We start from the raw sequence: 72,089 nt of genomic DNA on the forward strand, positions 1-72,089 counted from the left end.
AAAAAGTGAGAGAGAGAAAGAGAGAGAAAGAGATATGCGGACACTGACTGATATGTCTGCCAGGTACATAGCCCAGACAGCTTAAAAGCCCTTATGAAATGAAACATGGCTTTTGAAACTGTCAGAGTTTGCCACCTTGATACATTATTGTAAAAGTCTGAAGAATTCCTTGACAGAAGAAGTTTTATAAGGAATAGCTGAGATGCTAGGAAAAAGCAAAGGGCTTCACTCACAAAGTAATGGTTTATAATCACACATGATAAAGAAGTGAGTCATCTCAGTGACTGACAGAGACACTTAAGTGCACAGTGTAGCCACCACAACAACCAACATTCAGTCCAGCAAGAGACCGATCAACATTTTTGTCAGAAATAAGACCATTTACAAGTTGGTACCTTGATTCTCCCTTGTCCCTGCCCCGATTTACTTCTGTTTTGCCTCATCCGGTGATTCGCAAGAGTCATTGGCTCTTGTGTTGAAACCAAGGGGTAAGAGACTAGAGGGTAGTTTCTCCTCCATTTAGCAGGAACATATTATGCCAAGTAAGTATTAAAATGGCCTGATGTGCATGCACCAAAGGTGTTAGGAGTTAGTTTGCTATTACTATGCCATTCCTAGATAGAAAACTCACCTTCAGTATGGCATTTAAAGAGGTTTACATGAATTGTTATTAATTATATTTTGTTTGTTTAAGATAGCACCTATAATGACTAAGTACTTTCCAGACATCAAGAAGGTCCTTGCGTCAGAGAGTTTACGGACTAAGGACCAGTAGATGGAGATTAGGGGAAAGGGAACTTTTTATACAAGACAACTAGATTCCTTGTAGGCAGCACAGCAGAAACAGGTCTTTAAAAGACACTTATGCATGGACAGGGTAGGGGCCTTGCAGATGAGCTTCAGGGAGGTTATATCATATATAGGGGGGAACATGGAAGAAGGCACACAAATGACCATGGGAGAAGACAGCAAATCAGAGAATCATAGAATATTAGGGTTGGAAGAGACCTCAGGAGGTCATCTAGTACAACCTCCTGCTCAAAACAAATGAGCAGATAAGTCACTGACAGAGCAGGGGAGGAGAACACCACAAAGTTCAAAAGATAAGTATGGAGGAACAGTTAAATATACCTTTCAAGGTACATACACAAAGAACTCAACAAGGGTTCTGCTCATGAATCTAAAGTAGTAGATGCATAACTTAACCTTCACTTTTGTGACAGTAGGCTTTAGAAAAACATATGGGCTAGTGGGGAATAGGGTGACCAGCTGTCCTGATTTTATAGGGACAGTTGAGATACTCAGATATATAAGATATTTTTCTTATATAGGCACCTACTACCCCACATCCCCTGTCCCGATTTTTCACACTTGACATCTGGTTACCATAGTGGGGAACAAAAACATTTTTAGCAAAAATGTAAGTAAATTGTCAGCTAATTTAGAACTTTGTCTAGCCCTGATGTGGATGCACGATGAGATCTTTATATACCCTGTGAAAGGGAAGAGGCATAGTTGCATGCCTTCTTAACAGCACAGGAACAGCTCTATGCTAGTACTCCAAATGTGGTCAGAAAGAGGTTGGACCTTTGTACAGTACAGATGGCCATGAACCAAGGGATGCATACACTGTACCTGTCTAAGGGGCTGTACAGTGAATGCCTTCCCTCTGTGCAATTAGGAGCTCCAGAAGACATTGGGACTCCCAATTCTTGCCCTAGGACAATGGTACCAGTATGGGTCTGTGTGCTAATGGCACAACGCAGCCCTAGTGGGTGTAAATTGCACGTGGCTTTGTGTAATTTACTCTGTAGAGCCTTCTTTTCTGTGTATAGCAAACAGGAAGCTCATGGTGAACTCCTCTGGGCTCAACTTTCAAATTTCTGCTTCACTAAGATAAGACACACATTCAAAGTAAACCAACCAAAGGTATCAGAGGGGTAGCCGTGTTAGTCTGGATCTGTAAAAAAGCAACAGAGGGTCCTGTGGCACCTTTAAGATCTTTAATACCAACAAAAGGTATTTTACTTAAATAAAGACAAGACTTAAGAGTCCAATGTACATCAGGAGAAACTGCCTTAATTTAACCTTTATCTCGCCAGTCCAAAACCCCAGTTGTTTTGCTTTACTTCTGGATTTCTTTTAGGGAGAGTTGCTCAAGCAAATCACTGCTTATCTTAACCACTTAAAGGAACAATACCACCAAATGTAAAATTAAGCACTGAAGAAAATTATGTGAATTTGTGTCACTCCCCCAGATGAAAAGGGGCCCAAGGTCAATGAATGGGTAATAAGACAGCAATTTTAATGAAAAAAAAACTGATGGAAAATAAAATCTAAGGAAGGACTGATATAAGGTCACTTTCAAAAGTGTGGTATGGCCCAGCTCTATTCACTCATGCCTCGGTCTGTCAGTGATTGCATGCAAAGATCTACCAAAGTCTTCAAAGTTTAGTGCACAGATCTTCCGAAGGTCAGAACTTGCCCCTTCCCAGCACCATTATAAAATATCAGGAGTGATTCATGCCAAACAAAATGAGTTTAGGTGTCGTCTCAGAGCAATAAGCAGGCATGGAAGCAACTAGTCTTAATAAACTGTTAACCTCTAATCCGTGTCCTGTGGGAATTGCAGAACAGGACCTATGGTAGTTGGTTTGCATTCTGCAGAAGTCCCATCATTTGGAAGCCAAAGATAGCCTCAGACAAAAAAAAACGTAGATCATGTAAAGCATCCTCAGGCTTTGGGGAAGCTGAGCCTTGGCTCTAAGATTTGTAGGACAGTCTTCTCCATAGGAAAGAGAGGTCCAGTGAGATCCCAACCTGTTCTTCACTGTTGATACAAAGCAGCCAGCCACAGATCACCCAGTGAAGAGGGGATTATCTGGCAGCACAGAGCAAGTATAGCAGTTTTTATGCCACTCTTCTGTCCTGAGCCTGGTGTAGAGAGAGTGACTGCAGTGTTCCTTCACCATGGGAATCTCCACTTGAAGTATTGTCCCCTTGAAGTTGTTACTCTGGAGGGTGTCATGTCGGACAGGTGGCTGGCTCAGGACTGGGGCATCACAAAGTCACCCTCTTGAGTTGCACTGTGCACTCCTTAGCCACTGTGGAGGATTTGGGCCACACTTGGCACTTCAAGGCATAGCAGCACCCATGGAAAAAAATTAGTGAGTGCTTAGCACCCACCAGCAGCCAGCTCCCCTCCTACCCCCCCAGTGCCTCCCATCTGCCTGCGGCCCCACTGATCAACTTCTCCCCCTCCCTCCCTATCACGATCAGTTGTTCTGTGGTGTGCAGGAGGCACTGGGGTGTGTGCAGAGGAGGAGATGGAACTGGATGGGAAGAGGTGGAGCAGGGGTGGAGCAGGGACAGGAAGAGGCAGGGCTTGGGAGAAGGGGTAAGGTGGGGGGCGGGACTGGTGTTGAGCATTCCCCAGGGCCGGAGGAAGCCAGTACCTGTGCTTCAAAAGACCCCATACACTACATTATTAGTGAGCCCCAAATGTCACCTATCTTTGATTCATGTCTGTTTGCAATTTTTCATATTTGTTTAGTTTTCATAACCAGAGTCTTAATACACTGTATTAAAATAAAACAAAACCCCAAATCAAAGACAACAGCCCAACACTGATGATCAATCCTGCAATAACAAGTCAGTATGAATACACAATGAGGGAAAAACAATGCAGTAGGGAAACAGATTTCAGTGTCAAGTTTCCCAAGTGTTATTATAAATAACAGGAAATTATAAAGTGCGCTTAAAATGTCTGAACATTATTTGGATCTCTTAATCCTTATTTTTCAAGGGGGAGACTGCCAACTGCATCAGTGCCTGCAGATGGAAGGGATGGCACATAGTGCCAGCTTCAGAGAAGTTGCTCTGACTACTCTCCAAAATAGATTGTGAATAGGTTGTCTTCTGCCACTTCTCCAGAACTGGACATCTAAGGGAGAATTCATCAGTTCATAGGTTCCAAGGCCAAAAGGACCATCGTGATCATCTAATCTGACCTCTTGTATAACACAGGCCATATAGAGTGTCCCCAAAACAATTCTTAGAGCATACCTTTTAGAAAAACATCCAATCTTGATTTTAAATTTATCAGTGATGGAGAATCCGCCACAATCCTTGGTACATTGTTCTGGTAGTAAATTACTCTCACCACTAAAAAATTAGGCTTCCTTTCTAGTCATCAGACATCAGAACTGGGCAGGGTATTCCAGCAGCGGTTATATCAGTGCCAAATACAGTGGTAAAATAACTTCTTTTCTCCTATTTGTGACTCTCCTGTTTGTGCATCCAAAGTCCTTATTAGCCCTTTTGGCCACAATATTGCATTGGGAGCTCATGTTCAGCTGATTATCTGCCAGCATCCCCAAATATTTTTCAGAGTCCTTGCTTCCCAGGATAAAGTCCTCCATCCTGTAAGTATGGTCTGCATTCTTCGTTTTTAGATTATACATTTACATTTAGCCATATTAAAATGCATATGGTTTCTTGTATCCATCTTACAGAGCGATCTGGATGGCATGGTATCAGTGTCCTGTCACTCCCCCAATTTTATGTCATCTGCAAACTTTATCAGTGATGATTTTATGTTTTCTTACAGGGTCATTAAAAAAAAGTGTTAAATAGATTGTGGCCAAGAATTGATCCCTCCAGGACCCCATTAGGAACACACCCACTAAATGATGCTTTCTAGGGAGAAGGATAGCTCAGTGGTTTGAGCATTGGCCTCCTAAACCCAGGGTTATAAGTTCAATCCTTGAAAGGGCCATTTAGGGAACTGGGGTTAAAAAAAAAAAAAACACAAAACTGGGGGGTTGTCCTGCTTTGAGGAGGGGGTTGGACTAGATGATCTTCAGAGGTCCCTTCCACCCCTGATATTCTAAATTTACAATTACATTTTGAGACCTATCAGTTAGCCAGATCCGAACCCATTTAATATGTGCCATGTTAATTTTATATCATGCTAGGTTTTTTTAAAATCAAAATGTTATGTGGTACCAAGTCAAATGTCATACCAAAGGCTAAGGGTATTACATCAACACTATACCTTTATCAACCAAATTTATCTTTTTTTTTTTTTTTTTTTATGAGATGACAACAAATTTTTTTTGCCAGGATTTATTTTCCATAAAGCCATGTTGATCGGCATTAATTATATTACACTCCTTTAATTCTTTATTAATCAAGTCCCATGTCAGCTCCTCCATTATTGTGCCTGGGATTATTGTCAGAATGACAGGGTTTTAGTTACTTGGGTCATCCTTTTTACACTTTTTAAATATTGGCACAACATTTGTTTTCTTCCAGTCTTCTGGAACTTCCCCACTGTTCCAAAACATATTGAAAATCAACATTAATGGTCTAGTGAGCTGTTTATAAACTCTTAAAACTCTTGGACCTGCCCTTGGGCTCTATCTGGACCTGCTGATTTAAAAATGCCTAACTTTAGAAGCTGTTTACACCCTCCCAAGAGACTATTGGACTGGAAAAAAAAGTCATGATACAAACACATTACCTTGCTTTTTCTCAAAAATAGAACAGACATATTTATTGAACACGTCGCCTTTTCTGCATAATCACTGATTCTACCACCATTTTCCTGTAGTAATAGATTAATACTATTGTTAGGATTCATTTTGTTCCTAGTATATGTAAAAAAACCCTTCTTATTGTCCTTTTCTCTGCTGGCCACAGAATATTTTCTTCCCCTTCTTCCATTTGTTTTATTGCTACTTTCACTTCCTCTCTAAACCAGTGTTTTGTTTTCTTTTAACCAGCAAAACCTTCCACCTCGATTGTGGCTTTGGGGGCATCTAGTAAAGTATTCTTAAACAATTCACAATTATCATTCACATTTTTATGATTAAATTCTTCTTCCCCCTGATCTGGCTCACAATCTTTTTCTGGAAGCAGATTCCAGAAACAACTGCAAAGTAATTAAAGGGGACTCTTATTTTGTGGAAACTGGAAAAAAAAACCTCCCCTGTGGAAGGAAGTAACTGAATGAAAACCAGGGGCCCTGATTCTCAATTGTACAGTCAGGGCTGGCCTTATGGGTTGGTGATCGCCTAGGGCACCATGGTTAATAGCGCGCTGTGGTCAAGAGACAAGGCTCTGGAAGGGAGCTTGGGGCCAGGGCATGTGCAGGAATTTAAATTTGATCCCTTTTGGAGGGGCACATTCTGTGCCTCCCCCACCCTGGTGGAGCTCACTTTTCCCTTCCTCTCCTCCCCACCCCCAGCTCTAATCCCAACAGGAGCTCACTCTTTCCCTTGTCCCAGAAGGAGCTCACTCTTCCCTACCTCTGCAGCTCCAGGGCCAGAGAAGTTCTGTGCCCCCTGATAATTATTAGGTGTCTGTGCCCCTGCTTCCCCCACCCCTTCTGCACACCCCTTGCTTGGGGAAATGGGGGTGGGGGTGGGAGGCAGTGGAGGTTGGGGTAATGCAGGGGATAGGTGAGGAGGCAGCAGGGGCCCAGGCACCAAAATACACGTTCGCCCAGGGTGCCATTTTCCCTAAGGCCAGCCCTGTTACAGTGCAAGCATTTACACCAGCGCAACGTGGCTGTGACATACTACCCAGTTAGGATGTGAATACCTCATTCTCATTTCACTAAAGTAATTTCACACTGCTCTGACACCCACTTTAAGGTAGGGTTCCCAGATAGCAACTGTGAAAAAACAGGACGGGGGTGGGGGGTAATAGGCGCCTATATAAGAAAAAGTCCCAAAAAACGGGACTGTCCCTTTAAAAACGGGACATCTGGTCACCCTACTTTAAGGCCTCTTTACCCCGTCACAGCAGCATAAAGCAGACTTAGCCCAAGTGAGAATCACTGTTTGACACGCATTTTGTACAGATGTAAATGTCTGCATGAGGTGCAGGGCAATGGAGTATCAAGCCCAAGGATTTTTGTACAGCAGATGAGAAGAGAAAAACATTAGCACAAATACTGAGGTTCTGATTCTCATTCACACTAAGGACCCCTTTATACCACTCTGACAATATAAAGGAGCCATAATGTGAATAAGAATCAGGCCCTAAGAACTTTAAAATCTGGGGCCTGATCTCATTTGCGCTACATCTGCTTTACACCACTGTGGCAGCATAAGCGGACTGTTAAATGGGTGTAGGTTACAGTTACACCCACTGCGGGGTCATTTACATAGCCAGAGTGGCATAAAGTGTAAATGACTATCAGGCTCTCTCCTTCTTCTGGCGATGAAAGATATTTTGCCTTTCCTGTCCTTTTTAATTGTGTGGAAAAAAACATTTGTCATGGTTTATTTTCTCTCTTCCTTAATATTAAAAAGGTAACTAATTCCAAAAGAGAACCGTATCATAGAGTAAAAAGCATCATTTAAAGCATCTCTTTCTGAAGCACCATTTAAAGCATCTCTTTCTGAAGCTTCCTTTCTCTCTCTCCCTCCACTCCACACTGGAAACTCTGCTTATGCCAGCACCTTGTTAAGCGGGTTGCTGAGTCTCTTCCTTTTGAATTTAGCACCACTGCAGCAGGTTGGTAACAGACACTGGCTGAAATATCTTGTATAAGGACAGATCTGGAAAATTATCTGCATTGGAGCAACCCTGTGGAATTAAGCTGTTGTTCTGCTGGCAGTGAGAGCAGCAGGATTAATGTAAAGTATCTTCAAGAAAACTCCCTTATGCTATCTTAGCTTAAATACCCTGACACCCATGAAGTCCATGGCCAAATTCACATTGGCCCTGACCCCAATTCAGGATTTCACCCTGATTTTGAGTTCCACTGATGCAATCCATGCACGCAAAGCTTTATGCCTGATGTAGAAGAGATTCTTGACTTTTCTTTGGGGTTACCTCTTCCACATCTTTCTCAGCTCTTTTGATTTACAGACCTCACACTTGTACCTGCATAGAAATGGAAATACTATGCTAAAGTTATCCTTGATGTAACTCCATTGTGATCGAGGCAGGGGCAGGATACCTCTGCACTGCAAAAAAAGATCTGTGGCAGCAAGTCTCAGAGCCCAGGTCAACTGACTCAGGCTTGTGCTACGGGGCTAAAAATAGCAGTGTAGACATTCAGGCTCGGGCGGCAGCCCAACCTCTGAGACCCACCCTCTTCACTGGATTTCAGAGTTCAGGCTCCTGCCTGAGCCCCAATGTCTATACCACTATTTTCAGCCCCTGAGCATGAGCTCTGCAAGCCCAAGTCAAGTGACCTGAGCTCTGAGACTCACTGCAATGAGTCTTCCCCCGACCCACGTAGACATAGTCTCAGTCGCTTTCTGTAGATTTCCCTGGATGTGGCACTGCAGTATCATACTACACACGCTAAGGGACAGATTTTTAAAGGTAAAGGTTTTTAGGTACCTAATTGCTATCGATTTCAGTAGGCACCTACATACCTGTAAAGATCTGGCCGCAAGGCTAACACCGTTTATTACATATTTCATACTGCAGTGCCATCCTTGCTTACATCAATCTATACAAAACAAAAACTGGCAGACATTCTCCTGATTTCTGCCAAATATAAAGGTTAAAATGTACATTGGCATAATGTGGGTGTGTAAATAAGGAATTTGTGTAGTCCCTTATTTAGTAATGTAAGAAAACATATTTCAGGTCGAAGATGAATAATTTTGCTTCCCTCCAGGTGTCTATTTTCTATTTTGGAAGTTGCAAGGACAGGATTAAACATGTACAAGCACTACTTAGCAACAAAACACTAGGGAGCCATACTGTGTGTACTATAACTTCATTTCATAAGACTATCATCACAAACTGCCAATATATCATCACTGCCAAGATGTCTTTCCTTTGAAACAGGGAAAGTCAAGGAAGTGGCCCTCAAGACACCCCCAATAAGCTCCCTGCCATCACCCTGGCCTCCCATATGGTGAATTGATCATCTCCAAGGATAACTGACAAACAAATGCAGTTCTAGATTAACTACCTCTTATAGGGAAGCAGATTCACCCAGTGAAGGGACCCCAACTAAATGTAATGTAGGTTTATTATCTGTTTAAAGTCTGGTGTTATGGAGCTGGCAGCTTTTTTTTTGTTCAACAGGCAAAAGGTTGATTCAGTGTTTTTACAAGAAATAGTTTTCCTATAGAAAAATTGGTTGTTAAATAGTTTTATTAAACATTAACTAAATGTTCTTTTTCTCCCTTATTGAGAATCTGAAGAGTTTGTAAGCTCTCTTGGACAGAGCCATCTCTCCTTTATATGTTTTTTCAGTGCTCAGCACAACAGGGATCTGGCCTTTAGGGGCTACTTTACTAATGTGCTATTTACTTCTTATACTCTCCAGTGATTCACTGTATACATTGCAGGCCAAATACCTCTCCAACCAGAATAATTGACTTCAGTGGAGTTACTCTGGATTTTCCACTCTGGAATTCCAGAAGAATTTGGCCAAAGATTTCGGCTTGAATAAACAATTGAATGCCAGAGGTGTTAATAATTGATGAACTGCTATAGGACGGATCTTCCTTTGCAACTTAGTTTATGAAAGGAATAATTTGAGGTAATGACAATTAAATAAAAATATTCATTTGAATTTGTAAGTCAGTCTCAGTTCAACCATATTTACCACCCTTCTGTGTGCACTTGCCATAGAGTCAACTTCATGTTGAAATACTCATAATAAGGGGATTCCACCATTAATAATAGAGAGAAAAACCAGTCAATTGAAATACAGAAAAACTCAAAGATTTTTCTTCCAAAATATTAATCCTATGACTCCCACAGAATATTAGGTGACTGTAGGGAAAGGAAGAGAATCCTTCTCCTGGAAGAGTGAATAGTGTCTACTGCTGGAACCTGCATGGAGATGAACGTCAGTGTATTTGCACTGCATTGTCTAGAGTTATGAACCAAACAACTGAAGAGTTAATGCAAACCGCAAATAATAAAGCGATGACTCTACACATTAGAAAGTCTTTGCAACCTCTTGCAAGAGGAATAAAAGGGGCTGTTTATGAATGAACGTTCACTTTAAAGTGTTACAAAGGCTTTTGGCAGTACGGCCTACTGTTTTGTGTCAACTAACTTTCGCCCAAGACTCAAGTGCCTGATATAGAAGTCAGAAAGAGGTAGTTGGATTGAAGGTACCAGAGAGACTCTTGATCTAAATCATACCCTGTTTTAGGAGAGTGAAAATAAAAAAATTGAAATTACTACATTGATAGACTTTACCCCCTTTAGCGTTATTTTTGGTATCTACTCTTCCCTGGTGTTATGGCATATTATAAACGGATTGAAAACTGAAAAGTATTGTTAATGGAACAGAGATGTGGAACACAAAAGAAGGAAGCTGGTAGAATATCATGAACTGGATAACCATTGACTGCATGTGTCTGATAGAAGTGAAATGAGCTGGAAAAATGTATTTACAAAATAAAATTAAACAGTATGTCATTTCTAGTTGCCTTAGATTTTGAGACTAAAATTCCTAAATGTGACTCATGTATTAAATGTAGCTGTAGCCACGTTGATCCCAGTATATTAAAGAGACAAGATGTGTGAGGTAATATCTTTTATTAGACCAACTTCTGTTGATAAGAGAGACAAGCTATTGAGCTTACACAGAGCACTCTCTCTCTCTCTCTCACCAAAACAAGTTGGTCCAATAAAAGTTATTACCTCACCTACTCTGCCTCTCTAAATGTGTCTAAACAATTCATGAAAAATGGTGATACTAGAGATGAAAAGGATTTGCTGTTCTTAGTGTATGTGCAACATGCCTCAGGGGGCACGTGACTAGGATTCATCACCAAAGCTGGTCTGCTGGCTGGATCATTAGCCTCCCCAGCCAGGGCCAGCTACTGATGGGGAATGTGACGTGAACATGATGTTAGATGAACGTTAGGCAGATTTTAAATGGAAAACCATGAAACAATTTATGCATGTCGCTGCTGCTGTTGGGCCCTCTCTTTTCTCCTTGACATAGCAGTTTTATGTTTTTAGTTGCTTTTGAAAAGGGTAGCATCACAATTCCATGAGGTTACTAATAAAAGCAAAGACTCAGGTTCAGCAGAAGAAACTGTAAACAGGAAGAACAGATACTTGATATGATTCTTAGAAGAACAATTTATAACAGGATTAGAAGGCACGTAAAAGGTCCAAACCACATTAGTCAAGTATGTTGGTATTGGGTCATAGTGAGAAACAGTGTAGATTGGTGGATCCGGTGATTAGAAAATATGAGAAAATGCCACTGTCTGATCAACACTTAATTACTTTTTGTAAATATGAAGCTATTTCAGTATGTCAAAATGAATATACTGTAATTATTTTTCTTCTTCAGAGGAACATTAATTTCTTGAGGAGGAGGAATTATGCTAATCCTTACATATGTTATTGCAAAATTAATAATTGAAAAGTATGGAAGAAAGTAAGCTGGTATGTATGAATCAGATCCTTAAAAGTATTTAAGAGTGATTGATTAAATACAATTATATTTTAGTAATTGTGAATTTAATCAAAATAGGGCTGGCATTTATATTATAGGAAAGCCAATTAACTTATGGGATTTATAAAGATCAGCTCAGAAACTGCAAATACAGCAACTGTGAATTGCAGAATGGGGCTTATGAGAATGGGGCTCTGATCTCACATAGGACCCCTAGAAATTACTCAAATATTACTTATTAGCACTAATAACATTGGTCTGACTGGATGTGGCAGTTCTTATGTTCCTAGTCTGGTATTCATATTGAGGCTTAAAAAATTGTCCAAGCCACTTTGAGATTTTTTTTTTTTTTAAGATTTAAGAGAAAGTAACTCCCAAGTGTTTAACCATAATCACTATTGGGGAAAAAACACTAGTAACGTATACTTTAGAAACACTTATGAAAAGCTACACTCCTAATACGAGGTAAATAATATATGTTTTAGAAACACTTATGAATACCTATTCACTTATTACACTGGCATGGCCCCAAAGCAGTATTGAGTAAACAATAGTTCTTCGATCAAGGTCTGGTATATGGTCAATCAAGTAAACAATACACTTTTTTTTTTTTAAACAATGACTGAATGTGTACTTACACAGTATATCATTCAGACCCATTATGGACTTCCAAGTAAATAATAAATGTTCTAAAGTCCATAACTACATATTTAGGCAATATATAGCTCTATAGAATAAATAAGCATTGTAATAATACCACAATCACCAGGGTTTACCCAATAATGTGGAACAGCCACAAAAGATTTTGCAACTTCTTATTCACTTGTTGCAGATTTTTTTTTTTCATTTTTTTGTTTTGTTTTTATAGAAAGATGTTAAATGGGAAAAAGTGTTACCTTTCCAGAAACAATTGCTTTCTAAGATTAGAGTACCCTTGCAAGAAGCAACTGGCTGGTTTGGTAAGCTCCTAGAAAACACTCTATCTTAGCCCATTAATTTGACCCAATTACCTTGGTTACCAATAGAGCTGGGCAAATTCTTCTACTTTGATGGTATTTGTGAATCTCAGTTATATTCTGGCAAATATTCATTCACTGAGGAGATTTTTTTGTTTTATCACAAAACTATGAATGGAAAGAAGTCTCATGACTTAGACCTACATGTGTGTTTATATGTAGTTTCTCACCCACAATGTTTACCGAACCATCCTGAAAAGCTCTTTAATTTCTCTTCATTGACAGGCATCGCAGTAGTCCAGCTGGGGAACAGGAAACCATGCAGATGACTAAATATACACTACCAATCAGGAATGGCAAATAATCTAAATCTAGGGCGAGATCCTCACTCCTACTCTGGCCCCTTTATGCCAGATAAACAGGGCCAGAGTAGTGTAAAGGAGCCCCAACAACCCTGATTTGGATCAGGAGAAGATACCCCTAATACAGCAACTGTGGAAAACAGTTACAGTAGAGGGCATGCTGGAGGCAGGGCCCCAGCACTTAACTTCAAAAATCTGGGCCTATTTAAGCATTGCTGTGCTCAGCATTGCAACACCTAACTGATTTAGGAGCCTAAATCTCATTTTCAAAAGAAATTTAGGCACTTAAGAGCCTAAATGTCACTTTCAAGACTCCAGTTAGGTGTTGAGGCATTGCTGCACTCAGCATCTAAATAGCTTTTAAAATCTGGACCACAGTGCTGGAGATATTCCAGGCAGTGCTGTGGCCCCCCAGAGAAGTCCAGGGAATCTGACATAACTTAGACAGGCTCCCATCCTAAGTGACATCAGGTGCCTCAACAGGCTTCAGTGCAGCAAAAGTCACAAAAGGTGACAAAGCTCCCAGAAGCATAGCACAGAATCTCATTCCTAGAGTAGGAAGTAGTTTGTGAGCAGCCCATAATCTGAAATAAATTCATATAAAATCTCTGATGAACAATTTCAAGTGATTAACTCTGTCTGAAGTATTAAAGTCAATTCATGGCTATTTTGTGAACTGCAGGTGGGTGGCGGGAGAGGAATGGGCAAATTCACTCAATTATTCACTATGAATATTTTGCCCAGCTCTGATCACCAGATATCCCTATTCAAGGTATTTCCCCTATTTTCTCCCTGCTACACTCTTACTTAATCTTCAGCTATAAGTTTATATAATTTACCAAGGACCTGATCCACAGCCCACTGAAATCAGTAGGCTTTGGATCAGGCCCTCTATCACAGTGAAGGTAGAGGGGGGGGGATAGCTCAGTGGTTAGTGCATTGGCCTGCTAAACCCATGGTTATGAGTTCAGTCCTCAAGGGGACCATTTAGGAAACTGGGGTAAAAATCTGTCTGGGGATTGGCCCTGCTTTGAGCAGGAGGTTGGACTAGATGACCGCCTGAGGTCCCTCCCAACCCTCATATTCTACAATTCTGATCTCAGTGATACTGGGGTAACTAAGATGAGAATCTGGCCAATAGTATGATGATACAATAAACAAGATAATGAATCAATGACAGGGTTTTTATTTGTTTTATTGTTGAGGATGATGGCATGGTGGAGGAAAGAGCTGTTTCATGGAGAGTGACTTGCTATTTCATCTTTTCAGTAAATTGAGAGGTTTTTTTGTTTTCAGTAGACTTCTCGCTAAGTCCTTTTAAATCAATTTTTAAGGCAGTGGGGAGGACAGGATACTAAAAAAAATGAAAATTTTACCACAGAAATAAAATACAGTAGAATAATAAAGGGTCTTACTTAAATCCAGGAAAAATAAATAAATAATCATGTCAAAGTTATCTTTTGTCAGCTCAATGAGTTCTCTAAGTGTCCCTTATTTTAAGGGATATTACTAATTTTATTCCCAAAGATACCTACATTTCACAGAAATATGGCATCCCCTTACTTCTATACTTGATTAGCATTTGCACCATCATGGAAATGAAATTATAGGAATTTATTTACAAAAAAGGAAAGAACATCACAGTATTTTAAATTTCCTGCAGGAATAAATGTTATGATTAACTATTTGGTACCATCTCACATTTGTGCTTTGCCAGATTGAGCTGTATGGCAAAACATGAGAGGGGCGTACACCTGAGGGCAGATAGTTAACCTCAGACGTAGCAAACTGGAAGCATTGTTATTTATATTAAATGGTGTAAAGTTATGTATGAGGTGGAAGTTTAATCTTCTATACAAGAAGCAGTTTTAATTATATTCACTTTTTTCTAGTAAGTAGAGATTCTTCCATCAAAGGCATATGCTTGTTTATTATTGTAGGAATTGTTGCAGGATGAAAATCCTAATGAACATTATAGTTAATGGGAGCTTGTCCATTGACTTGAACAGTAGCAGGATCAAGCCAATGAATGTACTGATTTTTTTTTAATGCAATAAATAAAAAAAGGAAACATTTGTTTTCATACAAACTAATGGAATGAAAAACACATAGTGCCAAAATCATTCAGAGCTTATTCATGCAAAACTTCAGTTGCAGCCAGTGGAAATTGTGCAAAAAAAGAATACAGGATTTGGACCTTAAGGAATTACATACACGTTATGAACAAACTTAATGGGTCAAAATTTGAGCTGAACTCTAAGGTTCCTCTAAGCAATATCATCTGCTAAATATATAGTACACCAAATGTATATTTGAGTCAAACTATGCTGTGACAGCTCTAATAGCTAACAGTCACAAAGCCACAGCAGAAGAACAAATGCTGAGACTTGAAAGTTCAAAGGATCAATAGATAAGTAGCATGTTATGTGATAGTTGAAATTAGATCCTCTGAGAAATAAATCTTACCCTGTAATAAAGAAAGTAACCTAATGTGTTTAGAGAACAGCTTAGTACAAGATTAGATCCCAAATATTCAACATATATAATGCTGACAGTGAGCAAATCCAGTTCCATATGTTCATCTAGGAAAACCTTTTTTGTCTGTGGCCATTTTCAGGCACTTAGGTCATTTTTAGGCTGATGATTTTAGAGCAACTTTACAAAACAAGGCCATTATTTGTAAGGTGACAAATGCTCTCATTATTGTATTTCTGCACCTGTATCCCCTACCAGGGAGTTATTCCTATATATTTTATTAGTTCTCCATGCTTGCTGTTTCTTTCTTGCCTCTTCTGGTAGGAAGTACACAATATAAATATTATATTTAAAAAGACAGAGGGGGCCTGATTTTGAAAAGTGTCTTCCATTTATATGTAGGTACAACTGCAGGTGCATTTTACAAAACTCAGACAACTATCTGATTGCACCCACAAATCATCTAATTGCAGGACTAAATTCTATAAAATGAGTCTGAAGTTATCTGCATGCCAAATTGTGACCACAAATGACAATACATGTGGGCACAAAATTGTGGGTGCAAAAGTGGAGGCTAGTTGAGATATTTCTTGAGTCAGCACCCTCAATATATTGTGAGTAGCAAAATATTTATGATAAAAACATGCAAAAAGATTTCAAATTCAAGGTTTTCCATGTTATGAATTTGAAAATGGTCCCGTGGTCATGGATTGCTCTGCTAAATCACCAAAAAAATTTTTGAGCCAACACGACCCATATCCAACTGAAAATGGGCCCATTTTTGAGCAAAGGTGATTTTTTCAATTAAAATAAATCAGTATACACTTGCATTTTCACATTAACTGCAAAAAACAGTAATTTGTGTTAGAACAGAGTATAGCAAAATCTGAAGGTCGCAAAAATGGAAGGCATTTTAATGTTCAGTTTCACAAAAAGAGGAAATGTGAAGTTTGCACAGCTTTCCTTTTGATTTACCCATTTACTCTATTTGTTTCTATGGGGAATGTGTCATGGTTTGAAAATATGCCACTGTACAAATGTTTTCTTTTACTCTAGTAACCGTATAGAGACAGACACTGTTCTGTGTCCAAGAACCAGTTGGCACAGTGAGGTGGGGTTGCAGAAAGAGAGGAGAGTTATCTCTGGGAGCCACAGAAGGGCTTTCTGTGCTTTGCCCCAGCCATGTCCCTAGCATAGGTTAGCACAACGTATGGGCTCAGCTGACCATATTGCATTTGGACCAGACTCCTTACGTACCCCTCCCCACTCTGACAGCCCCTGTGTGCCAGGATTACTCTGCTAGCTCTATACTCAGTGGAGACTCCCACACACCTGGTTAAGTGCTGGTCTTGATCGGTGCCTTAGTGATGGGTCTTGAAGCATGAGCATTTATATCCCTTATAAATACTTTAGCCTACATAATGCACCAGTGGGTGTCCTTGTTATACATTACTCTAAGTGTCTCATTGCATAATGCAAAATTGTCTACATCCCAAACAATATTTAAAACAATTACATAGGTTTTAAATCTCTGCAATTAAAAAATGACCAAAATATTTGTTTTTAGATTAAATGACAAATCTCTCTTCTGAGATGCAGAAAAATTGTAAGTACAGCTGTAAAACAACGAGACACCCAGCATTCCAACTCCATCCTCAACCTACGTTGTTATACTGTTGGACTGGCTACATTTGGTCATGCCTGTTCATACACACTTATGCCTCTTGTAGGTTTGTGTGTTCATATACAAAAATGCTTTTTGTATGGTTCCCACCTATATATATTAGATTGGATTTTCCTCTACACCTAGTACTACAGAAAAGACATAGTGGTTCATACCATGTAGACCTGACCTCATCTGGTGAGACTCCATTCACAGGAATGTAGATGTTTTATGTATTTTCCTTTTAAATAAAACTGTTCTTAAACACTTTGGAAATGAAGATAGTGAGAACCACTGACAAACCCTTAGCATTTACTTTAATTCCACTGTCCTCCAAAAGTAGGGCTCTTCTCAATGCCACAATCTAGCCCTAAAACAACAGGTTTTTGTTTTTGATTGTTTGGGTTATTTTTTAAGAGGACAAGCAGTTCCAGAACTTTCAAGGCTAAACTGAAACCTTGCCTACCATTCCCACAAAGCTAAAGCGATTGCCTTCTTGTAGGAATTTCAGGTACTCAAAAGGCAAAACAATTCCACTTTGTGTGTAAATGAGTCTGACGGGGCTATAGCGACACTAAATATACTTATTGCTTAAAAAACCCTGTCATTTCTATTAATTTCAGTGTGTAACTATATATTAACTGAGAATCAGATTTCACATTTATAACTTGACAAATTAGTTTAATGCTGCTATAGAGAGAATGTAAACACAGCAGATTGATTCTATGTTGCCCCTTCAACTATAACTATATAAAACAGCATTTACTAAAAGGAAATGGAAATTCACTTTAGTCCTGAATGCTGTGCTCAAGTAAAAGTTCTGGAATTTAAGAAGCACTTAGTTGCTGCATTAGGCCATTTAGGATGTTTCATCTTCTCAATTGACTGTAATTCCAATCTGCTCAAGTGCCCTGTTAATGACCTTCCATCTCACAGCAAGCTCAGGAATTCAGTGTTTATACTTTTTTTTACTATACCACAAACAGAAAGCAGGACAGATTCTTTTCATTCTGTCTTTACTGTGGCAGAAGGGTGTAAACTGTTACCACTATTTCAAGCAAAAAGTGCTAAGCTTCATGCCTCCTAATGAAAGCAATCACTGAGGAGAAAAAAAAAAAAACCCAAAAAACCCAACAGATCCAAGCATAAGGGAACGACTTAAATGATCTACATTTCTTATTGTCCAACACCAAGTAATTATATTTGTGCTATCTAAACAAGTGGTAATGGTTATACATGCAAACTTGAACATGGCAGCATGGAGAAATTCCTTAGTTGTGTGTTATCCTCATAATAGAAGCCTTCTAAACAGGTGAGATACAAAAAATGGATCTAGAGTACAAAATAATCATTACGACAGTCCTTCACCAGAATTCTAAGCTAGTTCATATCACAATATATTCTGGTTAACAGGACTGATTCTCGGGAGGTGAAAATTGGCAGTCTCATTGAAATCAATGGTGCTACACTGATTTACATCAGATGAATGTCCATCCCCAAATTTATAATTCACCAGTAAACATGAAAATTTAATCCAATATTTTGTCATAGTCATTGCTTCATTAGTCAGACAAAGAAGGTAACAAAACTTATTCCAACTTTGTGTAAGTAATGTAAACAAGTAACCATATTTTATGTAAAAAGGCATTGCATTTCTGCAGCAGGTTCAGTTACTGCATTATATAAAGTTTAATGCCAAGCTCCATGCAGCTACTCTTTCTTCACAAGACTCAAAGAAAAGCACTTCTATTTTATACCATATTTACTCTGCATACCTTTTGTTTCCACCAAGCTACACTATGATCCCATGAGATTTCATGCCTATAATACACTGTACTGATTCTTCTGAGAGAAACTAAATTTAAAAGGGGACAAAAGCTTTCATAATAGTCTAACAAAAATATTCTAAAAGCTGAACTCTGTATTCAGGGAAAGTAGCATAGGATTTAGAAAGGTGTTTCCATAAGAAAAGCTAATTACAATTTTCTTTTGCAGTAAGAAAATTCTTGCAACTTGCTTTTTGCCATTCTTGCTTACCCAAAAGTCCCATTGTTTAACCCTGTAAGTATTCAATTTCTTCAGGATATAGCATTCCTTCATTGCATTGAACTTAACATGGTGTACCTAGAGTCAATTAAATTTGTTATTATGGTTATTATATTTGTTTGTATTGTGGTAGCTTGTAGGGGCCCAAATTGAGGAATTGGAGCTCCATTGTGCTAGGCACTGTACACACACACACAACAAGAGATGCCCCCTGTCCAATCTAGATAAAACAGAAGTGTCCAGCATAAATCACTATATTTCTTGAACTCAATTCTGCTTTCCCAGACAATATGTAAACGCAAACATATGGGAGCACTGTATAATGCCGCACAGAGAAAGTCATTTGCAATGCACAGCCCCAAGTTCTATTGACCCTACAAAGACCAGGATATATGTCATGTATTCTTGAGCACCATTTAACACCTTACCTATTTACATATTTATAGATGGTTCACAGTTGTTACAGGAGTGCACTAAGCTGCTCCCAACTGTGAGGGTATGTCTACACTGGGGGGATGGAGGGGTGGGGGAGAAAGAAACCAACTTGTGGCAGCAAGTCTCAGAGGCCAGGTTTACAGACTTGGGTGCATGTTGCTTGTGCTACAGTGGCATTGTAGAAGTTCCCGCTTGGGCTGGAGCTTGGGCTCTGAGACCTGGCATGGGCAAGGGGAGTCTCAGAGTCTGAGCTCCAGCCAGAACAGAAATGTCTACGCTTCTGTTTTTAGTGCTGTAGCCTGAGCCCAAGGGGCCAGAGTCTGCAGACCTAGGCTCTGAGACCTGCTGCTGTGGGGAGGGTGGGCGTTATTTGTTTGTTTGGCAATGTAGACGTACCCAGAGGGGCCCAGAAGGAGGCACCAGGCAGACCCTCAGAGATTATGCAGATTCATACTTGCTACTACTTTACCCTGGCAGAGATGTCCTGCACCTGTAGAATAGAATCTAACCCATTTAGTTTTTATTTAAAGGAAGGTTTACCTCTCTTCTCTATATCAGAGGGGGATTAGTTTGCAGTGTTCATCAACAGAAATGCTAGTCTACTGTGGTGCACCATAAACAGATTGTATTCATTTTAAATAATGATTGAGGCCAGAGTTCTGATGCCACATTTAAGGATCTAAGATGACAACAATGAAAAATACCAGTATTCTGTAATTTTAGTCAAATTAGAAGTTCATAATTATATGTAGGCTTGGCAGAATTTGATATTTTATATAGTGTCAGATATCAATGTTTATTTAACTATTTTTTATTTATTTAAATTTTCACAATTGTAGATAATTATGGGGAAGGGGGTCGGACAATAATTACTTAATGACAGATGATGTTGAGATTCAAAAGTTAAAGCTTTATAACTGTTAAACCACAAATTGTCAAAATCACATGTCAAAATATACTAAGTAAATATCTTTAAATCAAACTCTAAAATTCTCAAAGCAGAATTCTTATTTAGTTATCTGTAACTTTATCTCATCAATGGAAATATTTTCTCATCAGTTTGTGTGTGTACAGGAAAATTGACATTTACTGATAAAAATCTAACCCTTCCAAGCCTAATCATATGACAATAACTTCTTATATTTTGATTATTTTATTCTAGGACTTTAAAAAGCAATTCCTAATTCTTTAATATTATTTTAAATTTCAAACTTCATGTTTAAAATACAACTGCTGACACAACAACTTACACAGGTATTCTAGTAGAAAAATCACTGTTTAAGTAAATTGGGAAAATACAGTAAATGTAGCATGCATTATGGACAAACAATACTGTTCAAATACACTCATGTTGCAGGACTTAATTAGTGCCCACATAAAACATTGTATATACAACAACCTTAACTCTCCATCCATCATCCATTTAAAAGAAATATACTCATATCATATTAACTAGAACAGTGGTTCTCAAACTCCCCCCCCCCCCATGGACCACTTGAAAATTGCTGAGGGTCTCGGTGGACCACTTAATCTTTCCAAATGTTGTTTGTACCCTTATCTAGCTATCGTAAAGCGCTTTGGATAAAAGCACTATATAAAAATAAAAATTAACATTTTTTGGTTCTACAAATAAAAGCATACAACTCATATTTTAATATCAGTAGTCTTACCTTTCTAATACGATGAACCACGGCAGCCCTGAGCTGAGGCTGGAAAGGAAGGGGGTAACTCCCCGGCAGCTGCAGCCCTGGAGCTAGGTAAAGTCACCTCTTTCTCTGGCTGCCGCAGCCCTGCACGTCCCAAATTCCCCCCCCCCCCTCTTCTCATCCCATTTCCCCCTTCTACCTCCCTCCTATTCCCCCCCCCCAGGCCACCCCCTCACCTTACATGTGCATCTTCTCCAGGGTCCAGGCACCTAATCAGTGGAGCCATGCCTGCGCAGATCCACTAATTAGGTGGGTGGCCCTTCATTCTCTCACGAGCAGCCACCCAGGCACGCACCTTGGAGAGAACTATCTGCGGACCACCTGAATGGAGCTCACAGACCACTGGTGGTCCATGAACCACAGTTTGAGAACCCCTGGAATTCTACAGATCTATTGTATTCTCTCAACTTTTTTCTTTCTCCTGTGGTAAGTAAATAAAAATAAACAGCCTGGTTTGATGAATAAGGTAATCAGAAATCTATGGCCTAACGCATGATAGAGGTGATTGGATGAAGATGGGTTGTCTGTAAGAAGAACATGAGATCTGGAGTGTCAAGAGGGAAACCATATTATGCTTCCTGCTATGTGTAGGGATGGTGAATGGGATAGTTGAGTTTTCTTCCCAATTGTGACTTAATGGATATATTGCTTCTGAACTATATACAGAGAAGATAAAGTATGTTTTGTTGTCTTGACCATAGTGGAAGAGGGGAGAGAGAATTAAATCTGCTGTGTATATGGAGAATAAAAGATATGATGTTCCTGACTAATACTGGGTAGGTGAACTACAAGAGTATCCGTGGCCCATAGGTAGTGGGAGAGTTGTGTTTTCTCTTACTGGAGATGCTTATGGTGTGGTGGGCATGGGTCCAGGAGAGTTTCTGAACCATAGATTGAAGCAGAATTAGGGCATAGTTACAGATCTTTTTGGAATATTCATTGTGATATTTTACAAAATTGTAAATTAATGTGATTTAAAGATTGTATGAACTGTCAGTATAGTTGAGAAATATTGACTTAGATGTCCATTTTCATACTTTTAAATTATTCCATTTGTGTTCCTTTATTAATTCATGTAGTAGTAACATGATCTTGAAGTTTGGAAATATTTTGCCAATTAATGGTGTACAGTAGAGTATATTATAATGTAAAGACACCCAGCCATGTACATCCAGACTTTAATGAGTTTTTGACATCTTTCCTAGTGCAGGCCCCAATTCAGCGAAATGATGAGGTGCTTAAAATCCCATTGAAATCATCCCAATTTATTCCAGTTTGGCTGAATGAAGATGGCATTACAAACATGCTTAAAGTTAAGAATTTATTTAAGTGCTTGGCTGAATTGGGGTCCTAATGCTTAAATCAAAGATCATTTAACTTATGTAACTTCCTTCAACTGCTCAGACAGTCCTTAAGCGACCACTTCAATGTCAAAACAATTTAATCACTGTCATTCAAAGTACCTAGGCTACCACTTTTCACTGTTTATTTTGCTATCTATGTACAAAACAATTAAGATTACATACACAAGTAGCTACTTGAGGTAAATTTGTTCAAGAGATAATAGGGATAAAAAGACCTCTCTCTCCTTCATTCTCTTTCCCAAAATGGGGGGAATTTAAAAAATAAGTTATTAAAAACTGAATGGAATAAATGTACAAGTAAACAAAACCTCAAAGAAATATTACAATTTGCATTTACCTTCATTAAAGAATTCTATAGAAGATTTGAACACAAGGCACTTAATTGTATCAAAGTTTCAGTTGAAAGTAATGGAAGATGCTGCACATTTTAGGACAAGAAAAATGTGTAAAGTGAGTCAGATCATTTGTCTACGTTGGAGAGGGGAATTATAAATCCCGAGGCTCACCTTAGTCAGGAATTCCCATGGTGTTCAGATACTGAACACAGTATGTGAAATCAGATGCCTGAAAAACATGTACGCATGCAAAGGTGTGTGCAGCCACCAACATTTGCTTCTTATGCACCCTATGATGGTTTTATTATTTACCTGTAGACTTATATGGCATCCATCTTTTCTGCTTTCCTCTCCATGACAGTCTTATTCATTTCCAAGTTCCAGCATGTGAATTATTTGGTCTAAAATTTCCCTGTTGAATCAGATAATATGCAAACACTTTGCTACTATGAAAATAGCAATGCAACTCTTTTTTTTTTAAATCAATCAGCTTTATTATATGGTAAGATCTCAAGGGAGCAGCATGAAAGGTAAACCAGTGGGTCTGAAATAAATGTGACAAAATATAATACCTACCATAGCAATATGAAATGTTTTAAGATTGCATGAGAGAAAAAATGTGTTTCTGCAGTGACAGTTGTCGGATGCAAATGCTAGTTGTACACACTATGGTTCAGGATTACGTTTTAATCAGTGTGCCGGCTTTTGCTGAATTAGGGGATATACAGGTTCATCACAATAGGACAGATTCTGCCTGGACATTATGGGTGCCCAATTAGAGGAGGACACAAGGGAATAATTGCAGTCCCAGTGTTCAGGAAAGCACAGAGCCTGCTGCATCCCTACTTCCTTAGGCTCAAATGGCCCTATAGGGCTAGCCGGCTACTCAGAAGATAGTAATCTGCATCCCATAAGAAGGTGTAGTAGCAGGCACTCTTTTTCTGCTTATCTAACACTCCCTCTGGGACAGTGGGAAACATTTTCAAAAGAGCTTAATTCACTTAGAAACATCGTCAAATTGAAAGTCAGTGGGGCTTAGGAGCTTTTCAAAGTTTTATTCATTGTGCCTTCACACCTGTCCAGCAAAATGTACTAAATCATTAATTGTATTTTGTTTTGGTAGAGTTTAAAACAGCAATTCTTCCTTGTGCGTTTGTCTGTTTTGATAATCTGACCTTGTTACAGTAAATAGATGAAGACTTTCAAGATGAATAGATGACAAGGACCAGCAGCATATTATTTATAACAAATATGTCCGAAAACAATTACAAATGTAAATTGTACAAATTATGTACAAGTGCATATTCAGGAACTTTGTAAGTGTCTTAGTCGTCATTTTATAATGGCATATTTTAGATTGATGGCTATTCGGGACACAGATTGATTTTTTTATGACTGTATGAAAGCCATATTCACTTACAGTGTTATTTAATAAATATGAAATATACACACTATGCATTACTGTCCGTATTCTATCATGCAGCATTCCTTGCAAAGCACTTGTGTGATAGACCCAATGTCAACCTAAACCAGACTTCATCACAATAAAAAGTGAAATGAAGTGTATTTAGTGAAGTGTATAATAAAATAGTGAAGGGCAATTATATTTCTTATGTTCTATCAGTGCACTTGAGTTTTACCAACTGTGATAGAACAAAAAATTGTTTTCCTGAAAGACTGATAAAGAGAAGAAGAATGTTGTCTATGTGAAACAGTCATATGCTACTGGTAATTAGAGTGTGGAAGTAACTGTTGCTGACACAACTAATGCTATCAAAGAAGAACAATCTGTGAAGTGATTGATTGGTCCCTTTAAAGCAAAAGTCACAAAAAAGAAAATGGGATTATAGACTTCTCTACCACAGTATAGCCTCTCTAACAAATCCAGAATATGGCTATGCCATATCTCCACAATTCACTAGAAATACTTTATTAAAAGTAGTGCTGAAGATTTCACATATTGCACAGAAACAGTATGCCCATGTACCATTTTAGCTGCAATTCCTAGATTGCACACCTCAGAATATTTCCTATTCCATAATTTTCTTGTGCCTTGGCACTCCAAAGATAACCACATGTTCTTAAAATCAGTGGAAGAAAAAATATGAATATGAATATATTTTTATACACACAGTTCAGCAAAAGCTCAGTCCAAAATTCCTAGATGGGTGACTTGTGATTAACTCATCCTAACCTTTATGTTAATGGAAGGGTACATGATGTTTGTAATTCATGAAGTCACCAGCACCTCTCAGCATAATAATGGGGTGCAACTGCCTTGCCTTGAGGAATCTGGTACTGCTGCTGTTAGAATCAGGATACTGGACTAGATGGACCAAAGTCTGATCCAGTATGGCAATTCCTATGTTCCTGTAAGCACGCGTGACGGGTATCAAAGGCTGGGGGAGGCTGTGCCTCCCCAAACAGTCTGGCATGGCCCTGCCCATGCTCCACTCCCTGCCCCCTCCTGCAGTTCCCTGCACTCTGCCCTGGCCGGGACTGGCTGGCAAGCCGTGGGAACTCAGGGCAGCTGGCACTGGGACCGTGCCACCCACCTGGCACTTGGACTGCGCTGCCCAGCGCTCCGGAGCTGGGGGTGTTGTGTTATACCGGGACTGGGGGCACTGCCGCCACGCTGCTTAGCCCACCATGGCTGGAGGCATTGTGTCCACGCTGCCTGGTGCACTGGGGCTGGGGGTGCTCTGGGCTCCTGTGGGGCAGAAGGGAAAGGGGAGGGTCAGGGCCTCAGGCACAAGTGGTGGGGATGGGGGCTAGCCTCCCCCAATGGCTGGGTCACCAGTCACCCATGCCTGTAAGATTATTGAATTCTAGTAGTTGCTGTACAGGAGAAGAATCTTCAATGGGACCCCAACCATACAGAAACCATGGGCATAGAACAAAATCCTGCACTGCGTCAAAACCCAGGAACAGAGGCTGCTTTCTTTATAAGATCACAGTGTTTGTGCACAAATATACAGCCCAAGAAACAGGGTTGGAAAGGGACCTCAAGAGGTCATATAGTCCGTCCCCCTGCACTGAGGCAGGATCAAATATACCTAGACCACCCCGACAGGTGTTTGTCTAAGCTGTTCTTAAAAACTTCCTGACAGGGATTCTTAGGTAAGCTGTACCAGTACTTTTCTATCCTTATAGCTGAAAAGGTTTTCCTAATATGTAACCTAAAATTTCCTTTCTGCTGACTAAGCCAATTATTTTTAAAAAAGACATGTTTGAGTTTATCCAGTTTCTATACACAAAGATATTTTCCTTCAAAATGTTTATGAATTGTTATTCTTTAAAACAAACAGACAAACAAACAAAAACATCTCTACCCCAGCATCGAACTAGTTATCTGCAACATAAATGCTAATCTGCCCAGGCACCTACTTGTGAGCCCTAGACCTTTTCATTATGGTTCAGAAAAAATAATAATAATAATAATGACCCCGCCGGGCCTCTCCTTCAGTGTTTACAGAATGAAAGACAAGTTGCATACTAAATACCATTTCGAGGTTGCATCAACATTCTTCAAACAGCTGAAAATTCATATCACCACAAAAGGAACGTAAATTTAACAAAAAATGAACACTGTTGATAAGTTAATGCCAAAACATTGTGTTTTCTAAGTGTGTCAAATAAAACATGCAAAAAAAATCCTAAGAAAATTAATATTGTGAAAAACTTTTCAAAATTAAAATCTTTCAGTTCCACATGAACTGTAGCAATGTATTATGGAGTTAGGCAGCAATCATATACATAATTAAAGAAGTGATTATATGTATATTTATAACATTGACGTATAATCCTCAATTTGTTTAACATAAAACAGAACATCAAGGAAACGAGAATTTAAATTCCACTTGTTTAATATGGAGCATTAAGTACACAAAAAAATTGCTTCTAATTTAAAATCTCAAGCAAAGTTTCAGGATAGAAAATATTTGGGAGGAGGTAATGAGTAAAAAGAAGGGAAATACTAATAAGTTTCATAAATAAAACCTTTGTTTTAAAAATGAAGTGTGACTGCTCCCCAATGCAGACACTCAAAAATAAAGTAATACCAAGTTATGGGACAGCTCTTAACCAGTGCCCAATAGCATGTTACCACTGCCAGGGACAATTTCCACATAGGAAGCAGAAGGAAGTTTTACAGATAAGGAAATACACAGCACATTCATCTCCCTCCAAACATTGAAACCCTTATCAACAACCTCAAATAGTAGCATGCATATTTTCACTTGATCTGTGTGCATAGGCTAAGTGGGATGTGTGTTATGTGTTTGGAGGAGATTGAGGAAGTATAAAATCACCAGGTGATTGTGTATATTTTTAGGGAGATAATATTCTAGGGAGGTATGGAAAGGGAGCAGAGCTCTACTTCCCAGCTTCCCTCCATAGTGAAGTGCGTATGTTTGAGATGGGGGCATGGGAAACAGCAGGGTGTGTAGGAGGGCTAACTCCAGGAGAGGGTCATGGTGGGTCCATCTCTACCCGTTGTAACGCCTGTACAATACTGCCTATATTCCTGGGAAGTAAGAAAGCCTTGTCTATTACAGCTCCTCAGAGTAAAGAAGCCTTTGTTAAACCACAGAGCTCAGAGACACCCCCCATCCCCACTCAGCACTACATCTAATAGCACCCCAGGACTAGACCCCCAAATCACTACTCCCCACTGTCTGGCCAAGGTTCATGGTATAAACTATTTCTTCAGTTTCCTAATTATTGAAGAAAAGGGATAACATCTTGTGGAGTTCCACAAGGATCATTTCTCTCTCTGGTCCTTTTCTATGTTTACATGCAACCATGAGGTGAACTGATCAGATTACATGGACTCAAGTTCCAGCAATATGGAGAGGATGCACATCTCTACCTATCCTTCATCACATACGACCACACCACTACCACCAAGATTGCTTGGATGAAGAACAGCTGGCTGAAGATGAACCCAAGCAACACACAGGTGAAAAGAATATTCTGAAAAGTCTGCAGCTATGAGATAGTCTCTATTGGTTAAAGATATACATTCACAACTTGTCAATTCAGTCTGTGGTCTAGGAATTCTCTTGAATTTCTTGCTGATGCTAATTTCACTTAAAAGTATCCATCTCTGTTTGGCTAGGAGACTCCATCCCACTCTTTTGGACAGCGATCTGGCCTCAGTTATTCATGCCTTTATAACCTCCCAGCTGGACTACCAGCAATGCAATGTATGTGGGCATGACTCCTTCAGCACTTAGGAAATTCCAGCTATTACAGAATGTTGTGGTGTGCCTCTTCATCAATGTAGACTAATGCACCCATATCAAACCTGTCCTCCCATCTCTATATTGGCTTCCCACAGAATTACAAATTAAGTTTGAGGTCTTTATCTTCAAAATGTGTCATGGCCACGGTCCAAGACACCTAAGTTTGTCTAAAGCTCAGAGATGAAGACTATGGTCTATAGCTATGGTCCTCTGGTACAATGGAACCCACCAGAAAAGAGTAAAGCTTGTTTGTGCAGGGTTGTCCAAAACCATGGAATAAACTCCAGCAAGAACTAAGGGCCATCACAAAGTTCAACACTCTCCATTCCAAGTGTAAGGCACATTTCTTTGACCTTGGGCTCTCTAGTATAAATTATATAGCAACATATGTATTTTTATACCACCACCAGCCTCTACCAGAACAAGGTACTCCACAGCACATTGCCCTTTGGGGAGAGGATGAGAGAACAAACATGTGACAGATGTTTAGTCATGTAGTTTAACAGACTACTGGAAAGAGATCAGATATCATGGTGATGCAGGTGGTATAAGAATCTATATAGAATAGAGTAGGACTTGAGGGCATCTTCCTTTAATTCCATTGGAAATCACCAATCTTTATCAGGGCAGCCGCACTTCCATTTTGGCAAGCAGAACTGTCAAGGCCACATCAGGAGGTGTTCTATAAATGATTTAGAAATTTATTTACAACAACATTTCTCTGGATACACAGAAAGTTCTAGGGGTTACTGGATACCAGCAGTAAATATTAGCCCAGTGTATCCATTTCATAGCAATAAAGGAACTAAAGATATTGTGCTAAAAGCATAAGTGCCATCAACTTCATTAAAGAAACCATTAGAGCTGACTTCACCTTTGTTTCCTTAGGGATGCCAGCTTTCCATCACCCCTTTAAATCATTCTTTTGCACACGAGCCTTTACCAGACTACTTTCTCCCAACACAACCAACTACTACACTAATCAACCGATCTACTAGTGTTGGGGGGAAATAATGGTAAAGAGGTGTGTGCAAAAGGGTGAAATGGGGGTAGAGTAAGTTGTGGTGGATAGTCCACTGCATACATTAGATGTTGTAATGGCAGTGTGTGTGTTTATGGGTGAAGCAGTAGAGAATATTAGGTGGCTTAACTTTTCATGTCCATGCTTTTGAGTGTCTGTGTTAAGTATGTTGTGTGTATTAACTCTATCTGTTTTGCAGCAAAAACTTTTGGGAATTTATGTGTTTAAAGTTCAGTATATGATTAAACTGACCTTTAGAACAGTTATGTCATATATGTTAATGTTATACTTTCTATGCATTACTACACTAGTACTTATACTCATATCAGTCTAAAGTTTTTCAAAATATACAACTTTTAAACTGCCTGACAGTTCATTAATAATGATTTCATACAAATCGTGTAACCCCTCCTTTTGAAAGTCATATGCAAATGACAGCAATGTTAAGTATCATGTATAAATTCTTTAATAATGGAAAATGATTAACAATTTTTATGTAAATTACTCTCAAATGTGTTAACATTGCAGAAATATGTATGATTTTTAAGGTTCCTACTGCATTGGAAAGCCCTTATAAGCCAGAGTACATAAATGTGATTTATAGATGTCAAGAGGTTACGGCAAATTTTATAACAATTTATGATGAAAAAAGCAATTTCTATTAATTGCTTACTTGTGTTTCCTCAGTTTAAAAGTGTTACCCAAATTAGTCCCTCTGGTTATCATTAGATCTGTGAGAGCTTGAAAAAAACCCAAGCTGGTGTGCAAGCCAAACTCATTGACAGATGCAAAAATAATGTATTTTTGCAGAAATGAAACAATTGTTATGTAAACACCTAAGCAATTAAAGCAAATTGAATGAGCAGAATAAAAAGCAAAATGCTGTTTTCAATTAAATTTATTTATTAAATCAAAGGGTCAAAAACCACATGAGGTTGGCCACTTACTGGTAGTTTATCAGACACTTATTACAGGAAAAGATGGAATAGAACTGAAGAAGATGTAGACAAAAAATATTCAGAACAAACAAATTTCAGGATCATCCTAAATTTTAAAAAAATGTTAAAGAGGAATAAGAAGGAAAGATGCTACAACGATATTTGGGCTAATGTCAAATACAAGGACGAAAAGACACGAACTTAAAGAGTGGCTCTACTCTTAAAAGGAACTCTAAGAATGGAATTGTGATGTTTCCCCCCTATTGTTTCTCAATAATTGAAATATATGAAGTGTACTTATTTTACAAGTGTGTTTTTTTTTCCCCCACGTGCAAACCTGGAATCTGAAGGTCAAGCTGTGTTTTGCTCTTCTGAAGTAATCAGTCTATAGGTTCTTCAGGGCAAATCTTGCCATAATTACACCTATGCACCATCGCCTTCTCTGAGTTTGGAACCGAAAGTGGGATTTGGTAAACAGTTCTATTAGGGGCAGTGCTTAATTTCTAATGAAAGAGATACTGGGGCTCAAGCAATTTTTTTACATTCATAGCTGATGTAGCAATCCGAGAAGTACCAGTTCTCAGCCCTGGCACTAATTCAGCACTGTATGGGAGTATACAAGGAGGAAAAGAATCCAGTTCCCAAGAATTGGAATCTGGCCCTCAGTGGGACCAGTTCTTGATCTCATCTACACACTGAGATTAATGAGAGTTTGGTTTGTGAAAGTGTGGCTTCGCTTAACAACAATGTAATAAGCTATCAGATGGCACCTAAGTGTGAGCTGCCATGTCCTGGAGGATCAATAGCCTAGAGAGGCAAGAAGGCAGAGGATTCCAGAGCAACTAGGAGGAGCTGAAAGTTGGGAGGTGGGTGCCACCTTGACAGGAGTGGGGGGGGAGGGGCGCTCAATGGAAAGAAGAATTGTGTTGCTCTAGGTGAGAGTGTCCATGAGCCTGGGGAACAAGACTGTGATGGACACTGATAGACCAGGGCTAGGGTTGAACACTATGGACTCAGATTCATGTGTGTCCTGATGGCAGATGAAAGCTGAGTAGTCGGGCCAGAGGACCAAACAGAACAGCCAATGAACAGCTACCTCACCAGGCTAGAACAGCTCAGATTTATATTATGGGGTTAGAGGCCTTGGATAGAGGTGAAGGTTTGGGGCACATCTGGAGGTGGGGGAAGGTTTGTCTTTTTTATTATTATTATTAATTAAAACACCACAGTTTTTTGTTACTGTTGAATCCCCTTCAATCCCCATACCCTTTTGGCCTGTACCTATTCCCTTGCCTAATATTCTTTTATATAAATGGTTTCAGAACTCCTCTGTGTTCAGTTGGGATGTGTGTCAGGGCTAACAGATCCACGTAAGCAAAGGGGGTTGGGCAGCTCCTGAAGATAAATAGGTGCTGGCTTGCTACATTAAGACATCTACCAGCTCCTGTGTCCAGCGCAGAGAACGAGGGTTGGGGAGGTTGTTACAGCAGTATCATATAGGCTAAACTACCATGGATAACAATACAAGCAATTGGCAAACTCTATGTTTAACAAGGAAATAAATAGTGGGAGGGAAACAAATTATGGGGAATGAAACCACAAATTGAAATGAGAATAACTCATTTTAGGAAGCTTCTTGGCCTTCCATCCAGCCTAGAATTTTTGCCAGACATTTCTCTTCACATGACATGCCTCCCTTGATGCCAGATTAAGGGCATTTTAGAGGGCCCTTAATTTGTCCTGTCACTCTCCTAATATGCAGTAGAAATCCCCTTGCGGCCAGTAGAGGTTGGAAGGACATGCTCAGGTTATACCCCCATACAATTGAAGAACATGCTGTTGAGAATTAATAAATTCAACTAGGACAGACTTACTTTTTGTGTGACAATTGGTGAGAGCCCCAGATCATATGATACCTGTGGGGATATGATGGTGTTTGAATCTTAACTGTGAATGTCCTGCATTTTAAGTATATACTTTCTTTATTGAAGTATAACATTCTATTAACCATATTTAGAAAGACAGTATCTTCTCAAGCACGACTATCTTAACAAAAGTTCATGATGCAAGAATTCAGCTATAACATTCCCATTCATATAGCTATGAAAACTCATTTCAATACCAAAAAAGAATAGCCTAGAACAGTAAATCAATGTATGAGAAAATATTTTTAAAGTAGCATTTCTGTATCAATTAAATACGTCAAGGGGTTTCCATTAAATACATGTTGAACAGTTTACTGGTGATTTATGTGAGTGCAATCTCACTGTGAGAAGCCTTTTAAAGACCATTATAGCTCTCTAAACTATATACCTTCCACATAGAAATGCCACTTCGGTACGGGTCAAGCTGAAAAAGTATTGTGTTCATCTCAAAAAGCTAGTTAGCAATATTTTAGGGTATATAAGCACTAAAGAATATAAATAACTGCACAATAAAGACTGAAACAGATTACACACTTGAAATTAAATATTGCCTACAAAATGAACTAATGCAGAAACTTTAAGTGCCCTGTTATCAGTTTGTTAAGTTGTATTAATATGATACAGATAATGAATTATTGCAGCATTCATTATTAGTTGTGAACTACTTTTATACTATTATAATTTCTCATCAACAAACCTGGGACTGTCAAAGTGCGCTCACTGGATCAAACGTACCCTCTGGTCATCCTTATCTCTAATACAAAGGCATGGCCCATAGAAATCGTGAGTCCCAACATGCAAAGGTTACTCAGTTCAAGATGAGACAGAAGCCACTTGGAGCATGAGATATCACGTTAGGAATTGTAATCTCTACAGGCTGCACATCTGCAGATGGCTACAGATTGGCTTTTTTGTACTTCCATAGAAGTCAGGGGATAAGCGTAGCCTTTGGGTGCTTTGTTTGAGAGAATTTGTCTTTGTTGCCATAAATTGGGAATGTCTACGTAACTCTGATTTAACACTAAAATAAATTATAATGCCAAACCTATTATGTAGCTCAGAGTGACTCCCAAGTTTCTCATCATTTAAGCCAAGTGGGTTGCTCCAACTTGCTCTTTAAAGTTAATTCCCAACAATTAAAGGTTTGTAGGAGCTGTACTTGCCTGTCAACATTTTGTAAAAAATTATTTTCACAAACAAGAAAAAAGCAGTACAGTCTTAAAAGAAAATAACGTGATGGCATGAAACAGAACTGGAGCAGAACATAACTAATTCACTAATGACTAGGGGTGAAATTTACCCTTGTACAGAACAAGGACTTTTCACCACTTAATTTCTCTTTTGAGGCCTTAAGTGGAATTTAAATGCCTGCATAGGCCTTGTGCTGGCCCCTTGCTATAGGCTGAATTTCACGGTGGATATGCATTCATTAATTTGGCATATAAGGAAGTTAGGAAATAATTAGAGAATCAAGGATAACGTATTATGTTCATTTATTTTGGCAGTATAGTTTGTGTTTAATTATTATTCTTAGAATAATAATAAGTATTCTGTAGTATGACTTTAAGAGAGAGAAAGAATGAGTAAGAGGGGACCTAACTGCAACACTCTATTAAAGCTTTGCTGAGATATTTTATGTTATGGAGTGTTTTGATTAGCGAAGCCTGAATTGCAGTAAAAACCTCAGTGGTTGGTGAATATCAGTTTGAACCTCAAAAGAGAATAATTTTAAAGGATTATATAAAATACTTCAAACATCTAGTAAGAACAAGTAATTTTAAAGTGCAAGTATAGTCTTGTTTAAAATTAAAGATGAACCAAACTGTCCTTTCTATTGTACCTATTATAGACATTCTATTTTGGAAAAGCTCAGAAGTGACACCTGTGTAAGTTATCTGTTGCTAAAAATGTAAAAAGACAATTGATACTTCTCAGATTCTTATTTCTTTTATATGACAGAATTCTCAAAATAAATTTGAAGGAACAGAATGTGTTCAAACCACTTTAAGGTAAAGAAGCAATATTAATTGACATATATTGCAACACTTGATGGAGTATAGTGTGAAGAGTTACACTAAGCCTGTGTGAATTCATTCGTCAGTCCTGTCACTTCCGTTTTAAGATGTGTTATCTGCTATGATTTACAGGTACAAGGGACTAAAAAAGAAAGCATCACCATTTCACACCAAGAAATGTTCCAATTATACTCTGTTACCTGTATTAACAATTTCAAATATATGGGTGTGGGCCCAGTGTTCATTGTTGTTAATTGACACAGTTTAAATGTGCTAGTGCACTTTGCAATTTTTAGGATATTGAATGAGGGATGGGACTTCAATATTAACTGTGCATGTCTTACAAGTGCTTTAAAATAAGTCAGAAAAACCTATATAGAGCACTTATAGCTAATTTTATTTATAGGTCCTATATTGTAAACAATTGCTTGCTGATAGTTATACAGTACATGTCAAATGGGAATACGCAAAATAAATGTTAAATTACAAAAATGAAGTAAATGAGCATGAAGAACGCATTTAAAACCATAATACCTTTCAGCCTGAGGTATGTCATAATACATTGCTTTACAGTAGGTTTCATTCCAGATCCCTTCTAATAATTTAAAGTGTATGATTAAAATGTGATCTACACATTTAAGCAGTCAGTTAGAAAAGTATGAAATACGCATTTGTACAAAATATCACCAATTCATCACCAAGATGAATCTGCTTTCTTATGCCAAAGAAAGAAGGCAGTTCTATTGATCAATGCAGAGAAACTTGAAAATTTGACCTTATGAAATACTGTAAGATCCTGCAGGTAATCATGGAAAAGTATGTTGTTTTCTAGGCAGAAGAACCTTGTAGAACCTCACAGAAGACAAACTATTATCTATTGTTTGTTTATGATGCTACTCACAGTGTTCTAGGCAGTTTCCAGACTATCAAGAAGGGAAAGTCTCTGCTACAGGAAGCTCAGAGTCTTGAACTGTTCAGTCATCTTCCCTCTATATAATTAATTTAGAAACCTTACATGTACTCACACTCCTATTGACTGAAGTGAAAGCATTTGGCCCCTTTCACGTCTGTGGTCCAGATTTGGATATTCTGCCCCCACTGAGTTCAGAGACAGATGCAGCTAAATTGTTAACATGAAATCAGTTTAAGTTATTGAAATAAATCTGAGATGGGAATCCACTGATTCAATCATTGATGGGTTAATAGCTTAGTGTTTTAAAGAATTTAAACTAGATAGATAATACCCAAACCCTTTGGTCCATTGTATTCAAGTCGGGTATTTTTTTAGTGTTAGAGTGGGTGGACTAAGGGGGCAAAGTAGATACCCAATGTGCAAAATCAAATGCCTTATCATAAGATAACATTTTCTCTCAAATTTTCAGTGAAAGCTCGTAGGAGAGAAGATCTGACAGTGAACTAGAGAAATAGTGGTATTGTACCAGTTTCCTGAATTTGAACTGTTTCAGACAAAGCAGATATGCTCAACTGAATACAGTTTAAGTCCTTCTGGTACAGATGTTTCAGAAAGAGCTTTTGTAAATGTATCACTATGGCTATTGGGTCCACGATAGTGATTGATGTGATCTAAAGAAGTTAAGGTATATTTTCTGTTAATATTAGGGAAACTGGGATTTGTGACAACATTCCCTGAAAGTGAAAATGACTCAGGGCTTGATTCTTCACAGCCCTGCACCTTGTGCAACGCCCTTTTTATTAAAAAGTTGATTTTTTGGTGCTCAGCCAAAAATCTTATTGCTGTAATTACAGCTGATATTTCTACTTTGCTCTGAGTTGATATGGAAACATTCCCAGACAAGGTGGCAGTTTACAGGCTTGAGTGACTGCAAACAAGTATTTCAGCACACTAAAGAGTATAGGAAGTTGTTAAATATGCTCAGCAGCTGGTTTGAAGCTGGTGAAGAAGGCTCCATTAAGGGCAGAGATTCCTGCATGTACACACAGACCCACTTAGTTAGAAATTGGAAGCTTCTGCCCAATCAGTAGTGAGTTCTATCAAGAGTACAAAACTGGCAGCCATTTTCAGCACCAGATAGATCCAGTCCATCTCTGCAAAGAGAAGATAGAGGTGCCAGAGGTACTTCAGAGTAAATCAGTGGGTTGGATCTCAATACAGTGTCCTGTAATTTTCAAGAAATCAGTGGGATTGCAACTGGGAGGAGGGAGAGGGGGGGAAGTAGGAATCAGACTGGCAGCCAAATGTCTTTATGAGGTGTATCACATCATTGAACTAAAAACACTCTAAGCCCAAAAGCTACAGCATTTATCAGTTTTATTTTTTAATTTGAAATTGTGTATGTGCTCAATATCATGGATGCTGAAACAACTGGTTGTGTGGTACAACTATGTTTTATCTAGTTGTCAATGTATTACCCAGGATGAGCCTATATGAAAAGTAGGAGACCTCCCATTCTCAGAAGTCCCAATCCTCTATTTGTTGTGTGAAGGATATGAATCCATGGTCTATGCAAATACAGAACTCCTCTATCTGACTTAAGGTATCAAAGTAAATCAACTTACCCCCCCCTCTCTGTAGGTTAGGCTTGTATAGTCTGTAATGCTGCTTGCAATGCCTCAAGAGCATGAGAACCAGACTGTTAGGAACCAGGACACAAACCCCAGATTCATTGTGAATTCTATACTTAAATTTCACCAACCAATATCAACAACTATTAATTCCTAAGGCATTATAGAAGCCTTAACATGGAGTTATAGACAATCCCTTTGGGTACTCCAATTTATCTCACCACCCAGATGAGCGTATCCTTGTGATTGCTGTGATTCTTGGTATAAGGGGCCAGGTATACTCAGGTTATTCCCAGTCCCAAAGGACAATTTATCCCAAATCAATTGTGCCTTAGATTCACATCAAGCACAACAATCCTATAATAAACTATATAAAAAATTATTAGATAGGAAAAGGAAACCAGAGAGTCATTTACAAGGTTCAAGCAGGTAAACAGATACCTTTGAAATTTAAGATTGTACCTATTTGTGTAATAGAAGCTTCTATAGTCAGCAAGTTCTGTATGTCCAAGCTAAGCAGCTGGGGATGTCTTGCTTATGCTAGAAATACTTTGTCCAGTGGAGTCCAAGTAGCATAGAGATAATCAGTTCCTTCTTGTCAGGGGTTTTATTCCCCTCCTGCTATGTGCTCTGAGGGTACGTCTATACTTACCCACTGGTTTGGCGGCAAGCAATCGATCTTCTGGGATCGATTTATCATGTCTTGTCTAGACGCGATAAATCAATCCCTGAAGTGCTCACCGTTGACGCCGGTAATCCTGCTCCGTGAGAGGAGTAGGCGGAGTCGACGGTGGAGCCTGCCTGCCGCCTGTGGACCCGCGGTAAGTACCTTTAAGTTCGAACTAAGATACTTCTACTTCAGCTACATTATTCAAGTAGCTGAAGTTGCGTATCTTAGTTCAAACTGGGGACTTAGTGTGGACCAGCCCTGAGTTACAAGGGAGTCCACTTGCATGACTCATCTTCATGGGAATGAGAGCAGAACCTAGGGAAATTCCAGCTGCAACATCCCACAATAGTCCCTCTGCTATCAATGGACCTTTCCTTTTGGGAAGGGCATCATACCTTCTGTTGGAGATCACCCTTTCAAACTAATTAACATCTCTGTCCTATCTGGTGATTTACATAGTAACAAGAGATTCACAGTACAGCCATTCAAATATTACTTTATAACATCTGTATCCCATTGCAAGTAAGATTAAGGCATGCAGCAACTCACAAGAATTCAATAAAGTCTAAATACTAAACAAAGTCTTATAATTCTAATACATATTTTAATAATACTAACACAGGTGAGGCAAACTGATTCCTGCTATGTATCAGTGTTCAGTTGAGACATGGGGGCATTGGCATGATCTGGCACCTCGTCTGTCAGCATCACAGTCATCTACAGAGGGAAAGAGTCTAGAGAGTGTCAAGTAGGAGGAAAACAAAATGGTAGTATTTTATACAAAGTTGGTAAGGAATTACTGTGTTTGTTATCAGTAGAGCTGAACAAAAAATTGAGTTTCCATCCAGCAGGAAATTCCAATATTTGGCCATCCGGGTTTTTCTGAATTGAGATAAAAAGTTGAAATACTGAAATTTTTCACCACTCCTTTTCAGAACTTTTCATTCTGTTCAAAAATGCAGAAATGTTGTCTTTCAAAATTTGATGTTTTGACATTCCCAAATCAAAATGTTTTGCTGAACTGAATCTACATATTTTGTTTTGAATTGGTTAGACATTAAACTTCACCTGCTAAGGGTGCTATGATGCCTCATTAAGTTGTTTGGGAGCCTCTTGCCCCTGTGATTGGGTGTTTACCCACACAAGTGGCGAAATGGTTAATGTGGGCCTGAGCATCCAGTTAATACACCTAGTTGCACTTGGAGGGTGGGCCAAGCCCAATTAAAGATGAGTCCCAGCTGTGGAAGGTGCTGGGTGGTTTCTATAAAGGAAGGAAGGAATCCCAGAGTAGCAAAGCATTACAGGGAGAGAATCCTGTAGCCTCTTTCTGGGTCAGAGAGACCAGAAGAGCTTCTGAAGGGAGTTTATACCCCAACCCTCACGTGAGAGGGTAGCAGAGTTAATGGGAGCATTTAAAGTGGGCTTCAGAGAAGGCCAGTCCTCAGGCAGAAAGCCTGGGGGTAGACGTGAGTTGAAGGTCCAAACAAGGGCAAGACTTCAGGGAGGTAGTCCCTGAGAGTCAGTATTCTGTATATGAATGGAGACCAGAACATAGGGTGGCTGAAGAGTTCAAGCCCAGAGAAGGGGTCAATGTTGTTTTCACTGTGGCTGCTGTTTGTTTTTTGAGTTTGGTTAAAAGACTTCAGGGAGAAGCCCTGGGGCCTCTACTCTTGTAGAAGAATGGAACAGAAGAGGAGCCCAGGAAGGGCAGAAGATGGCAGATTGGTGATGACCAGTACTGTACGGGACACTGTCTGTGTGGAACATTGATACCCCAAAAAAGTATCCAGAGGAGTAGAGCCAGCTGAACTATTCAACATAAACAATTAATTCAATGTATTTAGCTCTTTCTTTCTGGCCCTGACTTATCCAGATCTTAGCTCCAGATCTTCAGATGGCATAAATAGATATAATTCCAGTGAAGACATTGGAGCTATGCTGATTTATACCAGCTAAGGATCTGGTCCAGGAGTTTTTCAAAATACTGTTATTCATATTTGGTTTAGTGAACCAAACTGTAGTGCAAAAAACTTATTGTACTTGCATATTAACACTATGTATTTTATAATATTTGGGAATTACTTTATTACTCGGATTTTAAATAAATGTATTGTGGAAGATTACAGTCAAATATTTGCCACAGCTGTAGTCACCAATTGGGGAGTTTATTATTAGTTGTGTTATAGCTCTCTTATTTATTGTTCAAGCCCTTAACTTGTGTTAAGTTGTGTGGATACGAGTGAGGCTGCAGGATGATGAGTTACATGAGGGACTAATTTAATCCTCTGACTTTCGATGGACCAAGAGTTTTTGGTGGAAATTTCAGTTCTCATATTTCCAGCCACACATGATTATAGGCTTTTTCATATTCCGGTTTACATTGCATGTTCCATGCACACAGTTTGGGGCAATATTGAATTCATATGTCATGCCTATCAGTTTCATTCATCACTCACAAATCTTCATTTAACTGACTTCTGTTAATAGGGGATGTTCCAGTTGGAAGTAGAAATTGATGGAGCCTAGTATTTTCTTTGATTCTATCTTATTTATTTAGAAGCGAATGTACAAAGTCCTGCTTCCCTGAATGCAGGAGGAACCAAGAACAAATGGAGAGTTTCTTAGCTTACATCCCCAAGCCTCTTTACCTTTTTGGTGTTGACCAAACACAAAAGCTCTCACTAGCTCTTCCACGTTCACAGGCAACTGCTTGGATTTTGTACTTTTTGCCTCTGTCTCTCTCTGTTCTCAGTTTGTGTGTTCTGCCTTCTCTCACCCCACATGCCTCAGCAAAACTCCTCTACCCATTCAGTTCAAACTCCTGGATGGGTTCACAATCTCCTTCTGTCTTAGGAAGGAGGCTTCTGATTAACTCAAGCATGACAGTTATGTTAATTGAAGGGTGCATTCACACAATCTCAAAGAGGTTTGTGATCCATGTAGTCACCGGTACCACACAGCATAGCCAAATTTATGAATCCTGTTATCTCCAACATTTTCTCTTTTGAAAACGTAACTGTTACATGACATTTATGAGTTCTAGCAGCTTTGTTTTAGAGGATTATCTTCCTCCCTTGTACCTCCTCTTTTAATAGATTCATAGATTCTAAGGCTAGAAGGAACTATTATGATCATTTAAGTCTGACCTCCCATATAACACAGGCATAGACCTTCTACCAAATAATTCCTAGAGCATATATTTAGAAAAAAAATTCAATCTTGATTTAAAAATTGTCTGATGGAGAATCCATCATGACCCTTGGTAAATTGTTGGTTAATTATTCTCATTGTTAAAAATTTACATCTTATTTCCTGTCTGAATTTGTCTAGCTTCAACTTCCAGCCATTGGACTGTGTTATACCTTTCTCTGTTTGACTGAAGAGTCCATTATTAAATATTTGTTCCCCATGTAGGTACTTATAGACTGCAATCAGGTCACCCTTTAACCTTCTCTTTATCTTAAACAGATTAAGCTCTTTGAGTCTATTACAATAAGGCATGTTTTCTAATCCTTTAGTAATTCTAAGACTCATCTCTGAACCCTCTCCAATTTATCAGTATCCTTCTTGAATTGGTGGGCACCAGAACTGGACACAGTATTCCAGCAGTGGTCATACCTTTACCGAGGGAAAAACCTCTCTACTGCTACTTGAGATTCCCCTGTTTATGTATTCCTGGATCACATTAGCTCTTATGTTTAATATAGTTCTCAATGGTCAGCAAATAAAGTATGAGTCACACCTGGTCAATCTAGGCATCATATTGGATAGAACCCTCACATATCATGACCATCTTACAGAGACAGCAACTAAGATCAAAACATGCAACAACCTGCTCAGAAAACTGTCCAGAACGACATGGGTGCCACTGCCCAAATATTACACACCTCAGTCTTGGCACTCTGTTATTCAGCGGCAGAGTACTGTGCTCCAGTATGGACTCGCTCATCTCAAACAAGTTCCTGCTTCTCAGAATAGAGTCCCTCATCCTAAGGGTATGTCTTCACTACCAACGTTAAAGCACTGCCACTCTCCCAGCACTGTAAAAAACCCACCCCCACGAGGGGAGTAGCTACCAGCGCTGAAACTAGCATTGCTCAGAGAGGGTGTTTTTTCACACCCCTGAGCGAGAAAGTTTCATCGCTGTAAAGTGGTAGTGTAGACAAGGCCTTTGTATGGAGAACATTCTTTGTTCCTATATACATTTAGCCATATTAAAAGAAAACAAAAAACAAACATTGTTTGCTTGCATCCAGTTTACCAAGCAATCCAGATTGCTCTGAATCAATGACCTGCTGTCTTTGTTATTTACCACTCCCCCAATTTTTGGGTTATCTACAAACTTTATCAGTGATGGTTTTATCACTGATCTGAAAGAAAACATAAGTGTTAAATAGTATAAAGCCAAGAACCAATCCTTGCAGGATCCCATAGGAAACAGACCCGGACAATGACAACTTCCCATTTACTGTTACAATTTAAGACCTATAAGCTAAGCAGTTTTTAATCCATTTAATGCATGCCATGTTAATTTGTTATCTTTCTAGCTTTTTAAAGTGTCAGGTGGTACCAAGTCAAATGCCTTATAAAAGTCTAACTATATTACATCAACACTATTACTTTTATCAATCAAACATATTATCCTTTGTGTTGAGATGACAAGTTAGTTTGACAGGATCTATTTTCCCTAAACCCACGTTGATTTGATTTAATTATATTACCCTTCTTTAGTTTATTAATTGAGTTTCATATCAGCTGTTCTATTATGTTGCCCAGGATTGATGTCAGGCTGACGGGCCTATAATTACTTGGGTCATCCCATTTACCCTTTTTAAAAATTGGCGCAACATTAGCTTTCTTCCAGTCTTCTTGAATTTCCCCAGTTCTCCAAGACTTATTGAAAAAAATCAACGTAACAGTTCAGTGAGCTTCTTAGCCAGCTCTTTTAAACCTCTTGAATAGAAGTTATCTGGACATGATGATTTAAAAGAATCAGGACGATGAGATATAACTAACCGCTAACTGAGCAATAGATGGAGAATGCATTCTCCAATATGAATAGGAAAGGAAGAGATTTGTAATTGGTTTCTTATAACTTTTGTTTGGTTGTCACTCCACCTTGTTTTGTGATCCTATAAGATTTCACAAGCTTTGCAGTGCACATCTAAGTCAGTATTAGATGGGAGATCCATCCCATTATCTATCTACTGCAGGAGATAGTGGCAGAGATTCAGTAAGTGGCAGTCTTCTGAGACACTACTGAGGATGGAGCTAGAAGGCACTATGTTCTGGGTGAGATAGCAAACTGAAGTTTTCACTATTTCTAGTTTTTAAGCCCAATTTTCTGCCTTCATTCCAATTCCACTAGTTACATTATTTTAACCAGAATGTCAGTTGCAGTTTCAATTAGACACAGTATTCATATTCAGTGCTATTATTACCTAGTGTCCAAGAATATGCTGTGTTAAGAGCATGGGACCCTTTAGGATAAAAGGCACTATAAATTATTGTTATTTATCCTTATTGTTGGGAATATCTTGGCTACTTTTAGTATTGTGCACTTTAATGGCTTTTTCCATGCATTGCTCAGTTAGATGTTAGCCTCCTGGTTCTTTTAAGAATGTAATGGATAGATATTTCTACACAACACTTTTCTATAGTGAGTTTAATAACCACTTTTATCATCAAACATCACATTATCCAGCTAGTAACTGTACCTCATATTATATTTGAATTAATGTAAATTAACCATTGGAACAACTTGCCTAGGGATATGGTAGATTCTCCATCACTTGAAGTCTTTAAATCGAGACTGAATAGCTTTCTAAAATGAGATGCTGTCACTCAAACAGAAGTTATGGACTTAATACAGAAATTATTGGGAAAGATTCTCTGTACTTTGTAATGTAGGAGGTCAGAGCAGATCATCATAATTGTCTCTTCTGGCCTTAAAATCTGTCACATTTTTAGCACTTCATTCTCCAGTATTTCATTTTGGATTCACTCAAATGAATCTGTACACATATTAACAGTCACTATTAGTATTTAGTACTTACAAGGCATTGCTCATTAAAGTTTTCCTGAGAGATTTGCGCTAATTTGGCCATAAACAGATTTCAGCCTGTGACAATTAATAAACCTGACAAGTGTTAGTTGTTGAAATGAGAAAAATATTGACACAAATGTGTGACAGCTGTGACCTGGCCTGACTTTAACACAACTTTTTTTTTTTTAAACATTATCTGCTGACATGATTTGTATTGATTATTACAACTTCTCTTTAGACTTCATAAAGCTGTGCAAATGCCATCCTGAGATCCGCAGGGCAAAACCCAGATAACTTTAGGAATTTGGTGGCTGAAATTTGTAATTGAAAGTCCATCGGTTCCTGCCACACTGCAGGTCGCATTTTATTTCAGAACTCCACATTTCCTGAATTGTTCTTTCCTTTAGCTGCTTCCAATTTTAACTTCAAAGGAGTTTGTGGTTTGCCCCAAAGGAAATGGTTTTAGTACAACTCATTACGCAACTGAATTAATTCATTCTGATAATGTCTAAAATTAAGACTAGTTCCAATGAAGATTCCAGCCCCTTCAGACACAGCCCTGCTAGGGAAATAGATGGATACACTATATGTATCTCTACAAACGTATTTGTTACTATAACATTATATGGGTTTGGGGCATTTTCTATATAATTTTAATTCTATAAACATATTTGGCAGCTTGGGTTAGCTATTATCCACCTTGTCCACATTCATGCTGTTAAAGGGAAACTGTATGCATTTTTTCTCAGACCTATGGACTGTAACAAAAAATAAGTAGCACTTCTGCAGTAATAAATTCAAAAGTAAACCAGAAATTGGCATCTGCTTTTCAAATGTAATATCCTGTTAGCTTCTTTTAAAGGTATAACTCCTCCATTAGGTCTTACTGCTCTGCCTTTTTAAAATGTAGATGGTTGTTCTACTGACACATCCTGTAAGCAGGAGCTGGAAACCCTTCAGGGAGATTGATGCTCATTCTCTCTTTATGGCAGGTATAACCACCATAGATTTAAGAAAGGGGAGATTTGCTCTTTGGGCATTAAGAACTGGACTGAAGATTCTGCAAGGAAACCCTGGGAGCAGCGAAGCTTGAGAGGAAGCTTAGACTGAGGTTTACATTTTGCATGTTGTTTTGCAGGTTTGAATTAGCAATAAAGCTATAACCCCAGGAAGGAATAATTCACGCTAAACTTAAGATGTGTCAATTTTGTTCAGGGCAGGATAGGAACTATCCCTGCTTAAATGCAATACTGCAATTGGGGTTTTCAGACAAACGGGGAAAATAATGGTAAAATGAATGATTAAAAAGTAAAAGCAACAATTGTACCAGCAGCCCAGACACTATGTAACAGGGTGGCAAAGCTCTTTTGGGAGAATTCATAAAATGGATGATAGAGAGGCAATAACAACAGACTTGGCCACCACTTAGGATTGCACTTTTAAGAACCGCTCCAGGTCCCCTGGCAGAGTGTGGGTTGTGAATGATTTGCACTAACATATCACTGCTTTAGACTTTTTTCCCCCACCACTGGGCACCTAGCACCTAACCATCCATGGGCAGAGTCCAGGAACGGATCTGGTCCAAACACAAGACCCAATATTTAACTGGTGGTTGCTGAAGACTGGGTTTTGCTGCTGTACTTAATTAAAAATTTCACATCCATTTACTTTGACCAAGTTTTTCATTTATTTTCTTTCAGGCAGTTCATGTTCTAGAACATACAAATTTGATGTGTTTACCTGCCTCTCTCATACACTTAGTATGGTTTTGTTAGAATTCATATTCAAAAGTGTTCACATCACCAGCTCTTACGCAATTTTTAACAGCCTGCATTTTTATGATATATTGCAATTAATGCTTATGTATGTAATTAGGACATCTATTTCACACAGAACTTTCAAGCTGAAACCTTAAAATGCCACCACTTGGGGAGGTGTTTCCTGCCTTTCAGGGTAAATTCCATGGAAAAACACCAATTAAAAAAAGTAATACCAACACTTTCTAGTGGACAGGTGGAATGATATAGTTCAAGGCATGAAATCCTGGCCCCATTGAACATGATGGGAGTTTTGTCATTGACTTTAAATGGAGCTCTATGTGACAGGGTGACCCCATCTGGGGCACCCACCTGCAGCAGGCTATGCCACAATATACATTCTGCCTCAGTTTCCCCACCAAAAGGAATATTGTCTGTCTTAGTGGCAAATTCAAACCCTTTTATTAATACAAGTGCCACAGATCCCTCATAGTAAAAACAATTCCTCTAAAATCCTGACAGGAAAGCAGGATTACAACTCAGCAGCTTTTCAATCCCTTTAAAAGGTCACTATTCCCAGGTGACTCTCCTAAGAGACGTTAACTGCTTTGTCCCTTTTAAAAGGTCACTATTCCCAGGTGACTCTCCTAAGAGACGTTAACTGCTTTGTCCCAGCTCCTGTTCCAAAGTGCCACATTCCAGGCTTCCTTCCAGAGAGTTTCAAGACCTGCTTTTCTCTCACAAGTCAGGTCTCTCCTGTAAGAGAACTCCCCTTAGTGTTCCACTTAGCCAGGCTTTCCTGCCTGTGAGTCCAGCCCTGCTCAGTGAACATCCCTCCAAGGCCAACTCCATGCTCCAGACTCAGAGTCCTATAGCTCTCCACTAAGACTTGCTACAAGGGGGCTTCCCACAGTGTTACACTCACTCACAGCTCCCTGCCTGTGACTCCTACCCCTGCTCTCGGGATCCACCCTCCAGCATCAACATTCATTTTGAGCTTACCTTCTAAGCTGCCTGGCTTGTCCCCTTCTCCCTAGGGCCACTGTACAAGCTCTCTCCTTTAACACAACAGGGGTTCCCCGGCCCTGACCAGTCCTCTACACCAACACTTTGCTCTTCCTAATGACTTTTTGTACCTCCTCTCCTCTCCCTCTGCTGCTTCGCCTCCCTGGGCATTCCCTTTCCTCTTCAGGCAGCGCTTACCAGCCCTTCTCTGCCTTTACCAATGAATGCTCCCAGGCAGCCCTGACTCATCAAAACTCTGTTCCACCAGGCCCCAGGTGCTCTCTTTCAAGCTCAATTGGATTGAGCTGACTAGTCACAGCTGCACTGGCCCCTTCCCTCTTAATGAGCCAGTATCATCTTGTGACTCTTGGACTTCACCCTAGTATTGTAATACTCCTTGATGCTTGTACAAGATATCACACAAATAAATAAGAAAGAATAAACAAGAGACTAAAAACATATGTGCAACCCTTTAAAAAAGTTTGGTGGAATAGATTAATTTCCTCTGTGCAGAGTTGCATATTGGCAAGTAGTGTGGAGGTGCTCACATTTTTCAGGATGTTGTTCTATAGCCTACTAGAAAAATCAGAAGTTCTTTTGGTTGGTAGAACTAGTGTGTAGGCTTTGTAGATCAGATTCTTGGTTAGATTTAAAAGTAAACCTTTACAAGTCAAACAAAAAAAAGTGATTCTTCCAGTCACCAACTCAGAGGGATCCAATTATAAAGTACCGGTAGTTTATTTTCCCAGTACTAAACTCAGAAATACCTATAACACTTCTAATATTAAGAAAATAAAAATGTTTTCCCCTTACATATGGAGGGAATCTGAAATATAAAATGTTAACAACAAAATTAGATAAGTGAATGTATTCAGGTGTGTACTGAGGTATTTCATATGCATCCATATGCCCCTCCCCCCGCAGCAGGGAGTGGGGAGCTGGATCAGATCATCAAGGACTAGGACATTCTCTGAGGTCCTGGTTGGGGCAGTAAGGAAGGAAGATGAACATTTGTCCCTCCTGTCACTAGTGTATACTCCCACCACCTCCTTCATCATTATGAATCAGCATGTGTTGCAGGAAGGAATTGGGGTATGGGTGAAATGGGATGTTGACATTCCTCCTCTAGTGCCTGGTAGGCCAGTTTGAGGGAGGTGGCCAACCAATATCAGATAGCTGTGCCCACCATTCACACCTAAGTTTTCAATGGGCCTGAGAGTCATCTTGGCTAATGTTCGGGCAGCTACTCTCCTTGGAAGCTATTGGTTATGAGTAGAGTTGGTCCAAAGCCAGAATTTCTGTTCTGTTGAAAAATTTGAAATAAAAAATAATCATTGTAAATGGAATGAAAAAGCCAACACTTTGCAATTTCCCATGGAACAAAAATTCTGAAAGCTTTCAGTTTTGATAGTGCTTTGTTATGTTTTAATAAAATACCAACATTTCATTTTCAATACAGTAGAAATATTTTGTTTTCACTTATATCATATTACAAATATTTTATATAACATTAAACAGGTTTGAAATATTTTAAACTAAACATTTTGACCCTATCAAAATGAGAGTCAAAACAATTCATTTAGGCTTTTTCCAGTCAAAAATTTCTTCAAAATTGACACAGTCCCAGAAAATGATTAGGTCTGAACAAAACTGATTTTTCTGATGAAAAACTGTTCTGTCTACATTTTTTGGCAAGCCCTAGTTATGAGGGATGGCAGAGCTGGGCCTTTCAGCATGCCAAATCACCTTTCATGGTGGTTAGGAAGTAGAACTGGTCGGAAAAGGAGAGGTACATTTGTAAATTTTTTTGCAAAAATAAATTCTTGTTCCACTGAAAATTCTTGTATTTAAAAAAAAAATTGATTAGTTTTATCAGGAAAAAATTTTCTCTATGCAAAATTGGATAATGCACTGAGTGCTTTTTGATGTCCTTTTCACACCTCGAAGGCTTGTCTTGTCATGGGGCATTAAAAGAGCTATGACTTTGAGGCCCATGTCCTGGGTAGAGCATATGTCAGTGGGCCTACTCGTAAGGTAAACCTGAGCATGGGACTCAAGACACTTCTGGCCAGGTTTGTTTTAGAGCAGTGGTTCCCAAACTTTAACAATCTGTGAACCCCTTTCACTAAAATGTTGTGTCTCACGAACCCCCTCTTAAAAATTAATATTTCCAGGAATTTTCTCCTTTACCTGAGTTTAAATTATAAAAGCAGTGATCTTGGAAATATAATTTGTTTTTATGACATGCTTATTACACACTATTTATTATTAATTATTATTTATCATTATAGTATTTTTACTACATTATGAAAACAGCAACACTCTTCCAAGATCTCACTTTCGTAGCTTGTATCACTTTGAATAAGCCTGTTATAAGACAAGGCTCCTATGTTTCATCAAGGAGTATCAGATGTGAAACAGCATGAAGGTGTTTAAGAAGCCAACTCAGAGTTCCTCCTACACAAGCATTCAGGTCTTGAGCAGTCCAGGCAAACAACGCACGTTACAACAAAGCTTAAACTTGTTCTGCATAATAATTTTAAAAACAATACTAGCTGCCTATTTAATTTTAAAAACATCAAAAAATATCCACCTCCCTTTCCATTTCTTATAAGGAGTTTTGAAGTTTAAATCTCCTCAGTGTGATAGATATGCTTGCTTTGATCTGCTTAGATCTTGGAAGTCCAGGGGCTCCAGGCTACTTGCCCCATGCTGCCCCGGGTTTCTAGGGACAGCTCTGTCCGCCATTAGGGAATTTTTTCCCAAGAACCCCCTGTAACATTTCGTGAACCCCCTAGGGGTTCACGAACCCCAGTTTGGGAACCACTGTTATAGAGGAATAAATAATAAATATGGGAAGTTGATCACACTTTTCACTTCTCCCCTCATTCCTTCAACAGTGGGAGGAAGGGGGAGAGAAATCCCAGGATCTAATGATGCAGTGAGATCAGAGGATGCCTGTCTCTATGTCCTCCCATGCTGAATCTTTGTTTTGCAGATAGGCTTTGAGGTACAGTTCACGCCAGTGTCAATTCAGTGTAATAAAAGTTGCAGCCTGATGCCTAAACCCAACTTCTCTGTGCTGTGCATTCCCAAGTCAAAGGCTGGGATTCACAGATACGGTATTTCATATCCCATCTTAAGAGATTGCCAGTGAAATTAAAATGAAACAATTTTAAACTGAGAAAAGTAATTTTTAACACAAAAACATAATTAAACTGTGGAACTCATTGCCACAATATACTATTGAGGCAAAGAATTTAATAGGAGACAATACAGAGTAGACACCTATATCATAATAAAAAAATATTACATTAGGCATATGCATACAAGAGGATGTTAGGAGCTATTAGTGGTTGAGATAACAAATGATAATTCCCCGCAGCATCAATAGAAGAAACAGACAATTAGCAGGACTGTAGTACCTCAGAACCTCTAAAAGCCAACAGGTTCTATTTGTCTCCAAGGGAGATATCAGAACTTAGTGGTATAAAATGACATACAGTATTCACACATATATACACAGTGTGTCAATCCCCTGACCTGTGGAGTGACTTTTGTGGAATCCAGGAGTAATGGGGATGATATTCACGATCAGAGTCCCCTTGGTACCTGGGATGAAGTGGTCCATGTGCCCAGGGTCCTCCCCCTCAATATCTAAGGCCATTTCAAGTCCTTAGAAGTTATTTGCTGTACAATTTCTTTTCCACCAGCAGCCTGGCATTCCTGGGGAGGAAGGGCAGAGAAGGGACAGCTAGTATAGCCAAGACTTTCACGATCTGGAGCTCACATATTCAGTAATCCTTTTTACTGAAACACTGTAATAATGGTGATCCAGGTTCCAGGCAATATTCCAAATGGGAGACAACCAACCGCCTGATCCTGCAGACTCACTGAAGCCATTGATTCAACAGGAGTACTCCCATAAGTAAGGATTAATCACTTGAGTAAGAATTTACAGGATCAGGCCCCATGTGTGTATATTTCCATTTTAATAAGCAACTGCATTAGGCTGGTATTGTGCCATTTTTCTGAGAGTATAAGACCAGTGTAGGGCAAAAGCTGTTCTTGTTTGCTATTCCTGTGCTAGCTATTGGGCTTTTTCTGTCCTTGGCCTCTAGTGAATATGCAATTTGGTGTTGGATAAAATACACTTTATGTCTCTGTTGTCATTTGTGTCAGCATGCTGTAATTTGGTAGAGCATGTGCTTTCTGATAAATCTCAGTGATTTCTCTCAGAATCCTAAACTTAAATGACCCATTTATTTTCCTTTTCTGTGACACCAGGAACCTATATTTGGTAGCTTAAACTTCATTTTTGCGTACTCGATTATTTTCTCCAATGTCACTAGTAACAATCTAGACTACATTACTGTACTTGTAGTTATTGTTATAACATCTGTGTTGGCTTTCCTCAGGGATGTCTTTTTCCTATCAGTATGGGACCTTTATGCTCTTGTTCAGCTGATTTCATTATCAGGTTCATTGCAGCTGAAAACACAATAACCTACAATACACAACCTGTTGTAATGCCCTTTTCCATCCTTTGCCCTTTTTTTTAGTTTAGAGGCCTATAATAAATCTCATGAAAATTGCTTTATAATAGTCTTTCACCTGCTGCTGCACTATGTCTGGTACTTTGTACCTTGCTAGGATTTCCTACACCAACTTATATGGCCTAGTCTGGCATGTATTATCCATCCTAAGCACTTTTCCAGCTCCCCTTTGCTTCCATGATGGATTAGAAAATAATACTTGTATGTTTCAAGGAAACACAGCAGCCTGAAATTAAAGCTTTATGAACTTATTCATGCAGTAAATATTTATTTTCCAGCACATACTTAAAATAGTTATCCCTCCAGCACTGATTGACAATAATATGTTTGTTTAAACAAACTGGGAGAGAAACAAATGAATGGCAAGGGAGCACGGGGGAAGCAAATAGAATTAGAGGGGAAATGACAAAAAGGAAGGGGAGAGAAAGAAATAGCTGAAAGGGGTTTGTAGAAAGAATAGACACAGGGGAGCACCAGAGAAACAAGAGAAAGCAGGGAGGCCGAGAATGAAGACCAGAGAAGAAGGATGGTCTTGTGCCTAAAGCACAATACTGGGAATCAAGAGATCAGAGCATTGATTCTCTACTCCACTGTGAGCTCTTTATACCAACAAAGCCACACAGATGGTTAAGGGGCCTTTCCTGGATGGCCAAAATGCCAACCCCCCTATAATACTGAGTCAGAAGGAATTAAGCAACTAACAGGCTAAATGACCCAAATTCAACCTTTAAAGGCATATTAGAAAAGTATATACATGGTAATTAGGGCCATTCCTTATAAATAGCTAGCAAAGCCATGTTAGATAGACTATCACTTTGAAATGCGAACCTGTATTGTTAGAGAATTAGAAGTAACTACTAAATGTATTTGTGTGTTTACCTATATCTTGTTAGATGTTAACCATGCAACCAGATTATCTTGCAGATGCTAATTTAATTTCATTTCTTAATTACGTTATATTATGCTTGCCGATGGTTCAGTTAACCTTAAGCTCAAAGGTGTAAGATATTGCAGGAAGTAATATTACTTACATTGTCTTCAGTTTCAATTGTCTGTGCCATAATGCAATGCCTTGATAGTTTGAATGGATAATTGCCTTATGTTAATTAATACTACTAGTTTACCTGTATATACATAGGAAACAGGGATTTTTACTTCAAATCAGCGATGTGCATTGCCTATTCTTCATTCAAGGAATGCCTGTTGTGTTATCATGTTGTCAAGAGGCTATAGTAACCTGCCAGAGATCCATAAATGAATTCTAGGACCTGATCCTGTCATCTCAGATCTGCTTAAGCTTGGTCAGGGGAAGCTTGAGTTGCAAGACTGAGGTCTCCAGCTTCAGTCTGGATTACGCTGCTACTTCTCATGGAAAAATTTGAACAAACTCCATATATAGAATTCCTGTTTGGACTATAACCCGAAGAAGAACTGATTCTGGAAAGAACTTTTTGCAATTCAGCATCTCTACTATGAAACTGACCTAAGAACTTTATTCCTATCTGCATGTATAATGATCTTTAATCACAATACTCTCTTTCTTTTCTTTTTTAATAAATCTTAGTTTAGTTAATAAGAATTGGCTGTAAACATGTATTTGAGTAGGATCGGAAATATTCATTGACCTGGTGGGTAATGTATCTGATCTCTTGGGGATGGTAGAACTTTACATATGATGAACAAGATTTTCAGCAATCCTCATCATATTTGACTTGACTGTCTGGGTGTGAGCCCACGTTGGACTGCATTAAGGGAGCTGTATTTTTGGCTTCTGGGTAACCAGTAAGGTATTGTAGAAGCAGTTTTGTTGCTGGCTTGGTGAATCTAATTATTAGAATAATAACCAGGTTTGGGAATTGTCTACCCCATTGTTTGCAGTTTGCCCCAATTAAGCAATCTCAGTGTGGCCCCTCCAGCAATCAACATCACTCCTCCCCTGACACAGGAGTTTTCTCAGGGGGCATGGCTGTGGGAAAGAGAAGGTGTTGCAGGCATCCATCACTTAGACATAACTTATACAGAGGTATGGAATGCTGCCTGGCCACCTCCAGAATCCAATGGATTACAAAGACTAAAGCTTGGACCAGAAAAGCTCAAAATCAGGGCCCTGGTTTTTATTAATGGTCCTGTCATAGATTTCCTGTGTAAGCTTGGAGAAATCACTGATAACCAATCTTGTGAGAGGTTGAGTGTCCACTGTGCTGTGAGCAGCACCTTCAGTTTTGTGTCAATGAAATCATTAGTCATGGAAGCTAATGGGGCTAGCAAAAGGCACTCAAAGAATCAGGCTTTAGCCTCTCTGTCCCTCAGTTTTCCTCTCTGTAAAATGAGGATAACAGTACTTACTTCTTAGTATAGTTGTTAGGCTTCATTAATTAATATCTGCAAAGTCTTTTGAGACATTTGGATAAAAGGTGGCAGTATAGAAGTGCAAAGTATTAGTATCACACACAACTTTGAAGGGGAAGCAAATTAGGACCCCTGTCATTACCATGCAGGTTTTAAAATTTATAAAAATAAATGATTCTCTGCCAGCGAGTCACTAGATGATCTTCATTCCCAGAGCCTCTGCACCTTGAAAAGATACATTTTGGGGTCAAAGTCTTGCTGACACTCATGTTGCTGTCTGTCCTCATTTTCAGAGGAGCTGTTGAGGCATAGATTATGAGCAGAAAATGGGGGATGATGGACTTGTGAGTGTGGCAAGCAAGGTTTGACTACAGAGTATAACCAAGCTTTTCTTTCACTTCAACCCTTGTTGTTATGATTAAAGGTTACTGTGTCTTGATAGCTAGAGTACACAAAAACCTATTCAAATCACTACTGTAAATATACTTCTATATAACCCGCTCCCTCAAAATGCTTGACTCCCAATTATGTGCTAAAATAAGAATGAGATGGAATTACAGAAATTGTATTGAAGAAAATGATACCATCTACTTCACAATAGTTCTAACCAAAGAATTCAAAATGGTTTCTCAATCATGGTCAAATGCCTACTAAGTATTTCCTTCATAAACAGTTTTTCTAAGGAGAAGCAATTCTCTCATATTTGTACTGTTTCCTTTATGTCACTTTTTTTCTTCAAATTCTAAAAAGAAAAGATACTATAAAAGGGTTTTAATCAAAATAACATGGCTGCTGTCTAAAACAATATTTAGAACCTGCAGCATACTGTGATTTAAGAGTTTCTCAGATGGCTTACAAAGAATAAGTAGAAGAGTTTTTTATGGTTTCTGGTTGAGATTTGGAATGGAAGTGCTTATGTTTCTTGTCTGATATGTACTTCATTTTCTGCCTCTAGTTAATATTAATTATTAGTAAAATAGCTGTTTCATAGAACACTTTTAAATTTTACATTATTTTAAAATTGAATACAGACAGAACATGTTGCACACAATACACACCTGCACGACATGCACACTTTGGGAAATAGTATATCCATGTTAAAAATTGTATGCAGACAGCTGTTCAAAAATCAAAGCAAATCTTGATTCAGCCTTATTCACAAACTTATATTAGCTCATATAGCCAAGAAAATTAAATATTTCTCATGCACTAAGCTCTCTGTATTGTCCTGTAGCTGTAAAGTACAGCTGACCAAAATAGGTCTTTTTATTTTCACAAAAACATTTTTAAAAGATTTTTTTGAAATATTTTGCAAAAATATTTGTTTTTACAAAAAAAATTTTTTTTTTTTAATTTTCGGTTCATTTTGATGGAAAAAATCTCTCTCTCTCTTTCTCTCGCTCGCTCTCTCTCCCTTCTTACTTATTTTCTGCAAAAAAAAAATTCAACAAATAATATAGATCAGTTCTAGTTTCAAGTGAACACCATGTTCAAGCTACTGGTAGTTAGATCTTGGTGAAAGCATCATAATCAATTTCTTTTCAGAAGCTGTGCATGTCATCAGTAAAAAATATTTTTCTGTCTCTCTGATTGAATCACTTGCTAGGTGCAGCTTCTGCATACAGGTTATACTTATGGAAGCTAACAAAAATATTACAGGGTGTTGAAATATGACAGTAATATTTGGTGACAAACATTCAGTGCTCAGGAATTTCTCCCTTGGGCACGTACTGTGTAGATGAGCACTTCAGTCACCAATAAATAAAGGGAGTTTTTTGCTTATACATTAGGTCTTGCTTCTAAGAAACCAGCCACTATTCAAAAATGATTGCAATCATCCAGCACATGGAAACCATCACAGCTTCTTAATTTGGCAATTTTGGGGAGACATAGTTGTGTACCATCAAACTGATCCCACTCTGTTGATTGTTTTCCAGCCTCTGATTACTTACTGTTCTTCTCAGACGTCCCGTCTACAAACAGCCACCTTAAAATAAAGACTAGTCCCATTGATATTAAAGATGCCATTGGAACTGCAGTCAGAAGGTCATTAGAAAAAAATATTTTGTCCTGTCACTGCCAGCCTTGATTAGCACATCATCTTTCCTCATTCCCTTTAAAACAGGACAGGATAGGCATTTGTTGGCAAGATCAGAATTCTTTATGACCTAACTGTATTTTTAGATTTTAGACTTATTTTTCATAGCAACTGCACTGAAGCATTTTGTAAGCCATACCCTGGAAAGAGCAAGAAGAAGCTGGACATGCCATGAGTCTGCAAAATTTTAACAACTATTTTTAGCAAGGACTGTCCAAATAGAGGGATTGGGGGGTGTGGGAAGTGTCTATGAATATCCATTTGTATTTTTAAATAAATTCACATTGACAATTTTTGGCAGATTGCATATCTCTTTTATACTTGCTTCCTGTGAACATTTGTGCAATTGAGGTTTACTTGCTTAATATTTTGTAGAAAGAGAACTTCAAACATGCACATATTAACACACATGAAAAACTGGATTTTAAATGGTTTCTGAATACTTTCATGGAAGAAATCTGATAGAAAGTTATGTTCATTATACCGTCAAGGAACTGAAACTAAGACATGTGGCCAGTCATAAGCAATACCGCTCAAACACCAAGCTATGGAGTAAATGAAATTTGAAGGGGAAAAAAAAGCATCAACTCAAAAAGCACAACAAATTTGTTGCACTTTGAAAAATGAATACATTTCAAAAAAATCATGATCCGATCTCAGACATTCTTTGAACAACAAAACAATCCACAACGGTCAAATCAACTATTTCTTATGAATTAACCACTTAGCTCTGTTTCCAACAAGTTCATAAAAATGAACAACTATTCTCAGGACAAAGCAGAATATTTGATGTGCAATCTGTGTGCAGAAATGTGTAGGTTTAATGGTTCTTAATAGAAATGCAAATGCAAATATATGTGTGTGTGTGTGTATCAGAATATATATATATATGTATGTTGTTGAGGAATTAAAATTTTAATTATATATATGTGATTTGACATTGACAGAGGTGACATTGANTGTATCAGAATCTGTCCCTTTTTCATTTTTGTATTTAGAGGAGAGAACATGTTGACATTTCTTTCACAGACTCTTGTTTCAATTTCATATTCAGCAATTACTGCAATCATGACCTCTATTGTTCATCATTTCGACTGAAATTTCAGCTACTGTATTAGCTTCGTTTGTGAGATACATATTCCCCTTAGATGCCTATACAAAACAGCCATTAATCATAATGGAAGGTATGCACAGGAATTGAGAGGAACATAGACCCATGAGGTTTCGGCATGTTTTTGATTTTAGTAAAACAATGTCTTGAGCTAAACTCTGAGTATGTAAAGAAGTGTTGTATGTTGTTGAGGAATTAAAATTTTAATTATATATATATTTTATATATATATATATATATATATATAAAATATATATATAATTAAAATTTTAATTCCTCAACAACATACAACACTTCTTTACATACTCAGAGTTTAGCTCAAGACATTGTTTTACTAAAATCAAAAACATGCCGAAACCTCATGGGTCTATGTTCCTCTCAATTCCTGTGCATACCTTCCATTATGATTAATGGCTGTTTTGTATAGGCATCTAAGGGGAATATGTATCTCACAAACGAAGCTAATACAGTAGCTGAAATTTCAGTCGAAATGATGAACAATAGAGGTCATGATTGCAGTAATTGCTGAATATGAAATTGAAACAAGAGTCTGTGAAAGAAATGTCAACATGTTCTCTCCTCTAAATACAAAAATGAAAAAGGGACAGATTCTGATACACTTAGTCACAGTAGTGTAGATCTATTGAAACTGAAGTTCCATTGATTTCAATGGCACCCCTTGCTTACTAAGCCCTTGTCCACACACTGGAAATGCTACAGTGGTGCAGCTGCACTGCTGTAGCACTTCATTGTAGATACTACCTACACTGAGGGGTGGGGTTCTCCCACTGGAGTAAGTAACCCACCGCCCTGAGAGGCAGTAGGTAGGTCGATGGAAGAAATAGGTCGACGGAAGAATTCTTCTGTCAACCTAGAGCGCTCTACACTGGGGGGTAGGTCGGCTTAACTATCCTGCTCAGGGGCATGGATTTTTCACATTCCTGAGTGATGTAGTTAAGCCGACTTAATTTTCTAGTGTAGACCAGGCCTAGGACCCTGATCCTGTAACCATTACAGACATGCTTAATTTTACTAACATAAGTCATCCCATTGAAATTGGGGCTACTCATGGTAGTAAAGTTAAGCATGAGCATAAGTGTTTGCAGGGGCCCTAGAGAACCACTCAATATGAATAAGCATAGCAGAATCCAACCCACGGTATTGATTTATAATGCAAATACTGCATTGGATACTTCACAAAACAAAGCTAGTACAATTTTTTTTTTACATTAGACAATTTATAAGTTGTAGATATAAAAATAAATTAGATCTACATCATTGTATTTCACCTATGTGTGCTTTAGATGAATAGTCACCATTTTGGAATCAGCAATCAGCAAGCATCACAAAACACAATCTTTGCATACTGCTAAATTCCCATTAGGCATATATGCAGTTCACCTGCCTTCTGACTAAGGGCCTGATCCAAATCCCATTAAAGTGAACAGGAATCTTTCTGCTGACTTCAGTAAGCATTGGATCAAGCCCTAAGTGGCTTAATTAAGTTTACATAGCACAACAACAAGAAGGCAAAAATATTCTAAATATTTTCATTTCATTAAGTTAGCAGAACTTTTCTTTTTTTCTGCTTCACTTTTTAATCCAGAAGGCATTACTTCAGTGTGTATACATTTATGCTAATCATATACTACAGCCATGGGTTCCTCTATCAATATGAAATGTTTTGTACATGCTGTTTTTGTGCATCTTGTATTGTTATGTGCAATATACAAAATAATGTGTCTAACTATGCCATTTGTGCTTTTGAAAGAAAAAGCAAATTACTTACTGAGGAGAATGGCATTTGCATGCATGTGTGTCAGCTTTCAAGCCATTTCCTTCTACAAAATATTGCTTTCTACACTTAGAAAATGCATCCATCCATCAGTTACAAACCATTTCAAAGCACTTTATGAATCTACAGAGCAAAATGTACTTATCTTACATTGGCAGTGTCCCAGCTGTTACAAAATTGCTATTGTCCTAATACTTACAAGGCAATTTTAGCATCAGTTAATAATTTTACAGGATAGATAACTTCTAAAGCATTATAAAATGACAGACATTAAACAATAGCAACTTAGCATTTTTTGAAACAGTTCATGACAGCTTAAAAACTAAAGTGATTTTAATGTATAGTCTATGCAGTTTTAGTTTCGCTCTGACAATTCCTTTAGAAGATGAAAATGTGAAAATCCTTTTAAATAGTGGGTGAAAGAATAAAACAAATTTATCTTTAAAAGATATTCAGTAAAAATCTCAATTAGGAATAATGTCTCAAATCTTTCTGTACAGATAGTAGGTGACAAGAATTTGAATTTATTTAGGCAGAAAAAAATGATGGTATCATTTAATGGTAGGGTACCACAAAATAAAAAGGCATATCTATTCATTAAATCTATTACAAAAAGAAAAATACAGTGAGCAGCATTTTATATAAATCAGTATACATTATTTCTTCTCAAAAACTGTTTTCTATCAATCTTAGTTTAAAAGCTTCTGTTAAAGGCAAATTCTAGCTAAATTGTTACCTTTTAATCTTGTTAAATAGCCAATATGGCCACCTGTTCAATTTTTGGGTAGACATTTATAATTTACCTAATAGTCAATACAGTCTGTGATAGCAAAATATTTGATGATGTGTAAACTGTTCTAAACAAATTAAATTAATTGATATTTTAGACTTTACTTTTGTAATAACTATAAAGAACCTTTTCAGTGCAAATAATGTACATCACAGTGGCCTTTTTCATCAATCTACTTATTAAGTTAAACCAGTTGTACCACTTGCTGCCTTATAGCACAGGTAATTGACCACCTCATCAAACTGTACCAAAAAGAATCCCTCAGTGCCTAATTACTGCATTCTTCTGTACCACTGAACACATTAAAGTAACGTTAATGCATTGTGCTATATACATCATTACCTATGAGTATTAAAAGGTCCTTGTACTGTGGAAGAGTTCTGATTGCAGTGCAGCTATTTTCAAAATTCTGTCAATTTAACTTTCAAAACATGTAGAAACTGAGGAATAGTTTAAATATTTAGCCAATGAGAAAATATCAATTCATATTTCAATTCAGATCTAAACAGCTAGTCTGACTAAAAGGGTGTTGTCAGCACTCTGAGAAACCTGATGTGGTGAGGTGCAGAGCTGATCCAGCTCCCATTAAAGTTAATGGTGGGTGGGGACTGTCATTAGTTTCAAAGGAAGCAGGACTGGGCACTTCCTGACATGGGACTACTCATTTATCCATAGATGTTTCACTATCTGTGGCGCTATCTAAAAATCTCTGTGCAGGATTAGTTTGCAGGATTAGGTTACTGACCCTAAATTTTTCTTACATGGAGAAAAGTCCACTTTGAAAAACAAACAGTTCAGTCCCATATAGATGTCCTATAAAAATACCCACATTAGAAATGGTTTCAGGGCCCCAGTATGTGAGTGAACTTAGTCCCACTTGCTTACTGTCATAGCGTCTGCAGGATAGAGCTCTATGGGCCAAACTGGGATAATTAGTCAAAGTCCAGAATAGGGCCTGTCCCCTGGGGAGCTTTGAGAGAAATTGTGTCTCTAGGAGGCAATGTCTTTCTCAGAGTAGTTTGGTGGGAAAGGAGATTGCCCAAACTGCACCATCCCTTAAGATGGCGCACCCTTCCCTTCTGGTTTGGTTGAGCCAGGTGGTGGGGCAGTGTAGAGGTGGGATTGGAGTTCTGGTCCCCCTTCTTCCCTATCTCTCCATGCCGCCTGTGGTACCCCTAAGATTGCACCAAAGGAGCAAGCTTTACTCTCCCCCTGAGCACAGAAACTGCATTTGGGCAAAGCAAGGATTTGATTGGTTAGTGTCAATGAAGTTTCTCTTCCATTTCTAATGGAGGTGCCTGAGCCACTACGATTACTTTGTGCACCATACCAGATTCTTAGTAACTTTTCTGAATTGGGGCACCTCATACACATACAGATAACAGGGCATTATGGAAAGTAAGGACACTGAAGCCAGGGCACAGCTACTTTTTGCCCCCTTGCACTCCAGATCCAGTCCAGCCCATCTGGCCTCTGTTTGCCATAAGCTGGAAATGAGCAACAGGGGATGGATCACTTGATGATTACCTGTTCTGTTCATTCCCTCTGGGGCACATAGCACTGGCCACTGTCGGAAGACAGGATACTGGGCTAGATGGACATTTGGTCTGACCCAGTAGGACCATTCTTATGTTCTTATATTACAATCAGGTCAGCCAACCTGTAGCTCTTTAGGAGATGGAAAGGTGACTCTTCAGCTGGATGGCTGATGTGGAGTAAGTTCCACTCATCTGACTGTTTTAGAGTCAGAAGTAGGTGACAATCTTAGGGGTGTTGCTGCCCTATTGGCTGTATAAACATACTGGACTGAACTCAAAGTTGATTGCTCAGTTCATACCCAAGATTCACTGAGCATGTAACGTTTCCTATAAATCACTTAGGGTTAGATTGTGCTTTCATCATGCTGCTCCTAGTAAGAGACATTGTGTAGTCACAGACCCAGAAAGCATCATGTTCAATTTTCTGGTTGTGATGGAGATGTGCAAGTGGAGGAGAGGAGGGGCAGGGAATTTGCTACACCCAGCTCTGCTGATTGGAATGTAGGAGATGAACTCATAGCTCTGACTGCTCCCCAGCACTGCCCACCTGCTCTCTTCTAAACTGCTCCAATAACCAGTGAACACTTTGGAGAAAGTGTGGGGGGGTTTTAAAGATGCAACACCACTGCCCCTTCGATTAATATGTGAAAGCTCAGAAAATACATGCTCTGAGATGCTCAAGAAATCTTTCAGCAAAACAGAGAAGACCAGACTTGACATTCTCAATATTTCTCTGGTTAAGCAGAAACAGATTTTAAAAACAGAACTGCAGCCACAGTCATGCAGGCCTTTTTTTCTTTTTCCATTATAATTAAACAAAAAGTAAGTAACTGATATTGTTAATTGGAAACACAAAACTCTACTATGGTGGTTTTTCCTAAAACCCACAAGTTATTCACAGGTTTCAGACTAGCAGCCACAGTTTCATCAGATGTGCTTTACCTGCCGTCATCCTCCAACCAGCAGCTACTCAAGTTCTTGTTCCTACAACCTGACATCTTGATACACATAACCAAGTACCAGGGGGACAGGCAATAGCACAATCATCCACACCTTTGCACTCCCTTCAACACCCTGCTTTTAGTTTCTGCAAGTCCCACAGCAATGCCACCAGAAGCACCCACTAGTCCCTGAATTACTTTTCCCTCTCTTGTCCAGAGCAGTGGACTCTTTCCTACATCCATTCCCCATGTCCATGACAACAAGCCTCTGGGATATTTCTTTTCTTCCCAATAGCAGCGTTATCTGCACAGAACCCCCTCGGTGGCAGTTTGGAATAGATGCTATTCCTCCAGACACCCTACCTATTCTACAGAATGTGTTTCTAAAATGGTTTTGACAAGATTCTGGCCCCATCCATTCTGACCAGGCAAAGCATGAATAATTCTTCTTCAGCTGAATCCACTTTTAAAACAGGCTCAGTTGAAATGTATTTTTCCCTAGTATGAAGAATGAGAGCATTTTAAAAGAGAGCATTTTAAAAAGTTATTTCTAAGTCTTATTCCCCACTTTCTTGCTTTGTTTCTCTCCTGTCTCAGCTATATGGCAGATTCTACTTTAGTAACTAGCATCTGAGTCATGTTTTCAGGTACTATTAAAGATAGATTACTCACCGGTAGCCAGGCAATTTCTATAATTCTATCATGGAATATTTAAGATGCCCCATATGTATACTATACTGCACCATTTAGTCTTGGCAGAAAGCATCAGCAGTTAATTGGGCAACACTTAGGGTATGTCTACACTACGAAATTAGTTCGAATTTATAGAAGCCGGTTTTATTGAAATCGGTTGTATACAGCCGATTGTGTATGTCCACACAATAAAATGCTCTAGGTGCTCTAGTCGGCAGACCGCGTCCACAGTACGAGGCTAGCGTCGACTTCCGGAGCATTGCACTATGGGTAGCTATCCCACAGCTATCCCACAGTTCCCGCAGTCTCTGCCGCCCCTTGGAATTCTGGGTTGAGATCCCAATGCCCGGATGATGCAAAACAGTGTCGCGGGCGGTTCTGGGTACATGTCGTCAGGCCCCTCCCTCCCCCGTCACAGCAACGGCAGACAATAGATTCGCGCCTTTTTATCTGGGTTACCTGGGTTACCTGTGCAGACAACATGGAGCCCGCTCAGCACAGCTGAGCTCACCATCACCATATGTCCTCTGGGTGCCGGCAGACGTGGGACTGCATTGCTACACAGCAGCAGCTGCTAACTGCCTTTTGGCGGTAGACGGTGCAGTAGACTGGTAGCCTTCATCGGCGATCTGGGTGCTGGCAGCCGTGGGGCTTGCCTTTTGGCAGTAAATGGTGTATTATGACTGTTAGCCGGCCTATTACAAGTCGGGTCATCGCACGTTAGCAGAGTCTTCCCTGAGCAGCAGCTCGTACAATAGGCCTGAAGACCATCGTCATACACCGCCCAGTATTTGCTGCCAAGCACCCAGAAAGATGCCGAGGGCTATCAGTCACGCTGCACCGTCGTCTTAAGATGTAAAAAATAGATTTTCTCTGTATTCATTTGCTTCCCCCTCCCTCCGTCAAATCAACGGCCTGCTAAACCCAGGGTTTTCAGTTTAATCTTTGGGGGGGACCAGTCTGTGACAGTTGTTTGTGTCTCTCCCTGATGCACAGCCACTGTTCTTTATTTTAATTCCCTGTGCCTGTACGCCATGTCGTCACTCGGCCCCCCTCCCTCCTTCCCCTAGGCCGTCAGATACTACGTTTGCGCCACAGCTCAAGCCGAGAAGCGGTTCGCGCCTTTTCTTTGAATTCTGGGTTGAGATCCCAATGCCCGGATGATGCAAAACAGTGTCGCGGGCGGTTCTGGGTACATGTCGTCAGGCCCCTCCCCCCTCGTCACAGCAACGGCAGACAATAGATTCGCGCCTTTTTACCTGGGTTACCTGTGCAGACAACATACCACGGCAAGCATGGAGCCCGCTCAGCTCAGCTGAGCTCACCGTCACCATATGTCCTCTGGGTGCCGGCAGACGTGGGACTGCATTGCTACACAGCAGCAGCTGCTAACTGCCTTTTGGCGGTAGACGGTGTAGCATGAGTGATAGCCGTGGGGCTGGCAGCCGTAGTGCTGCATTGCACCAGCCCCTTGCAGGCGATGGTATATTATGATTGGTACCCGTCGTCGTCGTACTGGTATGGCTGTCAATCATGGCCACCTGGGCAGACATGCTACTGTTTCGATGATGACGGTTACCAGTCATAATATACTATTTTCTGCCAATTGCCCAATATTGTCTGCTAAGCACCCAGAAGAGGCCGAGGGCGATGCTGGGTGCTGGCGGACGTGGGGCTGGCAGACGTGGGGCTGCATTGCTACACAGCAGCAGCCCCTTGCCTTTTGGCAGATGATGGCATATTATGATTGGTACCCATCATCGTCATACTGGTATGGCTGTCACTCATGCTGCAGCGTCGGCTGCCACCTTAAGATGTAAAAAATAGATTTGTTCTGTGTTCATTTGCTTCCCCTTCCTCCGTGAAATCAACGGCCTGCTAAGCCCAGGGTTTCCAGTTTAATCTTTGGGGGGACCATTCTGTGTGACAGTTGTTTGTGTTTCTCCCTGTTCCTGTACCTGTACGCCATGTCGTCACTCGGCCCTCCCTCCCTCCCGCCCTCCTTCTCCTGGTCCATCAGATACTACTTTCGCGCCTTTTTTCTGACCAGGCGCCATAGCTAGCACTGGGATCATGGAGCCCGCTCAGATCACCGCGGCAATTATGAGCACTATGAACACCACGCGCATTGTCCTGGAGTACATGCAGAGCCAGAACATGCCAAGGCGAAACCCGGACCAGGCGAGGAGGCGATTGCAGCGCGGCGACGAGAGTGATGAGGAAATTGACATGGCCATAGACCTCTCACAAGGCACAGGCCCCAGCAATGTGGAAATCATGGTGTTACTGGGGCAGGTTGATACCGTGGAACGCCGATTCTGGGCCCGGGAAACAAGCACAGACTGGTGGGACCGCATCGTGCTGCAGGTATGGGACGATTCCCAGTGGCTGCGAAACTTTCGCATGCGTAAGGGCACTTTCATGGAACTTTGTGACTTGCTTTCCCCTGCCCTGAAATGCCAGGATACCAAGATGAGAGCAGCCCTCACAGTTGAGAAGCGAGTGGCAATAGCCCTGTGGAAGCTTGCAACGCCAGACAGCTACCGGTCAGTCGGGAATCAATTTGGAGTGGGCAAATCTACTGTGGGGGCTGCTGTGATCCAATTTGCCAGGGCAATGAAAGACCTGGTGATAGCAAGGGTAGTGACTCTGGGCAACGTGCAGTCAATAGTGGATGGTTTTGCTGAAATGGGATTCCCAAACTGTGGCGGGGCCATAGACGGAACCCATATCCCTATCTTGTCACCGGAGCACCAAGCCACCGACTACATAAACCGCAAGGGGTACTTTTCAATGCTGCTGCAAGCCCTGGTGGATCACAAGGGACGTTTCACCAACATCAACGTGGGATGGCCGGGAAAGGTACATGATGCTCGCGTCTTCAGGAACTCTGCTCTGTTTCGAAAGCTGGAGGAAGGGACTTTCTTCCCGGACCAGAAAGTGACCATTGGGGATGTTGAAATGCCTATCGTGATCCTTGGGGACCCAGCCTACCCCTTAATGCCATGGCTCATGAAGCCATACACAGGCAGCCTGGACAGGAGTCAGGACCTGTTCAACTACAGGCTGAGCAAGTGCCGAATGGTGGTGGAATGTGCATTTGGACGTTTAAAAGCGCGCTGGCGCAGCTTACTGACTCGCTTAGACCTCAGCGAAAAGAATATCCCCATTGTTATTGCTGCTTGCTGTGCGCTACACAATATCTGTGAGAGTAAGGGGGAGACATTTATGGCGGGGTGGGAGGTTGAGGCAACTCGCCTGGCCGCTGATTACACGCAGCCAGACACCAGGGCGGTTAGAGGAGCACAGCAGGGCGCGGTGCGCATCAGAGAAGCTTTGAAAACGAGTTTTGTGACTGGCCAGGCTACTGTGTGAAACTTCTGTTTGTTTCTCCTTGATGAACCCTCCAACCCCCCCCCCCGACCCGGTTCACTCTACTTCCCTGTAAACCAACCACCCCACCCCACCCTCCCCTCCCCTCCCGCTTGCAGAGGCAATAAAGTCATTGTTTTTTCACATTCATGCATTCTTTATTAGTTCCTTACAGAGGTAGGGGGATAATTGCCAAGGTAGCAGGGATGGGTGGGGGAGGAGGGAGGGAAAAGGACACACTGCATTTTAAAACTTTAACTCTTATTGAAGCCCAGCCTTCTGATGCTTGGGCGATCATCTGGGGTGGAGTGACTGGGTGAACGGAGGCCCCCCCACCGTGTTCTTGGGCGTCTGGGTGACGAGGCTATGGAACTTGGGGAGGAGGGCTGTTGGTTACACAGGGGCTGTAGCGGCGGTCTCTGCTCCTGCTGCCTTTCCTGCAACTCAACCATACGCTCGAGCATATCACTTTGATGCTCCAGCAGACGGAGCATTGCCTCTTGCCGTCTGTCTGCAAGCTGACGCCACCTATCGTCTTCAGCCCGCCACCTCTCCTCTCGTTCATGTTGGGCTTTTCTCATCTCCGACATTGACTGCCTCCACGCATTCTGCTGTGCTCTATCAGCGTGGGAGGACATCTGCAGCTCCGTGAACATCTCGTCCCTCGTCTTACGTTTTCTCTTTCTAATGTTCACGAGCCTCTGCGAAGGAGAAACATTTGCAGCTGGTGGAGGAGAAGGGAGAGGTGGTTAAAAAAGACACATTTTAGGGAACAATGGGTACACTCTTTCATTACAAGGTCGCATATTTCGGCTTGCAGGCAGCCATCGTAGGCCACAGTGTTTTGGCTTATTTAACCTTCTTAACATGCGGGAAAGGTTGCAAACAGCAGCGCATTTCCCATCTCAAGGATGAATTGGGTTGTCCATTTAAAATGGGGTTTCAATGTAAAAGGAGGGGGCTGCGGTTTCCCGGTTAACATGCGGCACAAACACAAGTAAACCACCCCCCCCCACACACACACACACACGATTCTCTGGGATGATCACTTCACCCCTCCCCCCCACCGCGTGGTTAACAGCGGGGAACATTTCTGGTCCGAATAGCAGGAACGGGCGCCTCTGAATGTCCCCCTTAATAAAATCACCCCATTTCAACCAGGAGAGCTTTCTGGAGATGTCCCTGGAGGATTTCCGCTCCATCCCCATACACATTAACAGACTTGCTTGCTTTTTTTTTGTAATGTTTACAAATATTTACAAAGTTACACTCACCAGAGGTCTCCTGTGTGCCCTGAGGGTCTTGGGTGAGTTCGGGGGTTACTGGTTCCAGGTCCAGTGTCACAAACATATCCTGGCTGTTGGGGAAACCGGTTTCTCCGCTTCCTTGCTGCTGTGAGCTACCTACAGTACCTCCATCGTCATCTTCCTCGTTCCCCGAACCGTCTTCCCTGTGTGTTTCTCCAGTGAGAGAGTCATAGCACACGGTTGGGGTAGTGGTGGCTGCACCCCCTAGGATCGCATGCAGCTCCGCGTAGTAGCGGCAAGTTTGCGGCTCTGCCCCGGACCTTCCGTTTGCTTCTCTGGCTTTGTGGTAGGCTTGCCGTAGCTCCTTAATTTTCACGCGGCACTGCTGTGTGTCCCTGTTATGGCCTCGGTCCTTCATGGCCTTGGAGATCTTTTCTAATACTTTTCCATTTCTTTTACTGCTACGGAGTTCAGCTATCACTGCTTCATCTCCCCATATGGCGAGCAGATCTCGTACCTCCCGTTCGGTCCATGCTGGAGCTCTTTTGTGATCCTGGGAGGACTCCATGACGGTTACCTGTGCTGATGAGCTCTGCGTGGTCACCTGTGCTCTCCACGCTGGGCAAACAGGAAATGAAATTCAAACCTTCGCGGGTCTTTTCCTGTCTACCTGGTCAGTGCATCTGAGTTGAGAGCGCTGTCCAGAGCGGTCACAATGAAGCACTGTGGGATAGCTCCCGGAGGCCAATAACATCGAATTCCGTCCACACTACCCCAATTCCGACCCGCAAAGGCCGGTTTTATCGCTAATCCCCTCGTCGGAGGTGGTGTAAAGAAACCAGTTTAAAGGGCCCTTTAAGTCGAAAGAAAGGGCCTCGTTGTGTGGACGTGTCCAGGCTTAATTCGGTTTAACGCTGCTAAAGTCGACCTAAACCCGTAGTGTAGACCAGGCCTTAGTATCTCGCACAGAAACAGTGACATTTTAAAGAATGTAAATGGTAGGGAAAAGGTGTTAATAAAATATATTCTAGAAATAACAAATAAAACCATGTGTGCTGTAGTCAACCACTTCAGGTTCCTGAAAAGTGACTGCAGTATAGAATCTGAAACTCTTTGGGTCTGTGTTTGTATAATCACTTATTATAAGGGGTGTATTCTCCCCACAAAACTCACTGGATATATTGCACTGCGGCTTATTTTTTTCTTCCCCTGCATTTCAAGCCAGAGATGTGTTTATACTGCCTCTCTCTTATGTAAATTAATATTTGTCTGAATTCTGACATGAGAAATGGTTACTTCTGTAGGCATGAAGAGGGTCTAATGGTTTAAGAGGCCACACGGAAATCATTAAAAGATGGAGATCACAGGGAAAAAAAGGAGTAACTTTCATAAAAGCACCATATTAGTCCAGAATTTCCAATGTATATATACATGCACACACAGAGACATATGTATACATATACTTTCTCTCTCTTTCTCTCTCTCTTCAAGAATTGTTTTATAATCATGCAAATCACTGAAGACTCAGCTAATGGGACTAAAGTACAAGGAAGTAGTTTTAAATATGGCAAATGGAAAATTTAAGGGCTTCATCGATTTTTTTTCCAAAAATAAGTCTGAAAATGAATGGCCTTTTCAATGCAGACTGTTTAATAACTGACTGTTCTCAAAATAAGAATCTGAGGGAAATATACACTCCTGCTTGTTAGTGGATTATACAAGAAGAAAAACAGGTGTCTTCTTGGCAATCCTTGCTATTCTGATATACCATAACTGAAGTTATCAGCAGCCTCAAATGCTCATATCTGAGACCTCTCTCTGGCCTGGGACAGACAAGACAATAACCTAAAGTCAGAGTGGATGACTCCATCTCAACCCGTAATGTGTCCCTAATTCCTGTACTGAAGACAGTTTGCTGGGCCTACAGCTGTATCCTGGGTACAAACAATGATGCTGCTGATGCTCTGTCTCATCTCCAGGAAGACAAGTTTTAAATCGGAGAGCGTAAGTCTTACACTGCTCTAGATGTGTAAAAGGAAACTTAAAGAGGGTATAAACATAACTTACTTCCGCTTACTTCCATTTTAAGTCTCCTTTACCCTGACAGAATAGTTTAACATGGCCTCAGTGTAAATGAGAATTAGGCATTCAGCCTCTAGAAGCCAGCTGGGATCCAACAATGTTGCTGCCATGATGATAGAAGCTTTGTGTCCCTTTGGTCTTTGTCTTTGCTCATGGCATGCTGGTGTATTTTCTCCAATGGTCTAAACACTTGCTCTTGTGAGCAGCCTTTTCTGGAGCCTTCTTGAAGGCCTTCTCTGCATTAGTGAATAGGTCACTGGATCTTGAAACATTTCCACCCAGGCCATTCAGTCCAGAAATGCATCAAGGATTCTCACATAACGTTTTATTAAAGCTAATCAGGTTAGCATTTAGCAACGTAATGCAGGAGGGTGCTGAAGCATTAGTTTTCTATCAAGACCCTGAGGTAGTCTTACCTACTCAGCTGTGCCTGGCCTCTCTTTTCCTGCATACGACTGGAAACACTGGGTTTCCAGTTTAATTCTGTCTTATCAGACTAAGCTCTGAAGAATCCAAGACATTCATTTCTTAGTGACTCTTCCTGATTTGGGTATCAAAGACATAATGCTACTGGGTGCTGGCAATCAGAGTGTTTCAATTCATGTGAAACAGGGCTACTGGAGTAGTCAGCATAACCATAGTAAAGCTGGAGGTTTGGGGCTGATGCTTTGCTTTGTTCTTTAGATTTCTTCCATGTACTATTAGAGTTACAACCTTGGGTTCCAACTTGGAGTATGTGACTGGAAGCGAGAGCAGTGATCTTAGGGAAATTGGACAGACCCTTTCTCTTGATCAGGAGAAGCAGGGGCCATCAGGGAAAAGGGGAGCCCAGAGCCACCAAACCCTGGTAGGCAGAAGGATCTGCCAGGGGGAGAGTGGCAGTATCACTATAGGCAATACCTACCACTAATGCCTCTGTTATTACAGAGCAGAACTCTTGTTTTTCTCTCCACTACAGATGTTTAGTAATATATTGGAACATCTGAGTACTCCTTTTTACCATGGTATTTTTCCACCTAGTTAAAGTTGCCTGTCTAAACAAATAATAATTTTAAAAGTTATAGTATGTCCTTAACTCATTTACACCAGAAGCATAAGAACAGCCATACTGGGTCAGACCAATGGTCCATCTAGCCCAGTATCCTGTCTTCCGACAGTGGCCAATGCCAAATGCTTCAGAGGGAATGAACAGAACATTCAAGTGATCCATCCCCTGTCGCCCATTCCCAGCTTTTGGCAAACAGAGGCTAGGGAAACTTCAGAACATAGTTTTGCATCCCTGCCCATTCTGGCGTATAGTCATTGATGGACCTATCCTCCATGAACTTATCCAGTTCTTTTTTGAACTCTGTTATAGTCTTAGCCTTCACAACATACTCTGGCAAAGAGTTCCACAAGTTGACTGTGTGTTGTATGAAGAAATACTTCTTTTTGTTTGTTTTAAACCCGCTGCCTATTAATTTCACTTGGTGACTTCTAGTTCTTGCATTATGAGAAGGAGTAAATAACACCTCCTTATTTACTTTCTCTGCACCAGTCATGATTTTATAGTCCTTTACCTTAATCTTCTCTTTTCCAAGCTGAAAAGTCCCCGACTTATTAATCTTTCCTCATAAGGAAGCTGTTCCATACCCCTAATCATTTTTGTTGCCCTTTTCTGAATCTTGTCCAATTCCAATATATCTTTTTTTGAGATGGGGGCAACCGGAACTACAGTATTCAAGGTGTGGGTGTATCATGGATGTGTACAGTGGCATTATGATAGTGTCCGTCTTATTATCTATCCCTTTCCTAATGATTTCCAACATTCTGTTTGCTTTTTTGACTGCCGCTGCAGATTGAGTGGATGTTTTCAGAGAACTATACACAATGACTCCAAGATCTCTTTCTTGAGTGGTAACAGCTAATTTAGACCCATTATTTTATATGTATAGTTGGGATTATGTATCAGAGGGGTAGCCGTGTTAGTCTGAATCTGAAAAAAGCAACAGAGGATCCTGGGGCACCTTTAAGACTAACAGAAGTATTGGGAGCATAAGCTTTCGTGGGTAAGAACCTCACTTCTTCAGATCAGTGAAGTTGGGATTATGTTTTCCAATGTGCATTACTTTGCATTTATCAGCATTGAATTTCATCTGCCATTTTATTGCCCAGTCACCCAGTTTTGAGAGATCCCTTTGTAACTCTTCGCAGTCTGCTTTGGACTTAACTATCTTGAGTAGTTTTGTATAATCTGCAAATATTACCACCTCGCCATTTATTCCTTTTTCCAGATCATTTATGAATATGTTGAATAGTGCTGGTCCCAGTACAAACCCCGGAGGACACCACTATTTACCTCTCTCCATTCTGAAAACTGACCATTTATTCCTACCTTTTGTTTCCTATTTTTTAACCAGTTACCAGTCCATGAGACGATCTTCTCTCTTACCCCATGACAGCTTACTGAGCTTAAAAGCCTTTGGTGAGGGACCTTATCAAAGGCTTTCTGAAAATCTAAGTAAATTATATCCACTGGATCCCCCTTGTCTACATGCTTGTTGACCTCCTCAAAGAATTCTAATAGATTGGTGAGGCATGATTTCCTCCAGAAACCATGTTGACTCTTCCACAAGAAATCATGTTCATCTATGTGTCTGATAATTCTGTTCTTTACTATAGTTTCAACCAGTTTGCCCAGTACTGAAGTTAGACTTACTAGACTGTAATTGCTGGGATCACATCTGGAGCCTTTTTTAAAAATTGGTGTCACATTAGCTATCCTCCAGTCATCTGGTACAGAAGCTGATTTAAATTATAAGCTTCGGGGCTGGAGCACCCACGGAAAAAAAATAGTGGGTACTCAGCACCCACCGATCAGCTGTTCAGCAGCCCCTGCCACTCAGCTGTTTGGCAGTGGGCAGGTGGCGCTGGGGGGATGGGGTGGAGTGGGGGTGGGATGAGGAGAAGAGAGGGCAGGTCACTGGGGGATGGGCTGGAACAGGGGCAGGAAGAGGCAAAGCAAGGGTGGGGTCTTATGGGAAGGGGTGGAGCATGGGTGGGAAGAGATGGAGCGATGGTGGGGCCTTGGAGGAAAGGACAGAGTGGGGGTGGGGTCTTGGGGGCGGAGCAGAGTGAAGTACCCACCAGAAAAATGGAAGTCAGTGCTTGTAATGAATACTATCTGGTCCTGGTGACTTATTACTGCTTAATTTATCAATTTGTTCCAAAACCTCAATCTGGTGTTCCAACACCTCAATCTGGGACAGTTCCTCAGATTTGTCCCCTACAAAGATGGTTCAGGTTTGGGAATCTGCTTCACATCCTCAGCCGTGAAGACCAATGCAAAGAATTCATTTAGTTTCTCCACAATGGCCTTATCATCCTTTAATAACTCAATCATCCAGTGGCCCCACTGGTTGTTTAGCGGACTTCCTGCTTCTGATGTACTTTAAAAAAATTGTTGATACGTTTTGAGTCTTTGGCTAGCTGATCTTCAATTTCTTTTTTGGCCTTCCTAGTTATATTTTTACATGCTCCTTTCTATTTTCCTCAATGGGATTTAACTTCCACTTTTTAAAGAATGCCTTTTCACCTCTAACTGCTTCTTTTACTTTGT

The sequence above is a fragment of the Trachemys scripta genome, chromosome 4, assembly GCF_013100865.1.
Source record: "Trachemys scripta elegans isolate TJP31775 chromosome 4, CAS_Tse_1.0, whole genome shotgun sequence".
Taxonomy (NCBI): domain Eukaryota; kingdom Metazoa; phylum Chordata; order Testudines; family Emydidae; genus Trachemys; species Trachemys scripta.